This window comes from Nelumbo lutea, chromosome 5, assembly GCF_056320005.1.
Source record: "Nelumbo lutea isolate HS-2025 chromosome 5, American lotus-T2T, whole genome shotgun sequence".
NCBI classification, from domain to species: domain Eukaryota; kingdom Viridiplantae; phylum Streptophyta; class Magnoliopsida; order Proteales; family Nelumbonaceae; genus Nelumbo; species Nelumbo lutea.
In genome coordinates, this window is record NC_142688.1 from 30709442 (window position 1) to 30764392 (window position 54951).

General features: G+C 36.3%; 4 protein-coding genes across 11 annotated transcripts; 1 reads left to right on the plus strand and 3 right to left on the minus strand.

The window, feature by feature from the left end:
* The first annotated feature begins 1146 nt into the window (after positions 1-1146).
* RAE1 (Transducin/WD40 repeat-like superfamily protein) lies at positions 1147-15900 on the plus strand. Of its 8 annotated transcripts, none has more exons than XM_088944431.1 (13): positions 1189-1325; positions 1502-1629; positions 1914-2000; positions 2150-2227; positions 2309-2502; positions 3970-4111; positions 7690-7770; positions 10177-10305; positions 11526-11603; positions 14905-14976; positions 15284-15364; positions 15500-15562; positions 15745-15900. In XM_088944431.1, the coding sequence occupies exons 2-12, from the start codon at positions 1570-1572 to the stop codon at positions 15548-15550; spliced, it is 1053 nt and encodes a 350-aa protein (XP_088800557.1). In that variant the 5' UTR covers positions 1189-1325; positions 1502-1569; the 3' UTR covers positions 15551-15562; positions 15745-15900. The 8 variants fall into 8 exon arrangements, with proteins under 8 accessions (XP_088800553.1, XP_088800555.1, XP_088800557.1 ...); XM_088944434.1 differs by having other exon boundaries at positions 1548-1629; XM_088944433.1 differs by having other exon boundaries at positions 1273-1410.
* Positions 15901-17587: 1687 nt separating this feature from the next.
* LOC148851412 (glutathione hydrolase 1-like) lies at positions 17588-26919 on the minus strand. Its single transcript, XM_088942938.1, has 7 exons — positions 26439-26919; positions 25964-26316; positions 19656-20174; positions 19322-19554; positions 18949-19213; positions 18251-18388; positions 17588-18021 (listed from the first exon to the last, which is right to left on the minus strand). Exons 1-7 carry the CDS (start codon positions 26452-26454, stop codon positions 17776-17778), a joined length of 1770 nt encoding a protein of 589 aa, XP_088799064.1. The 5' UTR covers positions 26455-26919; the 3' UTR covers positions 17588-17775.
* Positions 26920-39305: 12386 nt separating this feature from the next.
* Positions 39306-40528, minus strand: LOC148851413 (protein EPIDERMAL PATTERNING FACTOR 2-like). Its single transcript, XM_088945947.1, has 3 exons — positions 40312-40528; positions 40157-40206; positions 39306-39834 (listed from the first exon to the last, which is right to left on the minus strand). Exons 1-3 carry the CDS (start codon positions 40412-40414, stop codon positions 39637-39639), a joined length of 351 nt encoding a protein of 116 aa, XP_088802073.1. The 5' UTR covers positions 40415-40528; the 3' UTR covers positions 39306-39636.
* A 7309-nt stretch (positions 40529-47837) lies between these two features.
* Positions 47838-52966, minus strand: LOC148851414 (Tetratricopeptide repeat (TPR)-like superfamily protein). The gene has a single exon (XM_088943456.1). The coding sequence runs from the start codon at positions 52551-52553 to the stop codon at positions 50643-50645; it is 1911 nt and encodes a 636-aa protein (XP_088799582.1). The 5' UTR covers positions 52554-52966; the 3' UTR covers positions 47838-50642.
* Between the last annotated feature and the right edge of the window lie 1985 nt (positions 52967-54951).

Below are 54951 nucleotides of genomic sequence, written 5' to 3' on the forward strand. Positions count from 1 at the left end.
TCAAAAACCCCAATTTTCAAAAAATCTTCCATGATGTTCTCCAAAAATGTCCTCCCTGGATTCCAAATAATTTTATCAATTCCCATGGGAATTCCAATATCAAACAAAGAAGGAAAATACTTAGGAGCACTTCTAATTAATCAACGGGTTACAAAGAAAAAAAATCAATGAGGTGGTAGAAAAAGTAAAGGAGTTAGATGGATGGAAAAGTAAAACTCTATCCTTAGGAGGGAAAGTTACACTCCTAGAAGCAATAGCAGGGACCTCCCTCAATTTCAAATGAATTCCTTTAGTATGTCAAAAGAAACATCCAAGCAGCTAGATAAACTCTAGAGGAAGTTCTTGTGGGGAACAAAGCAAAATAACAAACCCTTCACGTTGACTAGTTGGAATTCGATTTGCATAGATAAGCAAAAAAGACTTGGATTAAGAAATATTGGCAACATTAACCAAGCAAACTTGATGAAGCTTGGCTAGAAAAAAAAAACATTTGGGTGCAAGTGGTCAGGAAAAAAATACTTAAAAAAAGTATTAGGAGAGAAATGAGATAGGGAATTGGCAATGGGACATTGTCTAATGTTTTTGATTGATAATTGGGTGGAAAACCAACTCCTCAACAACATTCTAGAATTGGAGACGATAACCCAAGAGCAAATCTCACCACACATCTTAGACAATGTACTAGAAATTTGCATCCTTACCATCAAGCAAGAAGACTATAGAGTATGGGGTCCTAGTATAAACAACCAACTAACAATGAAAGAGGCTTGTAATTTTTTAAGAGACAATATAGCTCATATATATTATATATATAATAATAAAATTATAAAAAATAATATATATAATAAAATATTATAATTCTTAATTTTTAAAATTGAACCTGTAAATTGGGTTCGTGCAATCGAGTTTCAATTAAGTTCGAATAGCTCATAAAAAGCTCGGCCACCCCTAATTCTTCCAATTCGGCAATTTATGGGCAAACAAAGCATACGAGCATGAAGATGTCACACTATCAAGTTACCCATGGATCTAAATTTTCTTGTTTTTGTTGATGCAGCGGGTCGGGTCTGCCCCGCTGGTGCAGAACCCGGTGTGTCGTCAAAAAAGAAAAAAAAATTGTTTAAGGACACCCGGTGTGTCGTGATAGCCAAGGCCGGCCTCCTGGCGTTCATCAAACGCGACGCTATGCGTCTATCAAACGCGAGCTGGGCTATACTAACCCCTGGCACTACTTCACCTTCGTCTGTATATATTCCTTTCCCGTATCTCGCTCACTGGCTTCCCCCTCACACTTTTGAGATATAGAAGATCTTCCGACCTTTCTGGTACATTAAACAAATATTATCTCCTTTTTAAACATTCAGTACTTTGATTCATCGTTTTAAGTTTTTACGTCGATAGAGAAGGAAAGTAAGAACCCTAGCTCTCTCCCCCATCCCCTCTCTCTCTCTGTGTATTTGTATTTGAGGAAATGCATTTTTGTTCTGCCTTTTTTTTGTAGCTTTGGTTGTTAATCTGAACTTACCGAGCGATATTTCATACCATAGAGTGATTTGATTGAGAACATCGATGTCTAATCTCACGGGACTCAACACTGCTGCAGGTCCAAACCCAAATAAATCGTTCGAGGTAATCTATTATCCATCTTGGAGCTTATAATGGGAGCTAGATTTGTTCTTTTTTTATCAAACATCATTTTCTTGGGTCCTTTAACTAATTCTCATCATCTCCACTTGGGCATATTCCTTCCTGCTACGTGCCTATTAATCACTATTATCTTGTTGAATTAATATTTGGCCATTCAGCTATTCCAAGGAATCTATAGAAACAAATTACATAGCACCATCTCTATTCTTTAGTTTATATGAGCTTGAAGTCAGTGATTACTGAATGCTATTCTTTAATTCTTGCAGGTGGTTCAACCTCCCACGGATTCTGTTTCCAGCCTTAGCTTCAGTCCCAAGGGAAATTACCTCGTTGCTACTTCTTGGGATAACCAGGTTTGTTTAATTGTTTCTGTCGGGTTCTTGATTTCCTTTTTAAGCTATTATTAACTTTCTTTTACTGTTTATTTTCATTCCGAGTTATTGATCTCCGGAGAGCGTCATTTGTAAATATTTGTTTACTTTTCTTGCACAAAATTTGACAGGTTAGATGTTGGGAGATAGCACGTACAGGCCCCACTGTTGCCAGCATGCCAAAAGCATCCACATCGCACGACCAGCCGGTAACAAATTGGCAATTTACGTATTGTACAAGTCCACAATTTTGTATATGAATCTTAAGTGATAATGCTGTGCATTTCCAGGTCTTATGCTCGGCTTGGAAGGACGATGGAACTACTGTGTTTTCTGGTGGGTGTGATAAGCAAGTTAAGATGTGGCCATTGATGTCAGGTGGGCAACCTGTGACTGTGGCCATGCATGATGCCCCTGTCAAGGAAGTTGCTTGGATACCAGAGATGAACCTCTTGGTTACTGGAAGTTGGGATAAGACTCTGAGGTATGCATTCTTCATTTATTTTCTAGATGGTCATAATTTATTTTAAACAGTTAAGGTGTTATTTGGGTTGGTATAGGTTTTAGCAATTTACTGCGACTTTACTACCAAAATAAATGCTGTCGTGGATGACTTATGTTCATGGACTTATTTTTGGTGTGGTAGATATTGCGTCTTAAGCATTCCCTCTCAGGGGAATGTACTGTTAACCATGATGTTTAGACAGCCCTAAACTACAATTTTTTTATTGCTTATGGGGGTATTATTTGCCTGTTATTTTATGTAATGCTTTGATTCCTTCTGCAGTATGGGTTGAAGTAGCAAGAAATGATAATGATTTGAGGGCCCATAACTTAACTATTGATATGTCACTGAAAAGATTGGAATGGTAGAACAGGATTAATGTAGCCTACCTCATCTAGTTGGGACAAGACTTAGTTGAGTTGAGTTTGTTTCCTTTTTGAAGAATGTCAAAGCGCACTGTCAATCTGCAATAAGGAAGATTAAAAGTGTTGGATGTAATGTGCTGAGTTTTGGAATCTCCCTCTCTCCCTCTCTCCCTCTCTCTCTCTCTCTCTCCCTCTCTCTTTCTCTTTCTCTCTCCCCTCCCCCTCCCTTTTTCACACTCAAATTTTGTTAATCATATTATTTATTTTACATGTATAGGGACAATCTAATTTTTTATATGCTTATATTGCAGAAGTGGTAACACATGTCACACATACACATCCATTTGCACGTTTGTTTCCCTCGTTGTAGGTTTTTGATGGATTGCTGCATCCCATTTTACCAGCCACAAAATTTTTCCCGTCATGGTCGAGAAGAACTTGGTGGTATTTCAATGTGAAGACACATTTCTTTTGCATGCTTCATTGTTCATGGAATTTGGGATCCATCCCTTCCCATGCACCCCTCATAACAATAAGGCTTCAAGGGCAAAATCTTGCACAAAATTTGGGGAAAGACATAAGGACAGTAATAAATCTTAAAGTGCAGTTTTCCACATTCTTCCATGTCCTTGGACCCAGATGCAGCATTTAAACATTACCAAGTCCATAGTAATTTATTTATAGTTATAGAGTCTAGATTTGGTGTCAAGACTTGTAAAGACATCCTATTCAAGTTTGTATCAAGGGAAGCTAATGAGCTTGTGGACGAGGTAGTCAATTCAGGGATGGAAGGAGTTTTTGTGATAACGCTTGGTTATGAATGGTTTGTTGTCTTTCTGCCTACTATTTTATCCTTTTCCTCCTATAATGCAACCATCTATTATTTATGCAAAAGAATGAAATGAAATAGAACTGGGATGCTAGACATTTGATATACGGTAAGCAGAATAAATTTCATTTTGGATGCATGTCCCTAACATGTGTTGCATTGGTTATGTTTATATGTGCATATAACATGTCTTTGCTGGAGTATTACTTAGTTGTCGATGTTTGATTCTAATGGCTTTTCTATGCTATCCAGGTACTGGGATACTAGACAGTCAACTCCAGTCCATACTCAGCAGCTGCCTGATCGTTGCTATGCACTAACAGTTCGCCATCCTTTAATGGTTGTTGGCACTGCAGATCGGAATTTGATAGTGTTTAATTTGCAGAATCCTCAGGTATTGGTTTTAAGACTAATTGGTTAAATGATTGACTATTGGTGAAAAAGATGGTGGCTATTAGTTGAATTATCACATGTGGTGGTTCGTGGTTGTCTATGATTCGCTGGCAATATGTTTTCCAGTCTGTAGTCTGTGAAAATATTAGGTCTACCCATTTTGACTTTTAGGTTTCTATGGTGGAATTTCTGGGCTTTGCTGTTTGTTGAAAAATTTTACCCTCTGTTAATGCTAACCTGCTATTATTGTGAAAGTAGTTCAAATGTAATAACTGATCTTAGGTTCAAAAGCCATCCTAAACCACTTCACCAACCAACTAATTACCATGCTTAATCACCTTAGTGCCATGGAAACTGATGCTTTCCTAATGAAGAAGTGTGTAGTCTGGCTTTCAAAGTAATTCATTATCTATTACTCTTGATGTTTATTTTCTGCTAGTTAGAATATCAAGTTCTAGGAATGCAATATGGCCGTCTCTTTTAATTTAATCAGTATTCTTTTACTCTCTGACCGGTTTTTGTGGAGTCATTTCAGTTTTAATTCATATGCCTAAAGGTAGTTTCATGGTAGACAGATAGATATTGATATTTCATACCTGGTCAAGCCTCAAATACATGACTTCTTGCTGCAGAATTGCAGGATTTTGCCACTAGAAAATGAGTGCATTGAGTTACTCTCATGCTTTTTTAGTGGTCTTTCCATTATCATCTAACTTTTGTAGTATGGACAGCTGCTTGTCCATATTTTGTGTGTCATTGGACATCCTTTCATGTACTCTTTTGCTTTGGATATATAATACTATTAGTACATACATACACATTGCCTTTTCTTGAAGAAAAAAGAATGTTTGACTGTTTGAGTTAGATATTGTATTCCTATCTATGTCTTTACCTTCCAAGTTTTTTAATGTTGGACCACGAAACTTAGATGTTTCATCAGGATTATTATCTGTTTGAACCTCTTGTTAAGGTGGTTTCCAAGGTTAGCCTTTTATTTTTTCTTATAGTTATGCTATAGTGGATGTGAGAAATGTTGGATTATATGATGTAGAGGGTTGGTAAGTGTGAGAATGCGGATAGCCACTTTTTGTGAAAAAATGCCAAAGGTAAGGACGACAGCCAGCCTACCTTCCCCCTCCCAAGCAAGGTTCAAAGTATTGATACATTCCGATATACCAGATGGGGCAGAGATTGGACTTTGCAACAACATGCTTTACATTTTTTTTTTCAAACCTGTTCAGGGGGTTGGTATAAGGCCTGTCTACCCCTTGAAACAGGTCAAGCCTTGAAACACCCATTATTTTGCATATTGGCGACCCATTGATATGGGTCAATACATTGCAAAATTTTTATCCTTGCTCCCAAGATCCCAGATAGCTGGGACCAATATTGGGTGATGGCCTTTATTATGTAGGGTTGGTCCTTGTTTTTTTTCCCTTTTTCTGTTTCATGTGGCTTGGTTTTGTTCCTGTCAGCTTCCTCTTTCCTCTTGTGATTCATGAGATCTACCATTTCTTTCTTTTTCTAATGATATCTTTTTGCAGTTACTGATAAATAAAAAATAAAAAAAGGAAAAGAATGACTGCAAATGGTAATTGCATGAGTGGAGTTACAGTACTGGATCACATGGGCAAGTTTATGCAATTGTCAGATCTTCTCTTAGGCTAATTTAACTGTAAAATGGGGCTCTCTGACTCTATATACAGTATATGTTAGGAACTTAGAAGCATGTCTAATCATGAAAAAATAAAGAATTACTGAATTGGGTGTGGAAGGGTTTTTCTTTTTTTTTTTTTCCTTCAAAATATTATTGTAAATATCCTGGAAAGAGGGAACATAAGGTTTAAGATTCTAGTCTCTCGGGTTGTTACTTCTTTCTGAAATAAAGTGATTAAACTGGTAGGAATAATAAATATCCTGGAAAGAGGGGAACATAAGGAAGTCATTATAGGAGGTACTCTATTTGGGCTTTGCATTTTGGGGGAGTATGGTTCACAAATTTCAAAGGAGAAAATGACTGATTGATCTGATGTAGTGAGTTTTATTTGCTGTAGTCTTGACATGCTGCTGTTCAAGCTTCAACTTAACTAGATGGTAGAAGCAAGGAGCAAAGACATTGAATGGCATAATAGTACTAGGTTTCTGAATTTCAGGCTTTGGAATAAAAAGAAGATTGGATGGCATAATAGTACTATGTTTCATGGGAGATGGGGAATGGAAGTAAGAATAGGAAGAGTGATACTTCTGAATGAGCCAGGGTTTTCGGCTGCTATTATGCAGTAGTGTTGCTGCATTGTAATACTTGTTTAAACTTTCTCCTTATTTTAATTATTAGTAGACCTGTTCATGGGCCAGGCCAGGCTTTCACTCTTAATTAACAGATTTTTTTAAGGCCTGAGCCCTGCCTGATCATCGGGCCTACAACTTGGGCCCAAGCCCAACCCTCATAAAAAGCCCGAAGCCTGGGCCCGAGCCTGAAGTCTAAAGTTGATGCTGCTGCTATTGCTGAAGCGGAGGGAGGGAGGGAGGGAGGGAGAGAAATAAAATAAAAATTGTATATGTTAAATTATTAATATATATTATAATGGATATTATATATTTTATATTATATAAATTAATTGGGCAGAGCTTTTTTGACAAATCCCGAGCCCGGCCTGAAACAAAGTCGGGCTTGGTGTTTTGGGCCTGAGGTCAGGCCCGCGGGCCTAACTACATGTCCAAGCTGATCGGGCTACCCGGCCCATGAGAGAGAGAGAGAATAAAAATTGTATATATTAAATTATTAATATATACATATATATCATTATAAATATTATATATTTTATATTATATAAATTAATCGGGCCAGGCTTTTTTGATAAATCCCGAGCCCGGCTCGAAACACAGTCAAGCTTGGTGTTTTGGGCCCGAGGCCAGGCCTGCGGGCCTAACTACATGTCCAAGCCGGACCGGGGTGCGGGTTGGGCTGTCGGGCTACCCGGCCCATGAACAGGTCTAATTATTAGTGTGTCCTGTAATTACATGTATACAGAATTACAAATATAACACAGTTTTTGACCATCTTAAATAATACAATGAGGCTTACCTAGGAGTCTTTACTTTTACATGTAGTATATTGCATTGCTGTGATATTTTTATAATGTCTTCCATGTATCAAACAAATTGTGTAGATTGTGGGTTGCTATACTAAATAGTCACACAGTGCAGGTTCCTGATATTGTCAGACAATCCAACGAAACTATGGTTATTATTATTATTATTTTGATCAGTAACTAAACAGTGGTTTTATTAGTTGTTGTAAAGAATAGTATACAGTTTGTAATTGTACATGCACCTAATGAAACCATGGTGTTTGAATATTTTGGTTATTCATGCGGGTACAATCTACAAACTTGGTTGTGATATCAAAAACACCAATTTGAAATATGTACCAGTTTAATGTTCCCTGTGCTGTTTGTGTTCTTTTCTTTTGTCTATCATAATAGTGCAGAATTCTTGGGTTACAGTAAATATTTTTCATCTTTAATTGCTTTCATTTATGCATCTTTAACAGTCTAATTATTGCCTAACTACCTACAGACTGAGTTTAAGAGAATCACTTCGCCTCTGAAGTATCAGACAAGATGTGTTGCTGCATTTCCTGATCAGCAAGGTTTCTTGGTAAATAAGTTTGTTTTCTATATGTTTTATTACTTGTCTCTCTTCCATTTCTGATTTCTTATTTCGATTAGGCAAGAAAAAAATTTTAAGCGTGATATGCAATCATAACTGTTTATAACTACAACACATGCTGCTGCTTTAATAATTGAATCCTGGTTCACTTTTTCGTTGAGACTAATGATCTTTTGTGATTCTTTTGATTAAATTTAACAGAAACTTATCCTTCCTCTGTTATAAAATGTAGCTTCTTTACTTGTATTCTGGTCTGGTTGCGAGTAAAATCTAAAGATAAACTAATTTTATCTACTTCAGTTGTAGCTTTGCATACTAATGTAAAATATTTCAGGCTGACAAGCGTGAGAACACAGATTTGAGTTGAGTCATGACTGATGAGTGATGAGTGGTAGGGGTGCAACTTGAGCTAGGTTGGGTTGGGTTGAGATTATGGGTGTCAATTGGACTGGATTTGGTCCAATCCGATCCAGTCCAATGTGAGTCCATTATCAATGGACCAGGTCCAATCCAATCCAATGAGTGTTTTGGACCAATTTGGACTGGTCCAATTCAATGCCTGGACCGTCCAATCTGTTCAAATTCATTTTGATTTAGATTGGTTTCAACCCAAACCTGGTCCATTGACACATATATTCTTATCTTAAATCAATGGACCAGATATTGGCTTAATTCAACCCAATCCAATATAAATTTGTTATGGACGGATGAGGTCCAATCCAATCTAATAAATATTTTTGGACCGGATTGGTCCAAATTGATTTTGGACTGGACGGGGTCCAATCCAAAACCGGTGCATTGACACCCGTAGTTGAGATGAAGCTGAGCCCAAGCAGTGGCAAGTGTACCTCAACACTTATCTGACCTAATCAATCATCAACCAAATGAGCCCAACCTGGCATTAAAAATAGAATAATCCAACCTGGAAAACTCAGTTTTTCTTAACTGGATTTGGTTGGGTCACGTTTGCCTGAAAAATGCAGGACAAATATTGTGAAACTAAAATTACTTAGCACTTTATAATACTTAAAGATAATAGGACTATAATAGTTTATACAGAATACATGCATGTGTAATAAAATATAACATATAAAATATATACAAGGGGTAGGATTTGGGTTGGATTGGGTTGCCTGAGGCCTCAACTCTAACCCAACCTATCCAAAATTGTTTTGGGTTGAACTTGATTTCTAAAATGCCCCAATTAAACCAGGCTCAGAATTAGGTTGGGTCAGTTGGGTTTTGGGTTGGCTCACCCATCCCAAGAACCTAGATAGATGGGGCCAAAATTGGGTTATGGCCTTTTTATGTGCAAGACCTGGCCTTTTTATGTGCAAGACCTGCAGATGCTTGCTTATTTCACAACAAGCATTTTGTTTTGAAGTATTGGCTCTGTAGATATTCAGTCAAGTTATCTTAGGCTTGATTTTCATGACGCCAACATGACTTGACATGTGATGACGTGTTGAGTTGTGAGTTCCTTGAAGAAGTGGGATATTTTTTTTTTGTCATTACTGTGCATAGTCCCCCTAATTTTAAGAAGGAAATAGGAAGGTGAAAAATAAGGCTGAAAATAAAAAGCTAAAGAGCATCTTGGACTATGACCATCATACATCAATTATTCAGAGAAGAGATTTTATTTTTTCTTGTATACCCATCTGGAATATCTGAGAATTCAAAAGTTAGAAATTTTGACTAGAAATACATAAAATGGAAGAGAACCTGTTTGCTTGCTTTACATGTATGCTCCATGCTTTATTTAGCTCATATGTGCACCCTGGTTCATATTCAAAAGTTAGAAATTTTGACTAGAAATACATAAAATGGAAGAGAACCTGTTTGCTTGCTTTACATGTATGCTCCATGCTTTATTTAGCTCATATGTGCACCCTGGTTCATAACTTCATATTACCAGATTTGGGCCCATTAATTTTTGCAGTCTTTTACAAAAACATCAAAACCCTGATGACACATTTATTACTATAATATTTATTGGTTGAGGTGATTTGGCCATCATAAATTCATAATTTCTCATGTACATTTGCTATCTCTATCACATTTTTTTTAAATTAGTATGATAAGTAATTTCCTTCATAATATCTTCTAGCTCAAGGTTTGAATTAAGAGTTAAGTCATTTAAGTGTTCAAAGCAAGAATATGGCATTTCCATTAGTTTTATAAATAAATACTTCTTTCTCTAATTAATTTGTACCTTTCAACTTTTCAACATTTATATCTTATAACACACAACTCTTTCTGTTGTTCATTATTCAGTCTTGTTTTTTTTTTTTTTTCCCTTCCCACTTTGTATTTCAAATTTGTTGAGAACTTTGATAGATTTTACTCTGAAGCTAGTTTTGAGATTTCTAAACATGGTGCTTTGGCTTATTTCAGGTTGGCTCAATAGAGGGAAGAGTTGGTGTTCATCACTTGGATGATGCTCAACAAAGTAAAAACTTTACTTTCAAATGCCACAGAGAGGGAAGTGAGATCTACTCAGTCAACTCTTTAAACTTCCATCCAGTAAGATGATTGACTTTCTTTCTTTTTTTTATTACAAGTTGTTTTTCTTTTCATATGTTACTGTTTCCAACAGTTTCAAGTTTGTCTTTCTTGCATTGGCTGGTAGAAGGTTGTCTTTACAGATAGTAAAGTATATATATACTTGCCAAGAAAAAATATATTTATTTATTTACCGATCAAAAGAATATTTATTCATTTATCTATGCTGGTAGAAAGTTTCCAGCCATCCTAGTTAAGATTTAGTCTGTTTATACTTTTATTTTTGATTCCTAGGAGTTAATTTCAGTTAGGGTGGGGCCTGGCCCAATTTTTTTCTTTGTTTTAGCCAAACTTCTGCGTTTTTGGTGATTAGGAGAGCAATATCAGGTGCACCATACCAGTTTCTTTCTAGAACTTGTCCTGTTGCTTGCATCATGAAATGTTCTGATGGTCACCATGCGAATGTATGCATTGTGCAGAGTTCTTGTTTGTACTTGTTTACCATATTCCATGATTATGATGCAAATTTATTTTGAAAACTAAAGTTTGAAATTAACTTCTGATGGGTTTTTTGAATGTCTTAGAAATAGATTCTAATGTTTTTGATCAGTAACAGTTAAAGAGATTCTGACGAGCAACAAATTAAAGGCAAAATACAAACAGAAACAGGTGTTTGGATAATACTAAAAAGACAACATATATTCCAAAAAAATTCAAGTGTTTTTGAACTGACAAGGTTGCATTAGATTGAAGCACTATAAATTGTCTGCTGCATGGGATCACCCCCAAGAACAAAAGAAAAAGGATTATGTTGATATAAAATTTTCAAAATCACTCAAGAGACAAGTAAATTTTTAATTTAGTACAACAAAAGACACTTAAATTCCTTGTATAAAAAGTTGAGTACGGTGTCTGTGGCATAACCTTGGTGCATATGAAACCCTGAAAGTCATGTGCTGCATCAGCTCCCTCTAGTTGGTGGATCTCATGTCCAGCTTGCAAATTCTTGAAATGAGTGTAGGTGACTGGGAGTTCTGATCTGAACTTTGTTAATTTAGTTGAATGGTTTAAGAGAAAAAGGAATTCCATTATTCTTTTGGTTTATGCTATTAATGTGCTCATATCTTTACAATTTTGGACATTATCAACCTAAAGAATTAGGCACACCAGTGGCAATATGGTCCCTCAAAGTTATTTTCGATGTGCTTTTTAGCATCTTATGTTGGTTTGCAATTTTGCAGATACACCATACTTTTGCAACGGCAGGATCTGATGGCGCATTCAACTTCTGGGACAAGGACAGTAAGCAACGGCTCAAGGTCTGATCCCAACATTCCTTTTTCCCCTTTCTTCTTATTCTTTCTTCTTGGTTTCATTGGATGCAAGTTTATGACAATAAACTAATTGCTTTTTTTTTTTTTTTTAAAGATCAAGCATCCTTCAGCACAAGTATATGCTTTAACTATTATAATTTGAGTTTGATTATGATACCGGAAAGTCATGATACCTGAAAACTTATAACCAATGAACCATTATCGTAAAAGTGGTAATCAATGAGGTGGTTATTTATCAAATTCACACGGGGTTTTGATTGGTCAAAGCACTTCTGGAATCATGTCTTTCCAGCAGCATAGTTTTTTCCTTTTAGTTTTAGTGATTGATTTACTGTCTGAGAGATGCATAACGTTTTGCTTTTTTTTTTTTTTGTTTTGTATTTGTTCAAAATTGATTTTGTCTGCGTTTTTTTTGTATTTTGTTGTTTTCCTCATTAGAATATAGACTTAAAGCTGGCAGGACTGAATTTGCAAGAGGAGGAAATCCTTAGAGTAGCAAAGTTCTTAGGTTGTAAAGTAAAAAAATGGCTTTTGGAGTATCTTGGACTTCCTTTGGGTGGAAACCCTAGATCTGAGAGTTTCTGGAAGCCTTTGTTGGAGAGATTTGCTAAAAAATTGGCACTTTGGAAAAGGAACTACATTTCTTTGGGTGGGGGGGATAATTTTGATCAAAGCCACCTTACTAACCTTCCCATATACTTTTTGTCCACCTTCCGTATCCCTATAAAAATTGCTGGGCAACTAGAAAATTTCATGAGGGACTTCTTGTGGGAACTGGGGGATGGAAAGAAAGGCCACTTGGTGAAATAGGAACAGCTTAGTAAACCTAAAGAAAAGGGTGGGCTAGGCCACTAGGAATAGGAAATTTAACTCAAAAGAATTTATCCCTCTAAGGAAAATGGCTGTGGAGGTTTCCTTTAGAAGGTGATAGGCTTTGGCACAAGGTAATTGCAAGCATACATAGTCGGATGGACAATGGCCGGGATGCAAAGGCAACTCCCAATGCAACTTCAATTTCCCCTAAAAGCAATTTATGAGGTATATATCCTTTGTGAATCTCATCCAGTATGATGTGGGAAATGGTTAGAGAGGCTTGTTTTGGGGGGACCTTTGGATAGGTTCGCAACCACTAAAGGTCAAATTTCCTGTGCCTTATGCACTTTTCTGCTACAAGTTTGTGAGCTTCTCTGCATTGGGCCTAAATTGGGATCTTGGATTCAGAAGGGGCATTAGGGAAACAGAATGTGAATCTCTCATTCTTCTTTTGGCTAGTCTTGACTATTTTTTTTGGCTCCAAATGTAGAGAACAACAGGGTTTGGTCCACTACCTCAGATGATCTTTCCACTTGTGCTTCCTTTTTCAACTTCTTATTTAGATTTCAACCATGAGGGTAAATTTCCCAGTGAAAGAAATTTGGAGTAAGCCAATCCCTCCTAAAATCCAGCCAGGCACTTTGTTGGGAAGCTTTCCTTGGAAAGATCAACACTTGTGATATGTTGCAGTAAAGAAGGCCAAATAAGTGCCTATCCCCTCAGATGTGCTTTCTGTGTAAAAGCAATGGTGAAACCATCTCCCATATCTTTTTATCCTGTCCTTTTGTACTTTGTATTTGGGAACATCTTTGTTTTCTATATGGGTGTAGGTGGGCTCCTCCTCAGGGTGTGGTGGGTCTCTTTGATCCAAGCTTCTTGAGACAGCTGAAGAAAAGGGGAAGAATTATGTGGAAAGCAGCGAAAGCAGCGAAAGCTGCCATGTTATGGGCTGTATGGGATGAAAAGGAATGGGAGGATTTTTAGTGAAAAGAGTAGAACAGAGATGGAAGGAAGTGACATTTTGAGAACTTGGAAGGTTTCTCAACAAATGACATTTTGAGAACTTGGAAGGAAGTGGCATTATTGGCTCAAGCCAAGGAAAAAATAAATATGGAATGGAGACCCTCAGCAACCAACTTTGATAGGAGTTATGTTGGTAATCAGGCTGCGGCTGGACTAGGAGTGGTCTTCTGAGACACTGAAGGAAAGGTGTTAGCATTGTTTTCAGGAACTTTAGCAGATGGTAATGCATTGATAGCAAAGCTGTGTGGATTGCTCCATTGTTTAAAATTTGCTAAGCAATTCGGTTTCTATAACTTGGAGGTGAATGGGAGCTCTCAGGTGGTGATTTTATGGACAAGATGCAGCTCCCATGGATCTATAAACATACTTTTTGGGAAATAGAAAGCATAACAAGGGAGCTGAGTGTTGTCTTCAAATGGGTGAGAAGATTAGCAAATGGGATGGCGGATGTTTTGGCTAAACAAGGGACAGCTAGGCATCAAATGTTTTGGGCAAAATTATAAATTATAACGTTTGTCTTTAGGGTGGAAAAATCCCACTTATTTGTAATACTTGAACTTGTTATTAATAAATTAATAAAATCTCTTTTCACTGATATAAAAAAAGAGTGTAGGCTTTCAACTTTGAAAAGCTTCCACGTGAATTACTGGACTCGAGATGAATTTCATCCAGTTAATTGATTTTAGACTTGTAATTGGGAAGGAAGACTCAAGATTGTGTATGATTTTGAATTAAAATGGGATCAGAAGATGATTCAAACTGTTGATGCATCCAAATAACAGATTAAAATTCCAAGAGTTAGAATTCCTTATGTTGGAATCAGAAGAGTTTTCTTTCTTGTTTTTTTTTTTTAATTTTATTTTATGATCTATGGAATTCTGTATCTATCAAGTGGTTAATGGTCTATATTTCTCTTAGGGGGCGTTCTTTTTCTGGATTTTGAGAGGGGGGGGGGGAAGTTGGTCAATGGGATTTTGATTCCCACTGACCAAGAATTCCATGTTCTTTTTTCAGATTTATGTGGGGGGACTGGGTAAGTGATACCTATCTCCTAGGTGGGTAAATAACTTTCCCACCTGGGGGAAAATTGCCAACACTTGAATGGGACAAAAATGCCCCTTTTAATAGTGGATTTTTATGGCTAAAATGGTCATTGCCTTATTTACATGGGAAATAAAAGAACATGGGTAAATGCACTTACCCGGGTATTTCAAAGACTTACTCGGGTAAGTACATTTACCTGGGTAAGTAACTTACCGAAAAGTGAATGGGGCCTTATTGTTTTCAAGGTGGTTCTCCTTGTCTTTGGTATGTATATGATATTATGATTTGATCAGAGTGTTATATATATATATATATATATATATATATATATATGTTCTCCTTGTACAAAAGTGAATCACAAAATTGTTTAACACGTTAGCTATTATGTCCTCATCTGTTTTTCCAGGCCATGTCTAGATGTCCTCAACCTATACCATGCAGCACTTTCAACAATGATGGCTCGATATTTGCGTATTCGGTATGTTTTTTTCTTAATTCTTTATGTGATTCCAACCAACGGTGGATTGATCTTTCTTGGCATACCATACTTGTACACTTTATTTGTATATAATAATAGTTACAATTATCTATATATCAAGGACAACACCTTTTAATGAATATAATCTTCATTGCTATCTTTTGCATTAAATTCATGCTTAAATTAGTATGCTTAATACCTTCCATGGCTTGTATGGGGTTTTAGCTCCTCTCTCTCTTCCCTCTCCCTCTTCCTAATGTTAATCATGAAGTGATTTGGTATTGGCTTGTTTCAATGGAACTTTTAGGTGTGCTACGACTGGAGTAAAGGTGCAGAGAATCATAATCCAGCAACAGCAAAGACCTATATTTTCCTTCACCTACCACAGGTATGTTTTGGGAACAAATCTTTGTTATGATTACTGAAGTTCTTTGAGTAGTCATTTAGCTATGATGAATTTGAAATTATGAATGATGAAAGAAATTCTTGTCTGCCTTTCTGACAAGTCTTTGGGTTTGAGCAGGAGTCTGAGGTAAAAGGCAAACCAAGGATTGGAACCAGTGGGAGGAAATGAATTTGGTATCCGGTAACTAAATGGGACAAACCAGTTTTTTTTTTTTTTTTTTATTATTTTTGTAAATGGTAGCATTATTTTAGTTTTTTTCATAGCTAGTTTTGAAGAAGTTAAACAGTCGTGGTCAGTCGATGAATCATGAATGTATTTTGGAAAGTGAGGTTTTTTAAGTTACGGGGACCTTCTTTGTTCAGGTTGAAGTTGGGGATTTGCAGAGCTCTTTAAGTTAATTTGGTTCATTACTTGATTGTAAAAGGAGGTTTCTGAGAATATTTTGATACAGCTACAATACAAGTGAAAACCATCTGCGGCTGTTAAGTTAATTCCAATTGAATGATGCCTTTAATTTAGTATTTTGCACAGTTAGCCTTTCATAGGTGGGACAAATTTGGTTGTCCATTGATCGATTACCTAAAATGATTGTGTGATCTTAAGGCATGTGCAATTGGAATTACCTAAAATGCTGGCTTATCAAATTACTAAAGCATGGTTTTGTGATCCAAGGCAAGTTCAACAGTACGTAAAAGCATTTCAAGTTTCCTTTAAATAATGGAATTTTATTTCACATTTTGAAAAATTAAAATACTTACGATTGAGGATTCTGCACATGTTTGTATTTGCACTTTTTTCAAACCGAGTTATAGGAATATCTAAAATAAAGGATTAAAGTATTGGTATTAGGTATTGTATCGAACAATTTGAATGCAGATACGCTTGGAAAATGCATGGATATGGATGAAAAATATGGAAATGCATAGAAGTTTCATACATATATTAATAATATTATGTTTAATGTCAAAATAATTATAAATAATATGCAAAGGAGTTTTATATTTAATGGCATGTATGAAGAAATATATTGAGAATAATATAACAAGATGCATAGATATTATGCAAATTTATTCATAATGCATCAATCAAGAATATAAGATATTATATAGATTTTTAGAAATTAATACATCTACAAAGTCATTATTATTTTATTTTCTATTAAAGTCCAAGGCACAAAACATATACAACTATTCTGTATGAATTACTATATCAATATTTTTATTTTACTATTTTTAATTTTTAATATTAACAAAAAATCAACAAAAAAATTAATTCTCATATGTTTGGTAAACAATATTTTCATTTAAAAATGAATAAATATGTTATTATAAAATGTAAAGTATTAATTAATAATTTATAAAAAATATATAATCTTAACATAAAATATATCAAATCTATTAAAAATTTGAAGATATATATTATATGAAGATTCATAAATTTTAATTACTAAAATAATTATTTTTATTTTATAAAATTTCTAAAATACGAAATTATTTAATTTTTATATAACTGTAGATTAGTGGAAATGACCAATTAAATTTATGTTTGTAAATAGCAAATAAATTGTTATTTAATTCAAATTAAAATAGTAACTAATAATTTATAAAGATTTGAATATACATATAATGTGCAACTTTATAAATTTTAAGTATTAAAATAATTACTCTATTATTAATAATTTTATTTGTATAAATTTCTTGAAATAAAAAATCTCTTTTTGGTATATATGTAGATTCGATAAATTATTTACTCTATTTTTTATAAAATACTAGTTTTGAAAATTATTCGTTTTAATTTATAGTTGGAATTACTGAATATTAGTGTATATTATTTATTTGTATTGCTTGTAGACTACTAGATTTTAATGGTGATAAATATTATTATATTTCATTTATTATCAAATGGTAGAAAATGGATTGGTGGTTGATGAAGCATATGATCTTTTATCGTTAGGAGATTTTTAGTTTTATGGTTCGAATCACGCCAGACTCATTTTTTTAAGTGAGATGCTGGTTTGTTGTTGTCAGACGAAGGCTGCTATTTATTGTGACCGGAGGAATCAATTCCAAAACAAGCTTCTGCATATAGCAAAAATCTAATGATTCTGTTCCTTGGATCCCCCCTCTAGAGGAACATTCATCATCATCAGTAATTTTGTCAAATTCCGTTTGTGGGCCAAGGAGACAAACAGTTAGAGAGGCTACATGAATAACTTGGTAATGGTAACTTCTTTTTATTCATGAATCATGATATATAATGGTCAGATGACAGATATCCATTGTTCATGTAAACCATAACCCAAATGAAATTGTGGACCTTATTGCTGGAGGGAATGAGAATTAATGCAATTTCTCCTCAAGGATCAGCTAATTCTGAAACAACTTACTACAAGATCAAAACCCAGCCGGGAAACCACCTTTTCTTGGGTCACTTACAGCTGCAAGCTCACCAAAGACTGTCCCTTTATCCACTTTTGAACCCTCCAACCTATGAAGAATGAATTGACAAATGGTGCCTCCAGCAAGGCTTTTTAGGATGTGGCCCTTCTTCTGTAGGGCTGCCCTTGTCTCAGCAGGAATTTCGAAGTGGTCTCCATTTACAGTTGTCCAGTTCTCGTACAACACCACGTTTGGGATCAGCTGCACCAACCAAACTGTTGTGTTTAAATAACTCTAGGTTGCTACAATAATTATGCCACATGTTCATGGCTCAGCAATTTAGGCTCAGTTTGGAAAGAGTATAAATGCAAATATATATAAAATAATATAAAATATAAGGTTTTACACTCTACATATTTGCCTTTGTACTCCTTCAAAACTGAGCTTTACTGAAAATGGAAAAACGAATTAAATTGGTTTTGGTGGGGACCTGATGATAAATCCTTGGAGCCAAGACAGAAGAGAGTGGATCGATTCCCTTGGCAAAATGATTCAGGAAAACCTCTGTGGTGCCAGCAATGATCATGGCTCCCCCACTTGCACCCACCACTGCCTTTAATTGCCCATCCTGTGGACCCATGAAGTAGACAAAGATTGAACATTCATATCATGGAAATTGGATAAACTTTCTCCCTTGGTAGATCTCTTTGTATTGGAACCTTTTTATATATTTTTAGGCCAAATGCCATGGACTAAGGCCAAGTTGGGTAGTGTTTAAAAATAAGTGCTTATTTGATTAAATAAGCACTTGTCAATAAGCATTTATTGGCGTTTGGGAATTTAGGCCGAAACACTTGCAGTGTCCCAAAAGTCGGATATATTTTCTAGTGCTTATTGGAAAATCATTTATTTCCTTTTTGGCCTGGCCTGTCACGTCATTTTAAAAATACTTATACTACCCTTAATTGAAACGGAGTTGAGATTTTTTACCAACAAAACAAATTCCTACCTCTACCAACTTATCTAACACCACGCATCTCATCACAAGATGAGATGATCTGGAAGTTCTTTCTCACCAAACACTCAACTCGTTGAGCACTTAATCACTTATTTAATAAGCTCTCTCAACCTTGGCCTAAATGACCCAGTGATTCAAGTGTAGGTCCTTGGGGAGAGTAAAATTTTTACCTTGAGGACAACTGTAGGTGACATGGAAGATAATGGTCTCTTGTTCGGTCTGATAAAATTGGCAGGTGCCGGTGGTGGAAGATCGGCGGAGCTATTTCCGGGCATGGAGAAGTCATCCATTTCATTGTTGAGTAGTATTCCTGTACTTGGCGACAGAAATACTGCACCAAAGTAACCATTGATGGTAGTGGTCATTGAGACAGCATTTCGCTCTCTATCTACTGCAGACATATGGCTGGTACCATGATCCTGGATCTGATTCCACCTGCAGATTAAGAATCGTTGCGGTACAGATTAATCAAATAAATGACCCAGTGGTCATTCTGGTTCTATGTCTGGTTTGAGTCTGTAATGCAATCTGCCTTTAATTTACCTGCCACCATAATGGCTGGGAGCAAAAGTCATGTTATCGAATATGGTTTTCTTTAGCTCTTGAGCAAACTTGACAGAGAGCATATCTGAAACAACTTGAGAAACATTAACAAAGTCAGGATCTCCAAGGTTCATCCTCACTGCAAATGCGTGTTTCAGTGCTTCAATCTCCCGGTGGATCCCAAGTGAGCCTGAAACACCTGAATTTCCATACTGAGCTAGAATGTTTAACACCTGGCAGGAGAAATGGAAAGCGTTAAGATACGTGAAATTTTTGTTCTTGTATGCAAATTAAGATGACTAATTAATGAGGATATATGTATAAGTGTAATTACTAGCATCATTGAAGCACTCCCAGATGAAGGAGGCGGCATTCCTATTATCTTATGACCCAAGACGTCTGCAGAGATTGGTTTTCTCATTCTAACTCTGTAGCTCTGCAAATCTTTCATGCTCAGAATCCCTCCAGCCTCTCGAACATCTTTAACCAGATTGAACCCAACTGAGCCGTTGTAGAATACTTTCGTGCCGTGCCTTGAAATGGATCTGAGCGTCTGTGCTAGTTTCTTATTACGGCATGTATCGCCCTGCTGCAGTAAGTTTCCGTTCGATGTGAAGATATCACGAAGCCCCTTGTCTGCGAAAATCCCAGATTGTGTTGTTCTCATCTGCATGTGGAGATATGGAGATATCTTGAATCCTCTCCGAGCGAGCTTCTCAGCGGGCCTTACTAGCCTCTTCCATGGAAGCTTTCCATGTTCTTTCCAAACTTCGTATAGGCCTGCAACTTCCCCTGGAACTGCAATGGAGAGTGGGCCACTAGCTTTCAAGGTAGCATTTCGGTTGTACATGTTCTGAAAGGAGAAGCATGGTAATTAGGGAGATTTATCCATCAATGGAATTCATGAGAGTCCAAAAGTTGTTCAATAGGACTCTTGGTCCGAATTGGTAGCTTTCTGGTTTTGGATGATAACATATACTGAGAAGTCCAAACTTTTCATGATGTAAAGAAAATATGCAAATTAATAATACATACAATATTTATAACATGCTGGATTTTTTTTTTCAATATACAGGGTAAAGTAATTTATTTTTCAAAAGCTTTGTAATTTACTGGTTTATACATTTGCATATATTTATATTAATTTTACATGCATTTATAAATATATTTAAATATGAAGCAAGCCTTTTAGCTATATTTTTTTCTCCTTTTGTAATGAGTTTAATTTGCTTGTCATTTGCATGTCAAAACAAATTTCGAAAGGGGTGAAAAACAATGTGCCCATTCTACATATAAAGAAATGCAGCTAAAGGGAAAATGTTGAACATGAAATCACTTTTATTCACTCATGTGTCTATATATGCTTTATATGTGGTAATTTTAGATGATGAAGATGATAATAATAATAATAAGAATAATAGAATTAATGTGTCCAAAATTTTCTATATTTTTATTTTTATTTTTATTATTCAAGTATGCTGTCAAGGGTTGATATATTTGACCCAAAATGTTGAATTGTTGATTTGGCACCAAGTAAAACAATTTCATTTTTTGATTTGGTTTTAAATTTTGTATTTCATTTCGAATTATCAATAAAAAAACAATTGTTGTTTATCACACTTGTTTTTCTTTGATAGAGTTAGTATACAATATTATATATGCGCCCATTTTTTTTTATTTTTTTATAATTTTTGTATGTATTTATATTTTAAGAACTTTATTATTTAATTATGACATCATGTGATGACCCATTTGACTTGCATGTATGGCTGAATTGCTTACTCACCATGTGGAGGAAGTATGGTTTTTTAGTCAATCTAAAAAAATGTGAGTTTTATATTGTTAAAAGTAATGGATGTAGATCTAATTAGTAGAATTTATTGGTGAAAAAAGAATAACTTAAACATAAGATTTAATGAGAGAATGCGAATTAATACTTTAAATATGACTATATGAGATTCAATGAGAATGGATTGAATGAGATGAAAAATAGTAGTTCAAATTAAGGTTCAAAATATCGATATGCTCGATATGCTGGTATTATTTTTTTTCTTTTATTTTTTTATTTTTTTCAAAACCGGTTCAAGGGAGCCGGTTTAAGGCTCCTCCACCCCTTGGACCAGTCAGGACCCTGATATGCCCTCTGTGAGCTCCCGAAACAATATCGGCTAATACGTGTCAATACTTTGAACCTTGGTTCAAATTACATTTTTTGCCCTCACAGTTGGAGAGATCAAATTCAGAAATAGGGGTATTATAATCATGAAGAAAAGTTCTACAAGTTCATTCATAGTTTTTATAGTAGTGAGAAAAAAATATTTTAATTGCGTGTTCGGGAGGGCTTCCGTGCTGATTGAGTGGCTTCAGAGAAGCTAACACTAGTTTCAAGCTTCAAAAAGTTAAGTTCTCAACTGAATGATAGTAGTTTTTTGCTTTCCAAGATTTTCACCAAACACAACTTGCTATCTTTCTATGTGGGACCTACCTTGCAATGGGAGATAACCTTCTTAAATGGACATTAAATACAGGATTTAACTAGAAAGAGAGAGGGAATGAAAGCTAATATCTTAAATATAAAACTTAATAAGAATTAATTGATTGAAGTAAAAAATAATAATTCAAATTACATTTTCTACCTTTACAATTTGAGAGAAGTCAAATTAAAAAAATAAGAATATTTTAGTCAAAAAGAAAGTTTCACACCCTCATTTATATTTTTAATAGTACCATGAATTTAGATTTAGATGGATATAAATATAGATATATAGATATATAGTTATGCATGGCGAGCATGGACTTCATTTAACTTTCTAGGGTTTCCATTTAGTGACGCAATGAATCATCATCCTGAGGTGAAGTAGGTTGAGAGGGCTGACAAGGTTTTTCTTACAGTGTTTTTGCCAGATGCAAAGAGTCCAAAGGTAAGTCTTGAATTCAAAGATAAATCTTCATGATAAGGTGAACATAGAGCATGGTAAAATAAACCTAAGGTGTCAGGAGTATATTCTGTATAATTGAGAAAGCTGAGAAAGTATTGTGGAAGAAGCATTTGTGGTCGGATGAAAAGACACCACTACGTGAAAGTTGATTAATTTGGACAAATGGGTGGATGGAGATGATGACAGTGGTCCATCTGAACTGGATTTCGGTGGGATAGATTTATGAAATTTGCCGGCATGGAGGAAATGGGTGATGATTATGAAGACGAGATTGACTTCGGTCAGTGCAACGCCCATTTAAACATTGTTCGAACAGTTTTTATAGTCTTGCATTGGGAATATCTTAATACCTTTATGTTTTATTTCATGGGAGATATCTCCAATGCAAAGTTATAATGACTGTTCAAATGGACTTTGCACTTACTGAATCCACTTTCTATAAAGACCAAGGAGTAGAAACACATGGAACACAACAATAAGATGAAAAAAAGGAGAGAAGCTCCGGCTGAGAAGGAAGAGCCGGCCTTAGTCACATGAAAACGATTCACTGCAATCAATTTCAACTTTTGGGATGGCATGATGAAGGGGGTAAAATATCATATGATCATTATGGCTTAGTTTGGAAAGAGTATAAATGCAAATATGTGCAAAACTATGTATATTATATTATAAACCTTGTATTTGTACCATGGTTTTCAAAATCGGAATGGATGGGATGGTTGGACTAGAAAAACTGAAAAACCAAGATCTATCATATAAACGGTTTCGTTTCACCCTAAAATTGTATTTTTAGTCAAAAACTGTTGATTTGGTCAGTGACCCACTGATTTGGTGGCCGAACCGTTGAATCATCAACTTAAACAATAAATTTGGCCATTTTTTTTATTTTTATTTTTAATTTTTAAGTCAGGACTGACCATCCATTCGAACTGAAGGGTCAGACCATTTGACTCGAGAACCAGTCCCTAGAACAACTTCCTGTTCAGTCTGGTTTTGAAAACCTTGATTTGTATTGTACACATTTATATTTGTACTCTTCCCAAACTGAGCCTATGGGATTGGTGAGATGTGTGTATTAGGAATTGCAATGGGGGCAGGGATCATATTCCCCATCCTCGACCCTGTTTCTGAAATTAATCCTGTCCCCGATTCCTGCTGGGGATAAAAGTTGTCCTTCTTCTCCAATCCCCAATGGGGACGGGTTCCTTGCGGGGACTTGAATTCCCGAAATTTTTTAGATAATGATATTTTTTAGAAAATAAAATTATTTAAAATAAATAAAAATTTTAAAATATAAATAATGTTTTAAATATGTTATGACATATACATATACATATATACATAATAGGGATTAGGACGGGGACTTCAACCCCCATCCCCAACCCCAACTCTAATCGGGAATTCCTATTAATCCCCATCCCCGTCCCTGCCCCGCTGTTTGCTTTAATTTGTAGTCTCTAGCATTACTGGCTTGGGGCAATCAAAACTCTAGTTTTATGTTTGTTTGCTGGCTGGCCAGATGTATTTTGAAAGATGATGATTCCGAGGTTGGCTTAGCTGGAGATTAGGCATTTAGTTTGCTTTCCACTATCTTTCAACAAATTTCATCTGTTTGTTCAATATATGGGTGCCTGGGTTAACCCTTTTAATTAAGAGTAGGCTGTCGGGTGTCAATGGACTAGGTTTGGGTTGGATCCAATTTGAACAGATTGGATGGATTAATAAGACATATTAAATTTGATCAATCTATATTTAATGGTCCAAACCCTAAAAAGTATTTATTCGATTGGATTGGACCCATTTCATGTGTATAGATTTATATTAGACTAGGTTGAATTGAATCAATATTCAGTCTATTGATAAAAGATAAGAGTACAGGTGTTAATGAACTAGGTTTGGGTTAGACCTAATCTAAATTAAATCTAATTTAAATAGATTGGACAATTCAGACACTGAATTGGACTAATAGAGTGGTCCAAAATATTCATTAAATTGGATTTAAACTAATCCATATGGATACATCGGACTGAGTCAGGTTGAACCAATATTTGATCCATTAACATCCCCAATCAAGGAGACATTGCATTCTACTGTAGCTTTATTCTTGGATTTATGTCATACACTAAAATGCTAGATAATTCAAATATGCAAATGCTAGTCTGCCCAAAAAGTTTTCTTATATGATAATAATGAAAATGACTATCAGCCACTAACCCTGTGAATTGACAAGCTTTCTACTTTATATCGTCAGCTCCCATCAAATGAGAGGCTGAGAGGTGAGGTTTTCCACTTTTCCTTTACCATTAAATTTTCATACACTAGTGGAAACCTTTAATATTGACAGTAAAGTTTTATTTTCAATGCATTCTAATTTTATTTGAAACGTGTAAGCTAGTGAAAACTTTTCCCACATCACTACCCACAAGACATTACATTTGTACTAGGAACATCTTTCCTGAATATGGTTCCAATGAATCCGGATCATCTGCCAACAAAATAGGTTTCAACCCTCTATCAATTTAATCTTACACTGCATATCTCTTATATATGGAAGATTCCACTTTTATGGTAGGACCCAGTCTAATGGTGAGATATACGGTGTTAGATTAAGTTGGTAGAGGGTTGGAACACGTTTTGTTGGCAGAAGATCTCAACTCATTTCCAATACACATTTGTAGCATCCTGTGGGTAGGAATGTAGGGTGAGCAAAAATAATCAAAAAATTGAATCGATTGAGAAAAAACTGGTTGAAACTAAATTGAAAAATTGGTTAACTAAACCGTTCAGTTTGGTTTCGGTTAACTAATATAGAAAACTGGTAATTAGCTGAACCGACCGATATACATATATTTCTATATATTTTATATATATTTATATATATTATATATTTAATATTTTTATATATTATAAATTAATAAATATGCAATATATAAATATATATTTATAATATATGATGTGTTATTTATTATTCAAAATATAATATTATATATATTTATATATTTTTATAATATATACCGAAAAGCCAACGATTAACTGGACTGATCAACTGGTTAATCAATTAGTTTTGGTTTGATTTCGATCGCTGGTTTTTCAAAAACCAATACTACCGGTATGGTTACAATAAAAGGCCCATGATTCGATTAATCGAACCGTGAGCACCTTACTCCCTACCGGGTATCCGACTTGCCAACGCAATGGGGTGGGAATGGGATGGAGATTCGATTAATCGAACCGTGAGCAACCGTGAGCACCTTACTCCTTACCGGGTATCCGACTTGCCAACGCAATGGGGTGGGAATGGGATGGAGATTCGATTAATCGAACCGTGAGCAACCGTGAGCACCTTACTCCCTACCGGGTATCCGACTTGCCAACGCAATGGGGTGGGAATGGGATGGAGATTGCTTTGGTGGGGACAAAGAATCTATTCCGCCTTATCTCCATTGGGGATCGGAGGTGGAGAATCATTTTTATCGTTAGTGGGGATCGGGGTGAGACAGGGATTTATTTCAACGTTAGGATTGGATGGAGATTTATTTCAAAGTCGGGGTCGGGGGTGGGGAATATGGTCCCTGCCCCGAACCCGCCTGGTTTCTATTCCTATTAAAGAGAGAGAGAGAGAGAGCTGAAGAGGAACCCATGCGTGCTTAGGTTTGCATCTAAAATTATTACACCGAGTGAACCGTTTTTCCATTTAACATACCTGAGAAGCTAGGAGTGGAGCAGTTTCTCTCATATCAAAGGCCTGTGTCTTTCCATTGCGTAATCTAATCAACATAAAAGCACCTCCTCCAATGCCGCTCGACGCCGGGCTCACCACTCCCAAGCAGAGAGCCGCTGCAACTGATGCATCTATGGCATTTCCTCCTTCCCCAAGAACATCCCTTCCAATTCTAGAACACCGCCCGTCGTCGGTGGCAACGGCACCATGACGTGCTCTAATTATCTCTCGTCTAGTTTTGTTGGAATCGATCAAACCAGAAACACTCGAACTGCTGCTGGAAGACAACAACGAGACCCAGAGAAGAGTAATGGTTGGCCAGAAAACCAGAGGAGCTGCAAGTCCACGAATACTAATTACATTCAGCTCTTCATGCTAATTACAATCAGATATAGATCAAAATCACCCATGCAACCATGCAAAATATTAACCAAGTCAGAACGAAAATGATGATTACCTCTTGAACTAACCATAGTACGGAAACAGAACAATCCTGTATAACTAATCCCTATTAATCAAGGTTTGATAGATTGTGGAGCATGTATCTTTGACTACTTTTAGATGAAACATAAACCTTGGAGAGGACAATGAAGTTTATCACAAGTTTCAGAGACTGACGACTTCCTCTCTGCTCTGCAATGGAGTTCATGAAGGATATTAAATCGATGTAGTCACATGGGCAGTGTTGAGGGCATGAAAAGACTGAATTTTGTTTGGGCAGTTGAGCCGTGTTGCATGCCCACGCCACTTGCCATGTCCGCACCACAAAATGATCATAATGATAGTAAGATAAAGAACAGGAAATAGAGTAGTGAGAGAGTGAAACAGAGTAAGGTTGTTTTAATGATCAGCCGGATTTGCTACGCACTCGGCTCTGTATTACAGGCTACGCAACCAATCACGAGTGAACACACTATTGTTTCGTGTGGGTTTTATGTGTATGAAACCAGTTCGGATCATGTCGGCAAGCACTTAAAAATATTTTTGACACTTATCACTTAAAATATCCTCAGCCTATCTTTAAAAAAAGATTAAAAATCACTTATAACAGTTTTCATAATATTTACCAAATGCTCATTTAAAGTGATTGCCTACTAGATCCGGTTCCCTATGAAACACTGGCATGTTCATTCGTGATTGATTACATAGCCACGTGTGCGGCAGATCTCAAGTTCCTAACTGTATTATTAGAACAACTTTATTCTATAATTAGAAAGTAAAACTAAGGGCTCATTTAGTTCGTGGGAATAGAGGTCTGGAATTGAAATCAAAATAGGTCATTCTGATTCCAACTATTTGGTTGGGAAGAATTGAAATCCCATTCCCACTTTTTATAGAATGGTATTCTCTCACTTGAGAGAATGGCCATTTTCTTCCCCTCTTAGAAATAACATTCTATTCTAACTAATTCTAATTTTCATTCCTATTCCTGCCTAAACCAAACAAATTATGAGAATAAACCATTTCAATTCCAATTTTAATTCTAAATCCGATTTCAATTCCCACTACAAATCAAACAAACCCTAATGATGTAACTACAAGAGGTGGAGATTAATCCATATAGATAGAACAACCCAAAATTGGGTGTTGGGTCCAAAAGCCATTGAGTGGACTAAGAGTGGAAGATATCCAAAAAGATGGATGGGTATGCAGTATCCAAATAGCACGTTGTATAGAGGTTTTGTTTGACTTTCACTCCTAAAAGAAAGAGGGAGCCAGGGAGGGACTGGTCCTATTGAAGTGAGGCGTGGCTTTGTCTTTCACTCCATGAATTGGACAGTTTTCTTTGTTGATGTGAAGGGAGAGCACAGGCGGCACGTATCCTAAGAATATGAAGTGTTGGAAATTCCTCCTCATGACATCCTTCCTACACCATAGCTTGCAGCCGCATATATGGAAAATTTCTTTTATTTGGATGTTTTCATTTATAGGGAGTATTCTGATTTGGTGCAGTTCAAATCAATAAATTATGGTTTGAGAAATTTCTAAACCAAATCAAATGATTTTAGTATAGAAACTAAATTAGATCAAACCGTCTTATTATGGTTTTGTGTGGTTTTTAATTCGATTTAGGAATTTTAGACCATTCTTTGATCTATTGGGATTAATCCAATTAAAAAGCTCAAATAACACTCTTAAAAAATTAAAACTTAAAACTTTTATTTTATTATAAAGTTAAAGGGTTTATTATACATTCAGTTTAAATATATTATATTATATTGTATATAATATTTATACATCATTTATTTATATAATTATATTGTATATTTATAGGGTTTGTATTATATATATAATTTTAGTTAATGGTTTACAGTTTGGTTTGGTTTATAAAGCTCAACATAGGAGTGCAAATGGATCGGATCATGATCTAATCTGATTTGATCCAAGATCCGATTCTATTTGGTTGAATTTGGATCACATATGTTCGGATCTTTGGATCATATCAGATGGGATAATAGGATCTGATTAGAAATCGGATTGGATTTGAATCACCCTTCTATCCTTTTCGAGAAGATCCAATCAGATATATATTATATATTTATATAAATATAATATATATATGTTATTTATTTATTTATAAATAAAATTTTTATATTATATTTTTATAAATTTGTTATATTATTTATCTTTATAAAAAACATGTATATATATGATGAAAATAATTGAAAAACATGTATATATATGATGAAAATAATTAAAAAACATGTATTTTTTGTTTTTACTTTATTTAAATTAGTATATCTTATTTTCTTTTAATAATTTATTAATTTCTAAAGAAAGCAAGTCAGATTAGATTGAAGACCCGACTTACCAATAGGATTCAAATTCAAATTGAATCCTTTCAGATTGAACAGTGTTGGATGAGATTCGATTCCGATATGATTCGTTTGCATCCCTAATTCAAGAAACCACACTGAAACCGCAAATCACAATTAATAAAATATAAAACTGAACCAGATCACAGCCTTGGGGTATATTGTTGTGGCTCCACCTTCAATCGAATCGAGGCTAAAATCATGATTCTGCTCATCTAACAGAAGGTAAAACAGATTCCAGAAAGGCACTGAACAGGTAACTGAAGTCTGAAGGGGAGACGCAATTTGAATGAGTAGTGAGCTGGCGCATGAAGTTGCATACACGTTGCATGCTTGCCACCATTGCTGCGTACCTACCTTCTTCCTTGGATTAAGCAACAATCAGCAGCGTGTGGGTCTCGTACTCTCGTGATTTATGCAGGAGGTCAAAAATGGGGGAAAGTCATGATTAGATTCCAAACAGACCAATTGATTTTTGAATCTGTTAATTATTTTCTCAAATGGGGATGTGACAAATAACTATTGTCTCTATTGGCAGAAGGAATCGAATGGCAATTGGGTTACACAAATTGCTGATGGAACGTTTAGAAAAGGGCTCGCCGTTGCTGTCAACAAGGGAGTGAATCAAAGCATTGGCTGTGCTTTGATATTTTCAGCGCTACTAACTTACTGACATCCACAGTGCTGGCTGCATGCATATATTGACACTTGTATTTATGGAATATTAAGGCTTCGTTTGCTTTTTGTTAAATTATTTATTTGCCTAAATACAATTATCTGGGTGATTTTTTTTTGAGAAATAATTATTAGGGGAAGTGCATTTATTCATTTTTTTTTTATTTTTCACTTAAATAAGGCAATGATAATTTTAGGCATAGAAATCCATTATTAAAAGGGACATTTTTGTTTCATTCAAGTATTGACAACTTTTCCCTTATGTGGGAAAGTTATTTACCCACCCAGGAGATGGGTATCAATTTTTTGGGTAAATGATACATAGCAAAGTAAACTTTTCCTTATCCTCACATAAAGCTAAAAATGGGATTCTTGATTAATGGGAACCAAAATCCCATTGACCAACTTTACCCCTCTCAAAAAAAAAAAAAAAAAACAAAAAACGCCCCTAAATATAATTGGATGGTTGGTGCCCTTTATTTAATTATTTATAAGGAATTTAATGTATTAATGCCATTTCTCTTTTGAGTTTCTGTATGTTAGTGTCATGTATTTTGTTTTCTCTTCCACTTCTCAATCTTCTTTTTTTGTTTGGTTGAATATATATATATATATATTTATTTATTTTTGTCCAGTATTTTCTCCTATTTTGGGCCTTTGTGGCTCCTAATGGTGCTTAACTTGCACAAAACCTGGGATAATTATATTGTATTTCAAAGGCATGCCCGAGAAAATGACATTGATACCGAACAAAGCCTTAATGCTTTATTACTAAGGCCCCGTTTGGTTCGGGGGAATAGGGACCTGGAATCGGAATTGGAATGGGCTATTCCGGTTCCGGCTAAGATTTTTAAAACCGGATCAGATAGGGGACCGTTTTGGGGACTGATTCCTGGGTCGAATGGTCTGACTATCCAATTTGAACGGATGGTCTGTTCTAACTTAAAAAATAAAAAAGACAAAAACTGTTGTTCAAGTCAATGGTTTGGCGGTTCAACTACTTGGGTTAATAGGTTGTTTACCAAATCAACGATTTTTGGACAAAAAGTGATTTTAGGGTGAAACGGAACTGACTACCTGACTGATTCCCGATTTTTCTGATTTGGTTTTGAAAACCATGATTCCAATACTATTTGGTTGGGCGAAATCAGAATCTTGGTGGAATGGTATTCCTCTATTTGAGTTTGAGGGAATGACCATTTCCTCCCCCTTCCTCTTGATTCCAAATCCCATTCCCATTCCTATTTGAACCAAACAAACTATGGGAATAAATCATTCAAATTCTAATTTTAAAGAATCAAATGATCTTGATTTCGATTCCGATTCCAACTATAAACCAAACGGATGCTAAAAACCTTAAATCCTCCATATAAATGGATCCTAAAACCCACTTCTTTACGTTAAATAACATATCAAGGTATCACATGCATCAAGACGAGGTATCTAAACGATCCCAAATCTATTCGTTCGGCTGGGGTTCATGAGCTAATATCTGCCTCAGTTGGCAAGGCCTTTGGCTACTTGTAGCATAGACTTGCGAGTTGCGATTGAATCCTGCCTGCACCGGGACCAAGGTTGAGGGTTATAACGGTCCTTTTGGGCGTGACCCAATTTAACCCTAAAATTTTGGGCTTAAGCTTAGGTTTTGTCTTTATAATCAACTTGGTCCATACATATTGTTGGATTTTGATCTTATAAGAGATTAAATCCAATGGGTTTGATTGGTCAATTACATGAGAAATTGCACCTATACATTTGATTTAAAAATCAGTTTTTTTCTTACAAAAAAACCCAATTTCGAACTTGTCCCACATGGGAAAATTATAAGTTTTGTTTTCAGTATTTCAGTAGAAGCTGATTTACACTCCTTAGAATTAGTAGAGGAGAGTATGGGGATTCGATACCACGCAACGCGCATGCACGCGTGTGCGCGTGTGTGCGGCGCAATGAGGCACTTTAGAGGTGCACTCTGCGTGCACTTGCGTGGCTCGCGATGGGCGGCTCTGGTTTTGGTGCGTTGATGACCGTTGATGAGATCAACGGTCATGATTCGATCGGGTGTGATCAAGAGGCACAATTCAAAGTTATAACAATCACCAACTGTTAACAACTTTTTAAACAATCACAATGTTTGAAATTGTGATTGTTCAAGGTGCCTTCTCTAAACCAGCACCTACCTTTTCTTCATACATCTTCACAAATTATTTAAGGAGCATGAATCAGACTCCAAAACACACAATTTTGAACTCTCTCTCTCTCTCTCTCTCTTAGTCCGGTCTGCTACAGTCTCACAGAAGGTTTTTTTGGAGACTCTTCAACTTCGCTGGTTGCAGATTCTCGCCCAAGGCTCTGTTGTATCCTGGGAACGAATTTGCCTGTAACCCAACAGCAAACTCTGTAAAACTGAGTGGGGGCAAATAACGTTCTAAAGACAGTGCCTTCAGACGCGCCTCAGAGCTTATCCTTCAAAGTTACAGTGACCCCATTCATCCCCAACTTTAGAATGTTATTCTGCAATGGAGGCGGAAGCAAGCATGACTTCGATCAAGATGATGAACCAAGATCTTGTTCGACTAGACCAATTCGATGGAGCAAATTTCAGCCAATGGCAAGACAAGATGATCTTCTTTTTGATCACACTGAAGCTATACTATCTGCTGGACCCGAATCTGCAATCACTTCCTGAACCCACTGTCAGAGAAACTAAAGAAGGAAAGAGCAATACGGGAAGATGATTCACTTCTATAACGAGAACACATACTGAATGCCTTATCAGACCGGCTCTACAACTTCTACAAGGAACTTACATCTCCAAAAGAAATCTGAAAGGCCCTGGAATTCAAATACAAGGTGCAAGAAGCAGGTACGAATAAGTATTTTATTGCAGAATACTTTGACTTCACCATGAACGACCATAAACCTATATTGGAGCAAGTTCATGAACTACAAGTGATAGTCAATAAAATTCGATCCCTTAACATCATCCTTCCTGAATCTTTCCAAGTGGGAGCAATCATTGCCAAACTTCCACCCTCTTGGAAGGATTACAGGAAGAAGCTTCTGCACAAGGCTGAAGAACTTACCTTGGAGCAAATTCAGCAGCACCTTCATATTGAAGAAGAGTCTCGAATTAGAGACAGTAGGGATAAGACCCTGACCGGTATGCTGAACTCTAAGGTAAATTTTGTGGAAAACGGATCGAAGAAGACTAACCTTGCATTACAAGTAAAGAAGAAGGATGGGAACTTCAAGAAGAGCAACAATAAGAAAGGATCCTACTATGTTTGTGGAAAGAAGGGGCATTATGCCCGAGTCTGCCGACATCGGAAAGGTGGAACCAAGTTTGCAAATATGGTAGAAGACAATCTCGTGACCATGATTACTGAATTCAACATGGCTGAATCGTCTTCTGGATGGTGGTTTGATTCAGGCGCCACAGTACCCACGACAGTCTCAATCAGGGGCGAGCCATGTATATTGGTGGGGTCCTTGGCTCCTCCAAACTTTTTGTTAGATTAGTATTTGTATATTGGTGGGGTCCTTGCCCACCTTTTTGGTTTTTTTTTTTACCAAATATAACTTCTATGTGATACCCACCTAGCAAGGCCAGAAGCCATTACATGACAGCCCTCCCAGACAGGCACTATATGCTCAGGCAGTGTTTTCAAAGTCGGATCGGATTGGACGGTCGGATCAGGAAAATCAGGAATCAATCACCTGATCAGTTTTGTTTTACCCCAAAATCACTTTTTGGGGATGGGGATTGAGGTCCCGCCCTGTTCCAGTAGGGGTGTATCGGGCGACATTGATAGTATTTTCAACCTATTTTATTTTTTTTCAAAATCGGTTCAGGGGGCCAGTTTAAGGCTCCTCCACCCCCTAAACCGGTCAGAACCCCGATACACCCCCTGTAGGGACGTATAGGAAAGCCAATGGCATGATACGTATCGGCCGATACTTTGAACCTTATATATATAATGTTATTTATATTAAATTTACTATTATATTATATATATCAAAACATAATTTATAATTTAAAAATTTTTATTTATTTTAAGTAAATTTATTTTTCAAAAAAGTATTGTCATCTAAAAACATTTCAGGGATTCAGGTCCCCACGGGGAACCCATCTCCGTTGGAGATTAGGGATGGATGACAAATTTTATCCCTATCAAGGATCAAGGACGGGGTTAATTTCAGAATCGAGGTTGGGGACGGGGAATATGATCCCCGCCCCATTGCCATTCCTATATAATATAATAGGGGTGGTAATTTTCAATCCAACCCACCTAATCCATCAATTCCATTCAATTCATACACTTGTAACCATCTAAACCCGTCCATTCGGATGATGTATTTATGTCGTTGGATCGAATTTGCATTTTGCAACTTGCATCTAATTATTAGTTGGATCAGATCTGGATTTAACTTCATCTGATCCAATTAAAATCCGAATATAATTATATTAGTATATTTATTGATTTTAATATATCAATTTTATATAATTATACGTAAAATTATAAAAAAATACATATTTGTATATTATATTATATATAAATTTATATATAATACATTTAGTATATTATATTTACGTTAATTTATTATATATAAAAATTGAAAAGTAATTGAATTTTTATTTTTTTTTGTATTTTAAAATATTAAAGCGAAATCAGATTAAATTCGAGTTCAAGTTCTTTAAATCCAATCAGATTAATTTGAATATAAGTTTTCAATAATTGAATTGGATTCAGATTTTATTAATCTGATCCAATTACAACATTAAGTCATGGATCATAGGTATCCATTTGCATAAAAGAGGTACATTACTCTTACCCCAATAAGGATTGGTTTACATGTTTCAAATATCCAAATGGATTAAGTTGATTGATGTAGGTTTGATTGCAATGTACACATATTAAAAGTATGAGTTTTTAATGGGTGAATAGATGGTTGATATGGGTTGGTCTTCAATCCACATTCATTTCAACCCCATCCATCCATTTGTGAGTCCTCGTACAATCAGCCTATAAAGGGGAGAAAGGAAAAATTACAGTGGGGTTGCTCTCCCAAGCCCAAGATCTAGTACGTAGGAGGAGTTTTTTACAATGTTGCATGCTTGCAGCTACACGTTTGATCATTGCATTCAATAATTTCTGGATTTTTTTTTGCTGATTAAAATAAACTAAAAAGGATAAATAAATAAAAAGTCTGACTTTGTTTTAATATTTCAATTAGGGTTTAAAATTTCAACACAATATGACATGTAGAAATATAAAATGTTTTTGAGTATTTTGGTGTTTTCATGGGGCAGAGAGGTCTGCAACCTATCCTTGATTTCTGAAAAAAAAAACTAAAATAATAATGGGATTTTTACTGTTCAGTCCACCCCCAGAATTCCTAGCTCTTTCGTACAGGTGGGGTGGGTAAGGTGCCAGTTTGGAATTGATGCCAATTCATGGGTGGGTATGAGTGTTATAGGTGGAGCTGTTTATAATTTTGAATTGTTGTAGATCTGTAGTTCAAATCAGAATTCTGAGGTAGAGTGCAGTCTAAAAATCCCAATAATTTATAAATTGGAATTCATTCCTATACTTTGAACCATGCTCTTGGGGAGGAACTCGACTTCAGTCAGTGCATTGGATGTCATCCTAAGTTCTTAATGGATGAAGTGACTAAACATAATAATTTATTGTTTTTTCTTTCGGTAAATAAAATAATTAAATAATAAAAACATTTAATGCAATATAGATAAGGTTTTAAAAATTGACCCGAAAATGAAACCGTTTTTCTACTTGTTTTTGAGTCAATGGTTCAGCCATCCAGTCAGAATAGATCGGCCCTTGATCCAGGTTGTTCAGTGATCAATTAACAATTTTTTTTTGAGTCAAAGCATAAAACAGAATCAAATAATTGACTTGTTCCCGAGTTAAACAGTTCAACCGTCCAATTGGATCCGGTTTTCAAAACAGTGGATATGGTAATCAACCAAATTTCAGCTTAACTATTATAGAGCTCAAACCTCCCTGACTCCCTCCCTCCACAATTCATTGTGTTTGTTTGGCATCGATACCATTGCTCCAGAAAATGGAGACACATTAGCACCACATTGGAAAAAAATGGTGTTCCAGGAAACACCTGTTTGTTTGTAACTTTTTTTCCATAAAAAACAGTACTCACGCCTTGAAAATCGGGAAGGTATGGCTTAGAGCAACGCTGAATTTGGAATTTTCTGAAGTTGCAGCTCGTTGCTGCCAATAGGGACATGAGATGGCAGTGACAGGGACATGATGTGGCACTGGATAATAGGTACCAATGCTGAAAACGTTTCCTGGAGCATTGGTACCAAACAAAAAATGTTGCTGTTGCTCTAGGAAACGTCCTACCTGACAGCAACGTTTTCAAAAAAAAAAAAAAAAACTGTTTCCTGAGAAAACGGTGCTAACCCACACATCAGCAGCACCGTGCTGTATCTGCAGCATCGATGCCAAACATATACTAAAAGATAAAAGTAACAAATCATTCAGTTCAGCCATATCCGGATGCTTCTTTCGCTATGTTTTGGCACATTTGTGAAAAAGAAATTGCATATTTTCCTGGCACAAAGTTGAAAAAACCATATTGATTTTTTTTTTTGAGTTCATGACGTTTTTGAACAGTTTCGGTGGCGTTTGGTGATATTTCAGTGGTAACTTTTCTGTGTTATAAAAAACAGAATAAAAATTAACTGCTTAGTATTGGACTAAGGAAATCAGGTTTTCCTGGTTGCAATTGGGATTTCAAAAATTTTCCAACATTTCGTGGATCATGGATCAAGTTATTAACTAATAAAACAAATAATCTATAGGATTAGTTTGTTTGTAGTGCGAATTGTGCAAGTATATGGAGTGCAAAGTTTTGATTTACTTTTTACTTTAGATTTGACTTTGTTTTATATGAAAGATCATGAAGATAGGAAGAAAGTTTATTTTTTGGGAGTGTGGTAGGAACAAGATGATATGATCCACATTTTATATGAGAGAAAATCAAGATAGGAGGAAGGTGGAACAAATTTTATAGCAGTTTTTGAGATACAAAATTTTCACTGTTAATAAATGCAAATAAAACAAAAGTATACTTTTTGTATCAGGTATGAGCATAAATAATACCTGATACAAAACTTGTGCTTCATTCAGATTTGCCCAATACATTGAATCATGCCTGATACAAAACTTGTGCTTCATTCAGATTTGCCCAATACATTGAATCATGCCTGATACAAAGCTTTGTATTAGATGCATAGTTGAACCTGGTGCAAATTTGTACTTCATTCAGATTTGCACTGCAAACAAACAGTCATAAGGATTATTTATGATATTGAATCTTATTTCTATACAGACCACTTATCAAGTTTTTGCCCAACCAATGGTTTATACTTTATACACCCTCCCAAACTAAACTCTTTTAAAATTTTGATAACGGGTCGAAAAATGGATAATGCCTTAAGGGGTTAATTGCATTATGCTTTTATCTTTAGGTTAATAAGTCATGAGCAGAACACCTTATCATCCATTAATGAGTTCGACTTCTACTTATTACATGTCTATAGAAGACCAAGAGACAAACTATTCAGTTCAACTAATTCGGCCCTTACCAAATGGCCCCTTAAATTAATATTACTTCTGATCACGGATAGAGGTGCCAGTGCTGGGTCCGGTTAAGTGGTAAACCTGTACTGATCCGATCCTATTGGGTTAAAATCTGGTCAGTCTTAATTGGGTTTCAGGTGAACTAAAATCAACCTACTGACATTACAGCATTGAAATATTCATATTTATAAGTGTACTTTGTATCATGGATTCGATAACCCCTCTCCATTTATTTAGGTGGTCAGGTTCAGGACTTTAATTAGGTTGGTATTAATTCGAGTCAAGCCCAAGTTGAACCAATCCCGTACCGAATACATACAACCTGTTGATGAATCTGGATCTATTCCTCACAGAATGTTTCTCACATCGACCTCATAGCATGTATTAATGGTACATCGGGAACATCTCTTATTCTTGTATGCTGTTATCCATGAGGATGTTCTCCATTATACGGTGGGATGTGACTGTGAGGTCAGTGTGAGGAGTAGATTCCAATTCTCTGCTGATCAAGGTTTATAAAACTGAATCGGATAACGAATCAGTCAGGGGTCCGGTTGTCAGGTTGAACAGTCCGACCGTTCGAACTGAATGAACGGCCCGTTCTGAAAAAAAAATAAAAAAATAAAAAAAACTAACCAAACCGTTGAACGGTTCAAATAGTTTAACCACATGGGTCAACGGTTTACTGACCAAATCAATAGTTTTTGGGGAAATAACAGTTCTAGAGTAAAATGGAACTGTTCACCTAACCGGTTTCTGGTTTTTCCAGTCCATTCGGGTTTTGAAAACCATGCTGTTGATATCCCCAATCACAGGCCTCTCAGTGTTGTATACTGGGGAATGCATAAGCTGTCACATTGCTTTTAAACAATTGCCTACACCAACTATCAAAATGATTAAAATAGGTTCTAAATTTTATCGGCTCTGCAAATTCTTTCCGTCATTAAAACAATGAGTTCTGGATTTGAATCCATGATATTTAAATGTTTAAATTTACACTTATATAGAAGCAATATCTATCTATTAATAAAGTTGGTTTGAATTTTATATATTTAAATAAGGAGTTGTAAAATCAAATCACATAAAATTTATTGTATTTATGATATATAATATTAAGTTTTTTAGTTTATTTTATTAACATAATATATAATATTCTGAATATTTTCAGTTTAATTTACTAATGATATTCAATTTCCATAGCTAATCAAAGTTTTATCTAAATTTGGTGAATAAGGCTTGAATAAACTAAAAAAAAAAATGGCTCTAAGCATGTTTGATCTAATCCAAGAAATTTTATTTTAATGTTTTTTTACTTTTACAAAAAAATTATAAAAAATTGACCAAGGTTCAAAATATCGATATAGGTTGCCAATATGTCAATTGGGGCATATCGGCCTGTATCAAGGCTCGCTTTTATCTTTTTATATTTTAGTTTTTATTTTTCAAACTAGTTCAGAGGGATAGATTTAAGGCCCCTCTACCCCCTGAACCAGGTCAGACCCCAAAAAACCCGTTGTAAGGGCGTATCGGGAGGCTATTGATATGTTGCAACGTGGTCTCATGTGACCCCAATGAAATGGGGAAGCGTAGTGTTTTAAACCAAACACTAGTTGATGTAATGTTTTGTTTTCTCTTTCAAACACTGATGTATTTACATTTTATTGAAGGGCCTTGGGTTGTCCTTAGACCACTGTGATGAATTTATGGGATCTCTTCATTGCATGGGTCCCTTCTAGTATATATATTTAAAAATCCTTTCAATTTCTTTTTACATCAAACAAAATTAAAATCAAAATGTGATGAAGTTATGGTGAAATTAAGACCTTGTCACCATGTTAAAGGCAAATTTTAGGGTCTTTTAGTTTATGTGAATAGGGGTCCGAAATTGGAATTGGAGTCAATTCCAATTCCAACTGTTTGGTTGGGCAGAATCGAATCTTATTCCCATTCCTGATGGAATGGCATTCCCCCATTTAAGAGAATGGTAATTCCCTCCCCATCCCTTGAGAATGAAATTCTATTCCAGCTAGTTTCAATTTCCATTCCCATTCCTGTCTGAACCGAACAAACTATGAGAATAGACTATTCCGATTCCAATTCCAGTTCTGATTGTAAACCAAATAGACCCTTAATTCTTTAGGGCAACATATGTATAATCTTATGGTTGTCTTGAAGAATTTCGAGAATTACAATGATGATTGAAAACGATTTGGGAAATAACTTGATCACTCAGGTAGAGTTGAATGAAGTTATAGATTTCAGGAAAAAAAGAGAAAAAACAAGAACAACCTTTTCAACCATACAAAAAAGTAAAAGCAAAAGATTGGGAGATCTATCCCCTCCAAGTAAAAAAAAATGTTCTCAACTTCAACAGTCTTGCAAAGCCTCATCCAACTATTTATATACAATACATAACTAGAGAGAGAGAGAGAGAGAGAGAGGACTCCAATGAGTGAATGGATGATGACATTAATTAGCCCATCTGAAAATCAAAATTAATTGTTTGTCTGAGAAATGTGTGTAGGCTGTGAGACGTGTATCAATTTGAAGGAACGTGATAATATCTCCCTTTGCACATACACCTGTAGACAATGGGGCAAGACTCTGCCACATTGGAGCACTTAAAGCTCACCATCACTCTCTTGCAGGGAAAACACGGTCCACATGCATGGGAACAGTCAGGTAAGCTCGACCCAGTTGGATACAGTTCCGTTTGTATCTCCTCCTTCCCTCCTTCCTACACATTTAACACAACAAAAAAAAACCGTAATAAATTCAATCCTTACTTAGTAAACTTCAGTTCAGTCATGGCTAATTAGAAAGTGCTTTGTGGCTCTGACTTCCACATAAAGCACTTTCTATTAAAACTGCTTCTTCAGAGAAGACAAACACATTAATGATGAATCCTACTCCTATGAAAGCCTCTCATGCATCTCTACTGCTCTCCTCAACTAAGACTTATTCCCAACCCATAAGCTTTGATCATCAATATGCATGGGAATGAAGCAAGAGAAAATTAAGCAAACCCATCTCCTTAATTAGAGAAAACAGGAACAAACCTTGGAGATCAGACTAGAGCTGCCTTGACCATTGAAACGCACAGGAACATCTAGCAAAAGCAGACATAGCTAGAAGTAAGAAAATGGAGAGAGAGAGAGAGAGAGAGAGAGAGAGAGAGAGAGAGAGAGAGAGAGAGAGAGAGAGAGCTTATTACCAGAAAGGGTTGGCGATCGGACAGTTCGACCAACAGAAAGAAGAGAGAGAAGAAGTGCAGCAAGGAAGGCCGTATGGGCTCCAAAAGTGAAGGACTTGTTCATGTTTCTTCTTCTAGCAACTAACTGCACGACACAGCTTCGAGAGAATTCAATGAAGGAAAGACGCAACGTCTAGAAAGAGAAGCCCAAGTGAGGGATTCGGGCCGGCCGGGACCATGCAAATATATTGAGAGATGGAATCATGGAAAACGGTTTCTGTATTAAATGAACGAGTGAGGTACTTCTGATGCAACTCACATGATCCACGGGTACATGTTTCAAAGGCTTCACATGTTCTGCTGCGTCAACCAAATCAAATCAAAACTTTAGCAAAAAATGAAAAAGATGGGGGGCTCAACAAACTCGGATCTCTTGTGGTTAGGGGTGGCAACAGTCATTTGCCGGTTCGAGTCGAAGTGTATGAATTAGATTACCTGTAACTCAACCCGAATGGCGGTAACGTTATCCTCTCTAGGGGTGCAGGTGAAAATTGGGTCCGGTTGGATTTGGGTATTTGTAACATTTTGAATGAACCCAAATCCTTAGTTGGACTGTTGGAGGCTTGGAGCCGTTTATAGAGGTGCAATTTGGGCGGGTCAAGATTGCAACTTGGGCCGTGCTGTAAATTCTTGAAATTGGGTACCCGAATTGCACCCTAATCAGGGCAGATGGTCCGGGTCAAGATTGCATCCGATTAGCAAGAACTCCCACCACCCCATTTATTTGTCCATTTATTGTAATTTGAATTTCAAATTTTTTTCTTTTATAAACGGGAGGTGTCCATAAGGGAATTCACGTGGACAAACATTTAGTTTGTGCATTGAATACCCACAATTCTTTTCTTGGGTGAGTGAAAACATTGAATACCTGCATTGAGTGTGAGGAATCAGCTTCCAGTTTAAATGAACTGCCCAAAGCTTTTAATGGATGTAACTCTTCCATTTTATCGCCCAATTTTCTCCCAACATGTGTGGCTGTGACAGTGAAATACAACAAGGGGTTGGTTGGTAACAAGATTTAAATTGCATGGCTTCATGTAAGCATGCTGCCCATTTGGGAGGGCTTTTCTCCGGCGGCTTCCGGCATTACAAGGTCGGCCTCACATGGAAAGCCTGGAAGCTGTGTTTGGTGAAAGCCCGGAAAGCCAAAATATATGATCGTTGAGTTGAGAAATCAACTTTTTGGTGAAACTGCTCAATCAATGCGGCTCAATAGGGTAAGCATTCGGTAAAACCAAATCGAATATATCAAAAATTTAAAAATCAAATTAAAAAAAAAAAAAACAAAATCGAATTATAAAAAAGCCCTCCCAAACAGTCTCTTAGAATAAATCCATCACTCTCCTAATAATAAACCAATTATGTATCACACACAGTAAGGAAAGCAAATTTTGCCACCAAATGTAAGCACATAACCATGTATTTGGGGTGTTTGGCAAGGATAAGAGCACGCATACAAGAAACATAAGCATTGATAGAGAGTAGTAATATATAAACTCAAGGTATAATTGCTCTTACTAGTTAATGCGGAATTGATAAGACTTAAGAAAATAGTGAACACCTTGCTGTTTGATCCAGTCATGTGGAGGAGACGAGGGATAACATGGTCAATATGAATTATGTAGACCATCAACTTGTGTCTAAGTTTATGATCTCCGAGTGATGAATTGATATTACACCTGCCATCTGCATTTAATTGGAGGTTGCAAGGAAATTCTGCTACCACGATCTTACCTATATATTATGAATATTAAATATAATGTATTTAATGCATTTTGCATTGGTCCACATTTTACAAGGTGTACTTAGTTACTTCCCATCAAAACTATTACAGGGGAGAACTTGGCCCCGCCTTGCCCTAAGTTCAAAATACAAATCTCTCAACCTTATCCTCTCAGTCTAGCCCACACTAAAAGCCATAAATAAATTTATCAAACTCTTAGATTGGATAAACCTATAAAGTCTTCAAATAGTAACTTTTTTACCTGATGTGGGATATGTAAGAGAGCACTAAAGTTAGTGAATCCTTTCAACGTCCCACCCATTTTAGCCAAATAGTCCACTGGCCTATTAGCTTCATGATACACATGCTTTAATAAGTAATTGCAGAAATTAAGGAGCCTTTTGATTTCAATTACACAGTAATGGATACTCCATGAAATAGAGACTGAATTGAAGAGGCTTGCCATTATAGAATTATCACATTCAACCTCGATAATAAGATAACCATGTTGAATACACATTAATTCCATCCTGAAGAGATTTAATTTCCGCTTAAAGAGAGGTACAAATAGCATAAGGACTTGAGAAAGCTTTAAGAAACCTGCTCTCATCATCACGAATCAAGCCCCCCCACTTCCTACACCGGAATTTCCTTGACAGGCACCATCAGTATTTAGTTTTACCTTGCCACATGAAGGAACTTGCCGCATTACCCATTCATACAACCTTGAATTGGTGGACTTGGGTGGAATTGGAAAATCAATCCTCCACCAATCATTTGCATCCTCAAAGGTGGGTAATGAAGCAACTTTATCAATTTCAACAAGCCAGTTTATGATGCGTTGGATTACTTGACTTGCAGGGATAGGCTTGCCATCATATCTTCTTCTACACCTTTCTGCTCAAACTTCCCATAGTAGCACCGAAGGTAACAACCTAAGAACCTGGCTACGACGGGAGCTATTATTGCAAGTGCTAGCTCCACCAATCTAAAATGTGGTCTCTAATTTGCTGGGTGGTGTGGATTGGAATGCCAAATTTTTCTGCAAAGAACTTACAACATTTTGTAGTTACATCATAAATACATACAAAATATAAGGCTTTGCGCTCTACATTTTTGCATTTGCACTCCTTCCAAACTCAGCCTAAAAAAATGCATGTGCAAGAAGTACAACAAATTTGTATAAAACAATCTAACCCAAAACACAAGGGCAATGCAATGCCACTGTACCAAACACCTCCATATATATATCATCATCATAATCTAAACCTTGTACTGACTATATGGGTTTGGCTACATGACTCCTGATTCACCGTTCCATTTCTGTTTGTATAATATGCTGGACCATGTAAAAGTTAATCTCTCCTTGGGTTTCCTTATCAACATTTTCATAATAAAAGCAAATGGTCCACAAAATGTGACTCCAAAGGGGACGCCCCACAATGTCCCACAGTACATTTCCGCCGAGTTCACATCTGCGCCCCACAACATCCCACAGTACATTTCTGCCATGTATTGGAAATATCTCCCGATGATGACATCTTCGGTTCCAGTACTATCACCGGAAGATATTCTCAATACACGATGGGGATGTGCTGTGGGACGTTATGGGGCGCAAATTCATCTCTGCCACACTATCCCACCTCTCTTCATCATGTTAGCCATTGCCACATATGAAACTGCAGCATGGGGGCTTAAGTTCAAAAGGATGATTGGCAACATACTCAACAGTTTCTAGGTCTCAATGGATCTTGTAAGCACCAAGCACCCCATATACACTACCGCTATAAACCAGCAATGATTTTTTTTTTTTCTAGCGGCAGCGTTTTTACACTTGCAAAAATAACCTAGAATTTAAATTGGCTACAAATCTCACATAACTTGTAATTTAATTGCAATTGGTTGCAAATCTCAATTATTAAATAAAATTGCAATTTTATTCATCCATTCATCCAAACTAAAATTAAATACAAAATAATTTGTTTTCTTTTCTTGACAACCTTTGGGACTTGAATCTTATAAGATAAAAAATGAAAAAAATTATTTTGATTAATCGACATGCATGGTCAGTCTTTGAACTCTCTTCATTTTCTCATCTTCTTATCTTGATTCTTGTGCCTGTGATATCCATTGGTGGAACCTCCCGGGCCTTGACAACTTGTGCAAAAATGACCTGCACAATAGAGACGAGTGAACCAACAAGAACCCTAGCTAGAGTTTCCACCTCAAAGAATGTTCCAGCAATAAGTGGTGTGAGCATAACCAATGCACCAGGTGGGATCATCTCCTTGAGCGAAAGAGGAGGGCTTTGTAGCTGCATCCTTCGTTTACATATAATCTAATGCTGGAGTTCCAGAGAGCAACGTCCATAGCACTAAGAATGGGTTGCAGGCTGGAATGAAAGAAACCGTTTTTCATTGTTTTAGCAATTTTTCAGCAGTTTTCACCGTTCTTGATCCAGTACAACTGATTTCCATGCATGCGGGTTGTGCCTTAAACCTCAAGATGTCGTGGGGTATAATTTTTTCTGGTACCATAGTCATAAGTCTATGATGCCGAAATATATGATACCAGAAGAGATGTTAAATTCATATGGAAATATTCTTCCATACATATATGTTAAATTTATATGGAAATATTTTTAATGTAGGGATATCAAGACCCATTTGAATGTAATATCGGGCGGACAAAGACCTCCCCTCACGGAGTACACTCAGCATGGGCATCCAATTCACCATTGCAACTCATGGCTCATCAATTGGGAAGTTGAAAAAAAATTGATGCCTTTTGCATTGGGATGTTAAACCAAGTATTAACATGTCTATTGTTTGAATTATTTAGTATATTTGTGCGTAAAAAATGTTATTTATTTATTTAATATCGTCGATAGTTTTGTTGTCGGCTGGTTTTAATAGCCATTGGGTTTCATAAAAATATTTTTTATAGTTGTGTTGTTGAAGATGATTAGATGCAAGGTTTTAAAAATTGACCCAAAAGTATAACCGTTTACCATTTTGATCACTGGTTTTTAGGTCGATTTCGTTTGAACGGATGATTTGTTCCTACTTAAAAATAAAAAGAAATAGTTAAAAAAAATTAAAATAAAAAATGACCTAAAAATGTTGAACAGGTCAATGGATTGACCACCCTCCAATATAACAAGTTTGTTTGAAGCAAGTTTCTTTAGACAACCCTAGAAAAGGGAAAGGATTCTATGGAGAATCACAAGAGCCACAATCTTATGGACGGTTTGGGAGGAAAGAAACAATAGAAATCTTTCAACAGAAGATCAGTTATTTAAGAGAGTTGGGCAGCCTCTACACACAAAAGAAGATCAGTTATTTAAGGAATTCACAGGGGATGATATAATTAGGGGTTGGAATACAGTAGCGAACTCTTCAAGATATAACCCAACAATTCAAGAGAGTTGGGCAGCCTCTACACACAAAAAATAAAGTTCAATTTCGATGGGAGCTCCCTGGATAACTTAGGGCCCTTAGGCCTCAGGTGTAGGGGAGTCTTTAGAGACGGGCAAGGCAAAATTCTAGCTCTATTTTTAAGGCCTATAGGAGTGGGTGATTCGTTAAGAGCTAAGGTATTAACATTGCTGCAAGGTCTGAGACTAGCTAAATAAATGGGACTACAACAGATTGATGAAGTGGAAGGGGATTCAAGATTAGTAATAAGTTAGAAGAAATCCGGAAATTTGGGAATCTTGAGCCACAGAAAAACTATGAGAGAAGTCTGGTGCCTTGCAAAGGAAATTGGAACAAACTTCCAATGGGTTAGAAGAACACCAAATGGCCTGGCTAATGCTATAGCCAAACAAGGATCAAATAGGAGTGAATTTTTCTAGGCTGCTTTGTAACAGTGGTTATGAATGTGGGTCAGCATTTCAGCTTTGGAATGTTGGAGTTATTATAATATTTTGCTTAATTTCTTAATTTCTTAATAAAAGTTACCGTTTTCTATAAAAAAAAAAATCATATAACAGACTTTTTAACTCCTTTGTTAGACATAGTGACTAGTGCACAGAGAGGTCTTAATCCTTTTTGAAAAGAGGGAAGATTCTAGTATTTATGAAAAACATTAAGGGAGGTTTAAGTTTTTTACCCAATATTTTACCTACCTCATGTCATAAAGATTTGTACCTATAAATAGAAGCTGTCCAAATATTTTAATCTTGCATACATAAATGGTACATTCCCTTAAACTAGTATATAAATACAACTTCAATAAAAAGGAAAATTGTTTTTCTAAGGCTCCATCTCTGTTTGGAGTTTAATTCCACTTTCATTAGTATAAATGCATGAGAGTGTAAATGAGAACTATGCAAGTTTTGGTTCATTTTTGTCATAGGTTTAGCTTTACATTGTTTTAGGTTTTATTTCACTTCATCCACAGTGCAAACACACAAAATAGGGCAAAAACTGAAACAAAAATAAATCACTATTCACACTCATATTTTTGCATCTATGCAAATGAAATGATACTGCAAACAAACCAAACCTAATTTTTGTGATGCTTAGCTTAACTCGGAATACCAACCTCAATAATTGATGTATGCATAGGTATAACAAAAATTTAAAGCAACAGAACCAACCCTCCTTTGGAATGTGACTTTTGTCACTGTTTGGAAACCATTTGCTTATCACTATTCAGGACCAATTTATGTGCAATCAAACAGCATAAAATAACATTTTTTTGCAAACCATTCATTTTCTTATTTGTGCTACCAAATGGATCCGTGGAGAAAAACATTTTTCTGTAAAACTAGTAACTTTTCTGAAACTCATTTTTGAGTAACAACGTTCCAATAGTACAGTTGAATTGAAGTTACTTTTTTCTTTTTCAATGAGAGAGAGAGAGAGAGAGAGAGAGAGAGAGAGAGAGAATCTTGGGTTCTTCAAAGTTCAAAGCTCCAAGTGTTCAATACTAGCGGACAGCCCGTACTTAGCACAGGTCAATCTTAACGTCCATAAATGGTTCAGAATATGTGCCCGGCAGCAGAACTTAAAACATTACTTTTCTTCTTAGGGGAATGGTCATTCTTCCTTGTATGGAACTATGGATGGCAAATGGTGATGCACAGTGCACTGGACTAATCACTGAAGAATATGTAGAAAATAAAAAAATAAAAAATAAAATAAAAGACACGTTAAAATAGATATGATTTTGACATTGTATTTCATGAATAAAATGAATTGAAAATTACTTGGATGAAACTTGAACCTATGACAATTTAGAAAAAAAAAGAAAAAAAAATAAAAATTCAAACAAACTTTACTATTAGGTGCAATATAAATTTCAAGTATATATGGGCATATATATTTAACTCAAATAAAATGGAATTATATTAGAATGGATAGGAGAGGATCCATAACCAATCCAGTTATAAACAGAGAGAATTCGGCTTACCCTTCATGGGATATTCATATTTGGACAATCAGGTACCGTTTACAGCGCTATTAAAATAAAATTTCAGAGGATAACAGAGTGCTCCTCAACAGCAATATAAGAATCAAGGAATTCCTTCTCTATGACCAAGCAAGCATCCATGCACTTTCAGTCAGGTTTCATATTATACATCTTCATTATATGAAAGTCCAAAATATAAATAATGAATTAGAAATGCCAGCATAAGTTGCACCATAAGGTCTATAAGACAACACACAGGATCGTTACTCAAGCAAAGGGTAGGAATACACAAAAGCTAGCTTGCCTATGTTTTCACTGTCCATTATGAAGGCAACAATAAAAAAAATGACAGACAATGCAATCTCTAATTCATTTCCTTGGTAGCAAGGATATCACTGTACCCTTAAATGAAGATTTTCTTTATTCTGTTAACTTTGTTACATGTTCCACTAACATCAACATAAGAAGCACCTTGACTGCATAATGGATGCATTATGGTGCATACTTTGCTTCAATAATCTGTCTCAATGTGTAATTGATCCATTACCAAATCTTAAAAGCCACTTAATAAGAGAGCCTTATTAATCAATCCAAGTGGTCTAAATCCAAATACCCCCCCCCCTTTCTATGGGACAGTTAATTTTCCCCACTCAACTAAATGGTATTTCTTCTCAACATTTGGACCTTGCAAATAAAGTTTTAATCTTTCTTCTCAAGCCACTGAAACTGGAATGGAGAAAAGGACATCAATACAGTTTCAACCAATTCTGAGCCCACATAAAATTATGCAGAAACTTCTAAAGCAATCTGACTAATCTTGAAGCCGTTCTTTAATTTCTTTGCTATAGTTTCCCCACAGGACTGATTCATGTATTAACATAAGCCCTGAATCATCTGAAACTATCTGTTTCCTTTCTTCTCAGCAAGCTACAAATCCACCCCAATAATGTCAACAAGTCCAACCAGAGAATAACAACCTAATCTCTTAATATATGTCAGTAATCAAGCTTTTCTTCCCATTGTTCCAGATCATCACATCAGAATTAGTGGCAGAGAAGAAAACACAAAACTCAACATGATCAAATAGGGAAGAACTCAAGAACATCAAGAGTTTGCTAAAAGCACTGTAATAATATCTCAAATTCTCAACCATGAAATCCTTGTATTCAATCAGATTAGCACTGAACAAAGATGAAATTGATGATTTGGAGCTGTTGAAGCTTTTGGACATACTTCTTAAGCTAATTCCAACTGTCTGTAACTTCAACAATTCACCATACAACCTTATCCCACTGATATCTGATTGGAGCCTCCAAATCAGTTACTTCTCCCCAGAATATTGATGCTCATTCATCTGAAGGATCAGAGCTCTCTCCCTTATAAGCTATCAATAACTCTTCAGCATCATTTATAAACCTTGCAATAAACTTCTTGAATACCTCATCAGATAATAGTAACACTTGAGCAAAACTAGGGTTCTTCATCAACAGTTTCTTCAACTTCAGAATACTAAGAACCCTGTAACGAGGGATCACCCTCTTCTTCACACTATTAATTAAAGATGTAGGCTGATAAACCAATACTTTTCTTTCAAACCCAACAGTGTACAAGTAGAACTCAAGTCCTGACTTTAACTTCTCCTCAGAAGTCCTGAATAAACTCGGATTCCTAATGAACATAGACATGCATTCTTCTTCTGAGAATCCAAAGCTCTGAAACAGATTGAATTTCCTCTCAAGGGTCACTTGGCTCATGCAACTAGCAGTTAGAGAGCATGGACTGACATTCTCGAATCTGCAGAAAATCCCATCTCCATAACCCTGTGAACACGTTCTCTGAGATTAGACAGTTTCATAACAAACAAGGTCTGTTGCCGCTTCAAAAGCATCGTGAGCTGTGAGCCAATAATCCCACAGATCTCCTAAAAGGAAATGTTGGGCAACAGTCTTGAATCTGGGTATCTTGTGATCCATTTGCATCTGCACAAAACTTGAATCAAACCTTGATTGTCGGCACCATTAGACAGGACTTTCTTGAAAATTTCAATGCAAGGGATCAGCTTTCAATCAAGGCTGTAGGTCAAAAGAGTTGTGTTAATTGAAATAATTTGATCCAAATCTGATCCCGTAAGATCCAGTTCTTGTAATAACCTGAGCTTTGGTTCAAAGGTCTTCTTGACATTAGCAAGGAGAATTCTGAGTTCCACTTGGACAGCAGTTCGAATAAGTCCCAATTGCTGGAGGAAGCAGAGGCTTTTCTAGGTTTTTTACCCGATGCAAATCATGTGAAGCTGAAAGGGCATGGGCTTTGGATAACCCAAGGGTGTCAATCAGATAATCGACAATAAGCAGATTTGAATTTGAGCCCTTGACAGAAGAAACAACAAGAGAATGAGAAGAACAAAAGGAGAATCTGGGGATGTAGGAAATACAGTAAGAATAGCAACATGAGAAGGAGCTTACTGAAGAAAGAATTCGCATTTATATAGAACAACCCAAAATGCAATGACAATGCAATGCCACTGTACCAAACACCTCCATAATCATCATCATAATATAAACCTTGTTCCAACTCTATGGGGTTCACTACATGGCTCTTGTTTTGCCATTCCATTCTGTTTGTCTGACCATTTTATAGACCAAGCTAAAGTTAATCCCTCCATGGGTTTCCTTATCAACATTTTCATAACAAAAACAAATGGGTCACAAAATGTGACTCCAATTTGTTCTTGGGATTTATCGGATGCCCAGTGAGTGTAAGATTTGGAACTTCGATCGTTTTCTGAACATGCCAAAATGTGTGATTAATTAAGACACTTTCATCAAAGCCATCATCAAATCTGGTAATTTTACTATATAACTCAACAACTCATTAGGCATTCAGATTGGATTCACCTAAATCCGAGGTCGATCTGATAAAGGATTAATAGCATCCAATTTTGATCCAAAATATGATTGGGTGTATGAACAACGCATATGAGTTCCATCCCAATTGGATTCTGTCTCTGTCTCTCGTATCGTATTGGGGTACATCCAAATCTGAGATAATCAAATCGGATGTCAGATCAAGCCACAGAGTTTTGGGTATCATTGACAGGCTTACAACTCATGTACTATAATGATCCCTGAAGTTTGATTTTAGTGTTGAGGGCTCAATCTAATTCTCTCAACTGCAAAGCTAAACCATCTAACACTTCATACATAAGTAAGTCTTCAGGGTGGAACCTGTCTTCAACTGTGAATGTACGAATCTTTCCATTCACTTGAACAAGGCTACGACCTGCTGATTTCTTCACTCTGTTGCACTTCATCATTGCCCGTATCTTTGCCACACCATCCCACCTCCCTTCAGCTGCATAGATGTTAGCCATTGCCACATATGAAACTGCAGCATGGGGCTCAAGTTCAAAAAGATGATTGGCAACATACTCAGCAGTTTCTAGGTCTCGATGGATCTTGCAGGCACCAAGCAAAGCACCCCATACACCAGCATCAGGTTTTACAGGCATGTTATGGATGAACTCCAATGCTTCTTTTAATTTTCCCATCCTTCCAAGAAGATCAGCCATGCAGGCATAGTGTTCTAGTCTAGGGCTTATTTTATATACTTCAGTCATCAAAGTGAAATGCTCCCATCCCTTCTCAAGGAAACCTGCATGAGTACAAGCTTGAAGGATGGCAAGAAAAGTTAAATGGTTTGGTCTAAAACCTGATTCAACCATCTGAGAGAAAACACTTAAAGCTTCTTTGGATTCTCCATTCAGTGCATACCCAGCAATCATAGTTGTCCAAGATACAGTTGTTCTCTCAGGCATCATGTCAAAGATTTCACGGGCACTCTTTGTACTTCCGCATTTCGCATACATGTCTATCAATGCATTATAAACCATTACATTCTGCATTAATCCTTTTGAAATAGAATACTTATTAATCCATCTTCCAAGCTCTAGTGCTCCTGTTTGACCACAAGCGGACAGCAAAGCAACCATAGTAACCAAATCAGGCGACTCACCAGCTGATTCCATGGCATGAAACAAATTCATTGCCTCATCCAAATCCCCTTTCTCGGCATACCCACTGATCATGGCCGTCCATGAAACACAAGTTCTCTCGGACATTCTGTTGAATAAGTTACGTGCAGAGATGATATCTCCACACTTAGAATACATAGAAATGAGGGTGTTAATAACAGAAATATCCAAAGAACACCCTGTGTGGACACCATGTGAATGGATCAGCTTACCCTGTAAGAGCACTTCAGGGTGAGCACATGATGAAAGCAAGCTAACAATGGTGCTTACATCTGGCCTAACACCATATTGGCACATAGATTTGTAGATGCTAATGGCCTCAAAAGTTCTCTCTAAGTGGGAATACCCTGCAATCATGGAATTCCATGACACTACAGTTCTCACAGCCATAGGAGTTGCGTCAAATACCATCCTTGCTGAGCTCAGGTCATGGCACTTAGCATATGCAGAAATCAACGTGTTGGCTACAGAAACATCGTTTGCAACCCCAACTTGAATCCCAGAGCAATGCATGGCTCTTGCCATATTCAAATTCTTCATATTAGAACTTGATTGAATCAAGCCTATGAGTGTCACAGAGTCAGGCTTAAACCCAGCGAGCTTCATTTCACGAAAAAGATCCAAAACTCTCTCAATACTTGATTGAGAAAACCCCATGATCATTGCATTCCAAGAAGTGACATCCTTCTCAGGCATCCTCTCAAACAGTATGTTTGCAAACTCTAAGCGACCACATTTGATATACATATCCGCCATGGCTGTTTGCACGAACTTATCAGACCAGAGCGGGAATTTCACAACATGGGTATGGATTATTTGGCAGTATAGGAGGTTCGAAAGCTTCCCGCAGGCTTTTGCTATCAAGGGAAAGGTTAATTTGTCGGGTTCCAAGCCCAACTGCTTCATTTGGCGGAAGAGGAAGAGGGCTTTGTGGCTGCATCCTTCGTTTACAGATAATCTAATGCTGGAGTTCCATAGAGCAATGTCCAAAGCGCTTAAGAATAAGTTGCAGCCTGGAATGAAAGCAACCATTTCTCATTGTTTTGGCGGGAAGTTTAGCATGCCTGATCAACAAATGGGCCACCTGGTTACTTAACGGTTAATGAATTGGACTGAGCAGTGAAGGATTCTTTCAACTAGGGCCGTGCAAATCAGTGATGCAATTTAAGATTCACCAAGGAGTAGCATGGGAGGTCTCCACCAGGGATTTAACCACTGTAATTGCATCTCCCCTCAACATGACGTGGTGAAAATGGAAATCCAAGGCTAACTTCAAAGCTTCTTTTAAAGCTAATGCTTCAGCTTCCACCGGAAAGCACAAAGAGCCACATATCGCGCAATGATCAAAGCACCATTCCGATCTCTCCCCATCAAACCTGTGCCGGCTCGATCGAAGGATATTGCCCCATCAAAATTTATTATCTAATGGTGGTCGTTGGCAGGAAGGAGATCTACATTCACAAGGTTACCATTTAAGGGTTGTCAATGGATCGGTCTGACCCGATATTCCGATGGACCCGAACCAATTGGGCCGGTTCTGGTTTCAGGAACTTATACTAGTGTCCTGATTATCAGTTTGGAACCGGTTTCATCAAGCCCTAAACTGATTCAGACCCGACTCGATATACATATATATATAATAAGATCTGTAGATCTTATCATGTCTGATTTGATTTCAGGTCCTCAATATTTCATGTCAGGATTTTGATTCTAATTGGTTCCGATCCACAGACCCAATCACCAACTTACCATCTATTAGCGATATGGGTCATATATTAGCGAGCTGGGTTTCTATTTTATTGATGACATTGTAAATTTCAAATGAAATGCTAGGGGTGAACAGGAACTGAGATTTTTACGAGCTATTCTAGTTCAACTCCTAAAAAGCCAAATTTAGCTCAGTTTAAATCAAACTTCAAACAAAATTTAAACACAAATGTGTAGGTTTATTTGCTAACCTTTTTATATACATAATATGACTCAACTAGAGAATTGAGCGGAAACAGAATAACCATGTCTGCCTGTGGGATCTTCTAGCTGAGCCCAGTGATTAAGCGAGTCACTTAACATCCATTCTTCATGGTGATCCGTTCGTAGACTTTATAGTCAAGTTGTACCAAATTCGTCGAACCATAGGAGACTCTATGGACTTAAATAATGGATGTTCAAGAGTTTCGACTTCCTGATGATACTGCACTCCACCTCTATCATAGCGACTCTTCGAGCCAATTCCACTTTAACAGGGAGTCATTCATGCATTTACATAAGAAAAGGTGGACTCCCGGAGCAAAGTTTAGTTGAACATTTTGGCTGAAATCTCATCATTGGTTTCACATCCAGCTGAACAGCCTAAGCATTCAGCTAATTAGAATTTAGACTTACTGTGCAAGTATTTAAACTTCCAAAACTGCTTCCAAGTTATTTCACCAAAGGCAATATGAGATTGTGAGCCACTCCAATCCTCTTGGCAAAGATGTTTATGAATTGAGTGATGTAATCATAGGACAAAGAGCTCTCCTCTTATAATCCATCAGGATTTTCAATCCACTACCTAAACTTCCAAAATGTATTAATTAAGTACAAAATTGTTAATTGCTGTTAAGTGACATGTAAAAGGGCATAAATACCCTTTGAGTGTCATCTAATTTTCTTTATCAATCATTAAAATGCCCAAATTTCTTAGAAGTTAATAGAGAAAAGCAATTTGTCAAAAATCAATCCGTTGCTTTGGTTCAATCTTGATTCTTGAGGAAAAAGATGATGAACAGTGTCAAAAAGGTAATTTTGATATTTTCAAAAGTTTTAGGTCATACATGTCATCACATGATAGAGGTAACTGATGGACCGCTAACAATAGGGACTAAACCGATATATTTTGAAAGCTTAGGTATATTAGATTGACACGTTTCAAAATTCAATAACCAAAATAAGACTAAGCCCAAGGTACAGCGTACTAATATGCACTTTTCCCTTTTTAAATACTTAGTTTTTCCCCATTTATGGTCCTTTGCCTTTAGCTCTTCGTGTTTAGCTTATTCGGACGAAGACCTCCCCTCACTAAGGATACTCGGCATTGGCATCTAGTTCACCATTGCAACTCGTGATTCATCAATTGGGAAGTTGAAAAAATTTGATGCTTGTTGCATTGGGATGTTAAATCAAGTATTAACACGTTTTTTGTTTGAATTATTTAGTATATTTGTATGCAAGAAATATTTTTATTTATTTAATATCGTCGATAATTTTGTTGTCGGCCAGTTTTAATGGCCACGGGGTTTCATAAAAATGTTATTTATAATTGTGCTGTTGAAGATGATTAGATGAGTTTTTTTATTCATTTAATCCAAAATTTAGCTTGGAAGCATATAACAGACTTTTTAACTCCCTTGTAGTGCACAGGGAGGTCTTAATCCATTTTGAAAAGAGAGGA

Bases quoted from the DNA above. Each gene is read 5' to 3' on its own strand.
- RAE1 (XM_088944427.1), top strand. From the start codon at position 1,570: ATGTCTAATCTCACGGGACTCAACACTGCTGCAGGTCCAAACCCAAAT. The intron at 14,977-15,283 runs GTATGTTTTTTT...TGGAACTTTTAG, and splicing joins GCTCGATATTTGCGTATTCG to GTGTGCTACGACTGGAGTAA. The intron at 15,365-15,499 runs GTATGTTTTGGG...GGGTTTGAGCAG, and splicing joins TTTTCCTTCACCTACCACAG to GAGTCTGAGGTAAAAGGCAA.
- LOC148851412 (XM_088942938.1), bottom strand. The intron at 18,389-18,948 runs GTAAAAATTTTA...ATGGGTCCACAG, and splicing joins CACCTACAGTTGTCCTCAAG to GATGGGCAATTAAAGGCAGT. The intron at 18,022-18,250 runs GTCCCCACCAAA...TGGTTGGTGCAG, and splicing joins CTCCAAGGATTTATCATCAG to CTGATCCCAAACGTGGTGTT.
- LOC148851413 (XM_088945947.1), bottom strand. From the start codon at position 40,414: ATGAACAAGTCCTTCACTTTTGGAGCCCATACGGCCTTCCTTGCTGCA. The intron at 40,207-40,311 runs GTAATAAGCTCT...TGCTTTTGCTAG, and splicing joins CCGATCGCCAACCCTTTCTG to ATGTTCCTGTGCGTTTCAAT. The intron at 39,835-40,156 runs GTTTGTTCCTGT...TTAAATGTGTAG, and splicing joins GCTCTAGTCTGATCTCCAAG to GAAGGAGGGAAGGAGGAGAT.
- LOC148851414 (XM_088943456.1), bottom strand. From the start codon at position 52,553: ATGGTTGCTTTCATTCCAGGCTGCAACTTATTCTTAAGCGCTTTGGAC.